The 72,089-nt window shown below is 31.6% G+C and overlaps 1 long non-coding RNA gene and 8 other non-coding genes across 27 annotated transcripts; all 9 read left to right on the top strand.

Moving 5' to 3' along the window:
• Positions 1 to 9,192: 9,192 nt before the first annotated feature.
• On the top strand, positions 9,193 to 28,933 carry LOC143237299 (uncharacterized). 19 transcript variants are annotated; one of them, XR_013019985.1, is made up of 6 exons: positions 9,232 to 9,274; positions 11,340 to 11,387; positions 18,306 to 18,466; positions 24,229 to 24,367; positions 27,021 to 27,116; positions 28,512 to 28,933. It is a non-coding gene; the product is annotated as an uncharacterized LOC143237299 (long non-coding RNA). The 19 variants fall into 19 exon arrangements; XR_013019984.1 differs by having other exon boundaries at positions 27,021 to 27,155; XR_013019987.1 differs by lacking the exon at positions 11,340 to 11,387 and having other exon boundaries at positions 9,197 to 9,274; positions 27,050 to 27,116.
• Positions 28,934 to 40,567: 11,634 nt separating this feature from the next.
• On the top strand, positions 40,568 to 40,639 carry TRNAM-CAU (transfer RNA methionine (anticodon CAU)). The gene has a single exon. It is a non-coding gene; the product is annotated as a tRNA-Met (tRNA).
• A 2,979-nt stretch (positions 40,640 to 43,618) lies between these two features.
• TRNAM-CAU (transfer RNA methionine (anticodon CAU)) lies at positions 43,619 to 43,690 on the top strand. Its single transcript has one exon. It is a non-coding gene; the product is annotated as a tRNA-Met (tRNA).
• A 2,270-nt stretch (positions 43,691 to 45,960) lies between these two features.
• On the top strand, positions 45,961 to 46,032 carry TRNAM-CAU (transfer RNA methionine (anticodon CAU)). The gene has a single exon. It is a non-coding gene; the product is annotated as a tRNA-Met (tRNA).
• A 2,267-nt stretch (positions 46,033 to 48,299) lies between these two features.
• On the top strand, positions 48,300 to 48,371 carry TRNAM-CAU (transfer RNA methionine (anticodon CAU)). Its single transcript has one exon. It is a non-coding gene; the product is annotated as a tRNA-Met (tRNA).
• Positions 48,372 to 50,651: 2,280 nt separating this feature from the next.
• Positions 50,652 to 50,723, top strand: TRNAM-CAU (transfer RNA methionine (anticodon CAU)). The gene has a single exon. It is a non-coding gene; the product is annotated as a tRNA-Met (tRNA).
• A 2,976-nt stretch (positions 50,724 to 53,699) lies between these two features.
• Positions 53,700 to 53,771, top strand: TRNAM-CAU (transfer RNA methionine (anticodon CAU)). Its single transcript has one exon. It is a non-coding gene; the product is annotated as a tRNA-Met (tRNA).
• Positions 53,772 to 56,041: 2,270 nt separating this feature from the next.
• On the top strand, positions 56,042 to 56,113 carry TRNAM-CAU (transfer RNA methionine (anticodon CAU)). The gene has a single exon. It is a non-coding gene; the product is annotated as a tRNA-Met (tRNA).
• A 5,615-nt stretch (positions 56,114 to 61,728) lies between these two features.
• TRNAM-CAU (transfer RNA methionine (anticodon CAU)) lies at positions 61,729 to 61,800 on the top strand. Its single transcript has one exon. It is a non-coding gene; the product is annotated as a tRNA-Met (tRNA).
• Positions 61,801 to 72,089: the final 10,289 nt, after the last annotated feature.

Below are 72,089 nucleotides of genomic sequence, written 5' to 3'. Positions count from 1 at the left end.
CGAAATTCAAAACAAACAAACAATACTGTGAATGTTGGTTCAGAGTTATATTAGTTATTTTGAATAACTGGTTGGGTCCCTTCACTCTAGTATTAATTGTCTGCTAGGCTACTAATTAGTTCCTTACCTTCATATTTGGGGCTGAAATGCCAATTTCAGTAGGTAAGTTTATCTTACTTTCCCCCAAATGGTGATGTGTTATTATGTTGATTTCTCCTTTACTTTGGAGAGCACTCACTTTCCCACAATTGTTTGCTGGTAGTAAAGGGTGATATAGATGTGGGACGTTGTGGGCTCGAACACCCACATCTCGCTCTCCCTAATTTCAATTGATTTTGATTATTTTCTTGCTCTTGAAGTTTTTCATGTGAGACTGGCGAATGGAGGTTAAAACTGACAGTCAGTGTTTTCAACCACAATGTGGGTTCTACGTCATCAGTCACCTTCAAAATCTAGAGTACAGTTTACATATCACATTATAGCCTGTATCTTGGGGATCCTTTTAATTGGTGCAGCGACTTTGATTTTTGTTCGGATTTATTTTTGTTTATTACAAATATATATTATAGAATATATTAATTACAGAAATGTAAACTAATTTGTTATCGATAAGTGCTATACCTATGAAACGTTATAAATGCAAAACTATGCCATGCAAATTAAATGTAGAACTGTGTGTTTATTTTTGTTTAAAGTTAGCTACACAAATACACAATGGGCTATCTGTGGCTGCCCATCACGCTTACCTAAACTTATTTTCTAGCATTATAAGTCCACAGAAATATAGAAGTGAAAGCCATTGAGTCATTGTTTAAGTAACACATATTAACATATACCTGCATAAAACAGCGGAGTTTTATATAAGTAAAAAAAATAACGTATTTAAAAAATGTAAAATATGCCATATATCTGATGTCTTATTTTATAATAGAGTAAAACTACATTTACTAAAATCATAGTGTGTTGTTGTTTTCAATCAGAAGATACTTTTAAATTGACTCTAAAAGCGAAAACTATAAATCTAGTGTTATAATATGAAAAGATCAATGTTGACACTTCGTCTTGTGGTGATGGCATCACTTCTAGAAGCTCGCCCTCTGACATTAGTGATATGATCATATTATGCTGCCTGATAACATCCTCGTTTTTGGAAAAACATGGGTTTTCATATTAAGTATTTGAAAAAAAAATTGATATTAAATTTGGTTATTACTCTAACTTGTATATTAATTAATTTAATTTGCATATCACATACATATCCATCACCTAATTAATTTATTAATATTTAATTAAATAAAGTATTACTTAGATATTAATTAAGAATTTGCACTTCACCATATATTAATCACATTATTAATTAATCTTTAACCTCAACCACCCTCCATCCTGGTATTGTCCTTTGGCAGATAGTACATGGCCAGCAAGATCTGCTCACATCTCTAATGATTCATGGACAATGGACATAACTAGTGGCTCTATCTGCTATCTTCTTTGCTCTTAGGTGTCCTTGCACAGTCAACTCGTGAATTTGTTCCATCAGTTGAGTCCTGTATTCTGTTGTTATGATTTGCTACACTTCCCCAGTATAATTTCTCTGTTTGATTTGGTACAGCAATTCCTTCTAATACTCTGCTCTATAAGTGCTTTACCCCTTTGTCTTCTGCTCGATTTTTCCCCATATTTTGTCACAAAGATTGTGCAGTGAAAAGTTTTTTCTTTTGCGCTTCCTTCAATTCCTGCAAACCTACATTCGTGACATCACCTTTTGACCTTTGTAAGATCTTCGTGTTATGTTTGCTCTTATTTTCTTCAGTTCTATTGGTGACTGCCAATGCTTCTTCGTTTATGTATCTATATGTTTTCCATACATATAGTCTTTGATAGGTCTGATATAGCACTCCCTTTTGTTTCTCTATTCTGTTGGTACCGTCTCCTTTGTCTTCTATTAAATTTTCTCCCAAGCATTGTCCCAAAGTTTCTGCAATGGAGGGACTTTCTTTCATAATTCTTTCAGTTCCTACAAACCTACATTCGGGATGTCACTTTTAGACATCTCGATGTCTAAAGGTCTTGATGTCTTGCTTATTTTTCTTTTCTTGACCACTAGTGGTGACCACCAATGGTTCATCAATCTTCTTTCGGTCTGGTATCTGAGTTTCTACTAGCTGGTATGTTTTAAACAATTTGGTCAAATATGGATGTTTTATACTGTTGTCTCCAGGTCTCCCACATAATATAGTGCATTTATCTTTATTTTCTTATGGGACACTTTCTCATTGTCTCATCAATAAGTACACACACACACTCACATGTGTAGTTTGCCTCTCATTTGGTCATAATATAGTAGACTGGTTCTCACTACTGCAAACAATTTCTTGTCGGCACTTCACTCTTTTGTCCCTAACATATTCTTCACTCACTAGCATGTTGTAATTTGTTGGAACTTCTGAATATCTGTAACATGCTCCAATCACTATTGGTACTGTTGATCCATTTGTTACCTTAAGTCGATTGTTAGTCGTGTACTGATTGACCATGGAAATGGAATTTCCTTCTCATAGTAAATCTGGCATCTTTTATTGATTGTTTCTTTTGGCAGCATCATCTATGCTGACAGTCAAACTTTCTAGTTTCTTAACAACACCATCTATAGAAGTTGCTATAGCAGCTTTATACTGAGATTTCTGCTGTTGCTTGTTAGTAATGGACTTCCATTCCTTCGCAACGTTACATATTTTATAACAAATATAACATTTCTTTACCCATTTGTCTGTTAACCCCATGTAACCTTTGGTAGACTCCTGTTTCTAGTCTTGTTTGTTTGTTTTGGAATTTCGCACAAAGCTACTCGAGGGCTATCTGTGCTAGCCGTCCCTAATTTAGCAGTGTAAGACTAGATGGAAGGCAGCTAGTCATCACCACCCACCGCCAACTCTTGGGCTACTCTTTTACCAACGAAAAGTGGGATTGACCGTCACATTATAACGCCCCCACAGCTGGGAGGGCGAGCACGTTTTATGCGACTCGGGCGCGAACCCGCGACCCTCAGATTACGAAGTGCACGCCTTAACGCGCTAGGCCATGCCAGGCCCAGTTTCTAGTCAACTACCAGTTTTTGTTTTAAATAATAATCTCTTCGAAATAAGACAAACGTATGTACAAAAATTATTTACACCATGAAATATCACAGTTGTATCCAAAACTCTAAATAATTAATCTTTATTTTCAAATATTCACTTAGGCTGATTCAATTACTTTAGAATATAATTTACAATATAAACTATTTTTCACACAGTACTTACTTTTACTCACAGTACTATTAGTAAATTATTAACTTAGTACGTACCCCATGGGTTACAACAGTTGTATCAAAACTTTAAAAAATTGTCTACTTCTCATCAAAATCCACAGAGAATGGTTCAATTAATATAGATCCCCCTTTTACAATACAAATTATTATATTTATTAAACTTTGAAACTAACTTTATCATATCGCTCGATATGATTAATTATTCTCACACCAGCTAACTTTACGTTTTCTCTCATTGACTAATTTTCTGAGATAAGAACAATTTTTCTCAACCCAGCTCACAGTTCGTTGGTAGCCTATATATTTATAAATTGTTCATTGAGGCCTCAAACTTTCTGTAAACTACGCAGTGACGTTTGAGTGTAACAATAAAAACTTGAGGAAACATCAAAATACAGTAACTTGGCGTCAATAACTGACTCACACAATGTATGACTCTTACCACGCTGGGCCCGGCATGGCCAAGCGTGTTAATGCGTGCGACTCGTAATCTGAGGGTCGTGGGTTCGCATCTCCGTCGCGCCAAACATGCTCGCTCTTTCAGCCGTGGGGGCGTTATAATGTACGGTCAATCCCACTATTCGTTGGTAAAAGAGTTGCACAAGAGTTGGCGGTGGGTGGTGATGACTAGCTGCCTTCCCTCTAGTCTTACAGTGCTAAATTAGGGACGGCTAGCACAGATAGCCCTTGAGTAGCTTTGTGCGAAATTCCAAAACAAACAAAGCTTTGTGCGAAATTCAAAACAAACAAACAAAAAAAACAAACTAGTCCCCTGGACGGAATTTCGTAAATTCATAATGAATGAAAAGTTATCTAACGACATGAAGAATTGTCTCCCTTATATGTGACCAGATCAATGAAAACCATAAGATAAAATACTGATAAAACGCCTTCCTTTCCCCGTAGCGGGCTTAGAACCATAATTTGAAACAGCTTCTATCCAAGTGGAATCGTTTTAAAAATGGTCATATTAGAAGCATCTTTCATATATCTTCCCAAATGTTAATACAGTAGAAAATATGTAATTTTTACAATTTTGTTGTTCATACATTTCACTTTATACTTTGAGTACATAGATTAACAAGAATCTCAGGTTATACTTTTGTTGCTTAGCGACATGGCATAAAGTTGTTGTCGTATACCTATACCAAGTTAAGATTCATCCGTAACTGTGTCAATAGCGCAATAACTGTGAAAACACATGACTCATAAACAGAGTCAATAGAGTACAACAATTTCGAAAATGTTTTGAGATGGCTGCAATGATAAAGAAGAAACCTGTATTATATGTATATATCTACACACAACGTCTCTAGAAGCTGTTATCAAGTATCCATTTAAACCGACTACAATTTCCTTCTAAAAAATCAATACCATTAAATTTAAACGTTTCTTATAAGGTGGAAGATTATAGTGTAAAGTTTATAGCCTTAATACGTTATATTTATAACGGTGTCTAAACTTCACGCAGAACATCAGCATAAAAATGTATAGAAAGTAAGTAAATATATGTGACTGAAGGTATATTACATTCTTGTTATGTTCGTCTATTTGTGCTCTACCCACCACAGCTATCGATAGCCGGTTTCTAGCATTGTAAGTCCCAGACACTCGGTATGAAATGTGATGACATTTCCCGTTATCACAATACTTACTTCAGGAAGATGAAAATTCTGGACTTTTTTGGCCCTCTTCTCTTTTACACTTTTACATTTTCTCTTCTCGTCTCTATTAACAGACTGATCTTCATCTTTTTGTGGTACAAGTGAATATTTAATTTTTTTTTCTGTCATCTTTATTTGCATGGTCTTCTGTGTTCACTGATTTTACTGTTTTATATCCACAACAATTCCAAATAATGACACTACAAAAGAAAAGCGCTAATAAATAACATAGATGACTTAATTTGACTCTTATTCGTACATCAGTGTTATGTCAATTAAAAATGGAATATAATTATAATCTAGAAATAATAATATTTAACAACGACAGCCACAGGGACGTTCTCTCCCAGTGGAACGTCAGTAAGTATATAAACATATAACACTAAAATAGGCGGGTTCAGAATAAAATGTTATAGCTTAAGAGGAATACTTTAATAATTATTATGCTCGCTAATAAATTTCAATTTTTAGATCATATTAAAATAAACTGCAAATCATTAATTAGTTAAAGAACCTTTTCGAATGAAAATGCCTTTTATATTTATCTCAAGTACTCGAATTGTAATAGTTTAGGTTACCCATATTTTACACGTTTCAATTTCAAGTATTTCTACTGACACACACAGTACCTTATTGTATTTACATATTAAAAACAGGTTGAACAATAACATACGTACAAGGAATGTTTTTGATCAGAAGAACTTGTAATATTGTAAAAAGTGATCCACAATTTAAGCTTTAAGTGAATCTCCACACTTAAAATACACTTTATTGTAAACTAATGATGCTAATGTCCCCTTATATATTTCTTATTAATGCAAGCGTTTGTAACGTTTTGATTATTTATCATTCTAGTTAAAAGAAAGTAACTAATATTTTTTTATTTCTCAGCCCATTTAAATTCATTATTAAGTATATACACACATGGTTCAACTTTTATTAACATAGAAATTATATTAAGATCTATTCAACAAAACATAAAAAAATACTGTTTTGTTCTTGCCTTAAACAAATTAACAAAAGTGGTATTCCTACTGCAGCAGTTACCAATGGAATCGGATGTTCTAACATGGATGGTGCTGAAATGGAAAAATACAAGTTAAAAAAAAAGTTAGTTAAGTGCAATTTGTTTTTGTTATATGATAGTATTGGAGGAGGCTACGTTTCATTTGGTATACTTACAGTGAAAATAACAAGATAACCACAGCGTTCTGAGTTACTGGAATCGAAGAAGTTCCACTCTTCATTCAAACACGTATAAGTTTAATGCACATGGATAAAACAGTACGGGTAACGAAGTGTGAAGTATCACTTTAGATTTACTTTCTTCCTTGATAATCCAAGTAAAGATATTTACTTATATCTTATGACAACCAAATACACTGACTCTGTTTTCATATCAAATCGGAATGATCATTTGATGCGTCATGTGACTGACCACTATTACAGCAGATATATATATTCCTAACAAAGCAAAAGTAACGAGTTCTCAGACTTCCAAGGATATATGATTGTCGACACTGACTTACTAGCAATGTTTAAAGTGAATACTGTTTATATGTTTCACCATTCAAAAAATCTGTAATTAGTGTCTAAATGAACTACAAATAAAAGAGAATATATTAGACAACTATCGGTAACAATTCAAAGGTATAGTGCAAGTGAATACTGTTTATATGTTTCACCATTCAAAAAATCTGTAATTAGTGTCTAAATGAACTACAAATAAAAGAGAATATATTAGACAACTATCGGTAACAATTCAAAGGTATAGTGCATGGACGGTCTTTTTGTTGTAAACAAATCTAAAACTCTGCTCTAGTCAACCAGTTTTTGTAAAATAGTCAAGGTTTGAATAACACAATAATACTAGGAGGAAGAAAATACTTATGGCATACAATTACTGGTCCAAAAGCTTACTTTCAGACAACAGAAAAGCTCAAACTGTGAACAGTGAATTAGTGGGAATGATAGACGTGGTTTGGTGAATCGTACTTTACCTAAGTTGCTATGAGTGGTGAAATGGTAAGAGAATTATTATTTAGAATAGCAAATAATGTCCACAATGTATTGGAATATTATAAGAGATCGGATCTTCACACATTACTACATTTTTTACCTTCATGAATAAGGGATTGAAGAAATTTAATGGGAAGAAAGAACAACACGCGTCAACACAAACATTGTCACAGTAATATTTTTCCATCACGACATTTTGTCACCAACCTTTCCACACATATTGTCTCACGTTAAAGGTACGTTTTACGTAATCTTATATGTAGCATAACTTACTTTTCATTGGAGAAGGAACGTATGTTTCTTCCTCTGTTCCTGGTTGACTTGGATCTAAGAAAAAAGCTTGAAATGTAAACAATGCTAACTTTGGCAATTAAAAATAAAATAATGGATGAAGTATATAATAACTAATTTACTGCTTAGTTTGTTCAAAACAGTTTTTCCTTTTTCGATTTACTTAAAATTAGAATTCACAAATACTGATCACACATATAAACGCTTTAAAGGAAAGCACGACTTACAACACAGGTTATGTCTCAGTGTGAATCCTTCAGGACATTGGTGGTTTTCACTAGGTTGTACGCATGCTAAAATAAAGTATAAGATGGTTCGTAGTTCAAGGATTGTTGACATAAGAAATAATATTTTGCACTGTTTGTTTGGAATTTAGCATAAAACTTCATCATGGGATATCTATGCTCTGCCCATCACAGATATCGAAACCCGGTTTCTAGCATTGGAAGCACGCAGACATTTTGATGGACCACTAGGGGAATTTTGGACCTGATATGACACTTTAGGCTCATAACAAATTATTAACTACTTTTCTTCGTGAAAGATCATACATTGGAAATCCTGTAAGGTATAAACAAAATCTAACAAATATAGTTGATGGCTTATCTTGTTTTTTATCTATTGTATCGTAAGTCACATGAGATTTCAACTCAATGTATGTTCATAATTAATGATAAATAAGGATTTACAATGCTAAAGTTAAGGGTTCGATTCCCCTCGGTAGGTACAGTGGATATCCCTTTGTAGCTTTGCTATATGAAAAACGCAAATTTTGGTAATTAAAGGCCCGGCATGGCCAGGTGTGTTAAGGCATTCGACTCGTAATCTGAGGGTCGCAGGTTCGAATCCCCATCACACCAAACATGCTCGCCCTTTCAGCCGTGGGGGTGTTATAACGTGACGGTCAATCTCACTATTTGTTGATAAAAGAGTAGCCCAAGAGTCAGCGGTGGGTGGTGTTGACTACCTGCCTTCCCTTTAGTCTTTCACTGCTAAATTAGGGACGGCTAGCGCAGATAGCCCTCGTGTAGTTTTGCGCGGAATTCAAAAACAAACAAACAAATAATCGTAATTTAAAAAAATATAACATGACTGGACGGAAAATAAAGTGAAGCGTGAGAAAGAACATAAACAAAAAAAAATTAAAATTATTTACAAAATTATGTGTTTATTCTGCTTTACAGAATAGCGAGTAAACAACACGCAGTGCTGTATTTATTCTAGAAGTTTGTCTTTTTCATTAATATGTGACGTGTTTAATATTAACTTCCAACAAATGAAGATGTCTACCCAGATCAGAATTAAAGATATGCTCAGTAACAGATATAGTTAATAAAATAAGCTCTTCAAACTTTCTTATATCAAATCATAAGAATGTATCGTTTCATCGCTTGGATGTGAAAAGTGACTAAACAATGTCTCTCAATACTCGAGGCCTGGCATGGCCAAGCGCGTAAGGCGTGCGACTCGTAATCCGAGGGTCGCGTGTTCGCGCCCGCGTCGCGCTAAACATGCTCGCCCTCCCAGCCGTGGGGGCGTATAATGTGACGGTCAATCCCACTATTCGTTGGTAAAAGAGTAGCCCAAGAGTTGGCGGTGGGTGGTGATGACTAGCTGCCTTCCCTCTAGTCTTACACTGCAAAATTAGGGACGGCTAGCACAGATAGCCCTCGAGTAGCTTTGTGCGAAATTCCAAAAAAACAAACAAAAAACAAGACTTGTAAAGAAAACAACAAAACAAATTTCTAACATAAGGTTATCTCGTTTTCTGACTTCACGGAATGTGTAATTTCATTAATTGTGTTATGCTTTTGATTAAATTTATTCATATCAATGTATGTATTTAGTTATTGTATATAATAATAATAAACCAAAAATTATTTCGTAATAATAAATTTATATCTGCAGACGAGTTTGATTTTCAACATTTTCACACCTCAGGCTTAACGCGGAAACAATGGTGGTGAGCAGTATGTAGGTAGTTGGAAAGGTGATTTCATGGATTTTGGAAAATTAATGTACAATACTTAAATATATATCGAACTTATAACACTTTACATAAATTGTAGTAAAAATGGATGGAATCCGATTCATAATTTGAAGTTTTTTTTTAAACTTCTAAGCACTACCAAAATCGATTCTTATAAGCATTTACCTTCCAAGAAATGAGTGATGAAAATTGGTTTGTGTGCTTTTATATCCAAGTTTCTTGAGTATTCAATAACGCACTTGTAAACACCGGTATCAGAAAAATCAAATTTATAAATAATTAAATCACCCGTGGCTTTGTTTACCCGAATTTTATCATCATCTGTTGCTATTACACCGCATGGGCCAAACCAATAATACTTGAAAACATCAAAGGTGTAACTTTTGATCCCATAGCTGTCAGGGGCACACGGAAACACCTATGGGCGCCAAGTACAATATTTTCAGGTTTAAGTTTTATGTGTACAGGCATTGCGATTATTACAGCATATAATGCTATAAAATCAATGTTTTCAAAAGAACTTCATCGTCTCTATATCTTAAAAGTTTGCTTGCAGTAGTAACTTGAACGTTATGGAAAATGCCTCCTAATTATCTGTGTTGCTAAGATATTGTTTCATTGTTAATATTATAAATATTGTACACAATCAACATTATTTTCTTTCTTGCAGCTGACTCTTGGCAATGTGGAAGTTGTTTTGGAATACGTTTTGTTTTACTTGATATAAATCTGATTATCTTTTATCTTCAAAGGTATAACTTTTGATCCTATAGCTGTCAGGGGCACACGGAAACACCTATGGGCGCCAAGTACAATACTTTCAGGTTTTAAGTTTTATGTGTCCAGGCATTGCGATTATTACAGCATATAATGCTATAAAAATCAATGTTTTCAAAAAGAACTTCATCGTCTCTATATCTTAAAAGTTTGCTTGCAGTAGTAACTTGAACGTTATGGAAAATGCCTCCTAATTATCTGTGTTGCTAAGATATTGTTTCATTGTTAATATTATAAATATTGTACACAATCAACATTATTTTCTTTCATGCAGCTGACTCTTGGCAATGTGGAAGTTGTTTTGGAACACGTTTTGTTTTACTTGATATAAATCTGATTATCTTTTATTTTCTACATTTAACAAACAATCTGTTATTGCATATGAATATGTTTTTATGGTCTCATAAGCCTATCTCATCCATTATGCTCTGCTCTCCAGTTCCTCAGGTATTCTGTAAAAATCATGACAACAACCTGTCAGTTGTCTGTTTCCTTACAAAAAGGTATAGCAAATTTTATCACAGTGAGTTGTTTTTAAACACAAACGTCTTTCTACACGAGGAAACAAAATATTGAGGTTAATTTAATTCCAACAAATATGTCAGAAAGCAACTGTTGTTAGCTGGTGTGTGAATCAGCAAAATATATCAATTAGTGACTTCTTTTGTACTGTCAGTGCATAAGTATGGTAATAAATGACAAATGTTATAATATATATTACACCTCAATTAGAGAATTTTTGTTTCCTAACATTCTTTTCATGTGGTTTTGCCCTCTTAAGTGTGATGAATTTATCATCACATATCTACTTAATATTGATGTTTAAGTTAAATTTATATTTAGAAGTGCACATAATTTGTACTGTTAAATCAGTATTGCAAAATTCATGCATATCCACCAACACCGTAGAAATTTTTTGAACTTAAAATAAACAATTTATGTGTGTGAATGTAAACATTGGTGTATCATCTGTGTTGATGCATAAGCTGAACTTGAGAATCCCCTCACAGCTATAATTATATACAAGGAATACAATGTGCCATAAGACAGTATATATTGTGGGTTTGTTATGGTTGGTTTGCTGAAAACCCTGAAAGCTATAACCAATTGTTATAATGCTTATTAACTTTGGATAACTGACTAGGAGCATTTACAGATTTGAAAAATTACAAACCATTTGACTTCAGTGAATTCATGTTGGACAATTGTATTTTCACGAAAAAGAACAGAATTAATTGAATTGTCTCTATGCCAACTCAAAATTAATTCACTTGTCATGAATCCTCAGTGAGATATCAGGGAAGTTCCAGTCTAGATAGAAGACTCAATATTGTTTGTAAGTTCTTAAAACTTTTATACATAGATCATTGTATGTAATATCCATTATTGTAAATTGTATCATTGTTTTATCAAATGTATTTGTTTTAAAAAGAAACTGTATCATTCTTGGAAAGTATCATAGATTGGATACATACTGACATTTATTTATCTTCTAACTTATCATTTTACTCAGTTTCAGGCTATTGGAAGTTATAGCATGTAATAGAAGTTTATTTCAATGTAACAGTAGTTCTGATTAGCTAGATGATCAACATAATTTATTTTCCAAGGTTGACTCTTGGCAATATGGAAGTTATTTTGCAAAATACAGGTTTTTGTTTTATTTTACATAACATAAATCTGATTATATTTTATCCCCAACAATTAACAAACAAACCATCATCACACATAGACCTGTTTTTAAACTATGATCTCATGGGTGTATCTTCTAATCAACATCAATACCCTTTCATTTGTAGCTTACTGGTTGTTTGTAAGAAAATATGGATATGAACTTTACAGTTAAAAACTAGTTTCATACAGAGAATACTGAAGTGAAACTTTCAGTCTGAAATTATCTTATCAGTAGAGCTGGGTAATTAAATTGTTTAATCAAAAGTATAATGTCATTAATCAACTAATCAGACTTAGTGTTTCCATTCATTACTGTTTTTAGTTGTTTCTAGTATTTTAAATATTGTCATTATGATTTCCCATCATGTTAAATTAATTAAGGTTGTATGGATTCATGTATGTCTATCACAACTCGTAAAGGTAATTAACTAATTAAAATTACTGTTTTCCTTTTTTTTTCAATTATTGAAACATAAGTACTTAGTGTGTAAAAATTAATTGGTTAGCAACTTGAATATAGAGATCAGAAATGGTTACAAATTGCAAAAAACTCAATTTGGAAGGTATCAGAAAAGAATTGACAGTTGTCCATTTAGCATCTGAGTTATTTGGAAACACTGATTATAAGTGGAAAATGTTTAAATGTTAAAGATAAATATATTCCTTATAGAAAGACAAAAAAAAAGTGGCTGCACGCAAAAAAACAGAGTTATGTCAAAAAGGTATAAGGAATAAAATTCAAGAAAAGTATAACAAATTTAAGAAATTTAAATTGGATGTTATGATAAGAAAATTATAAGATGATAAAATTGTGTTTTATCATAACAAGGCTACATTGGGCTAATTGCTGTGTCTACTGAGGGGAATTAAACTATTGGTTTTAGCAATATAGATCCAAGGACTTACAGCTGTCCCAGCAGGGAAAAAATTGTAAAAGATGAAGATAATTGATCAAACAGAAGAGGAAGATATCAAAGATTGGTTCATTTTATTTGAAATTTTACTTAAAGCTACAAGAGGTCTAGGCGCACTAGTTGTCATATCCACCCACTGCCAACTCTTGGGCTACTCTTTTGTCATTGAATAGTGAGTTTGACTTTCATATTATAATGCCTTCACTGCTGAAAGGACAAGTATATTTGGTGGAACAGAGATTAAAACCAGTGACCTTAAGATTGCAAATCAAGCTCCCTGACCAACTGGCCATAGCAGGCCCAAGTATAAAACAGGATGTATGAAAGAAAATGGGTTAGCTGAATATGCAACAATTAACAATGAGGATTTATTTCAATACATCAAGGGTAAACAAATGTAGGGATGGAAGTAGGACCTATTAGGAGACATCTGCCACACTCTAGTGGTGCAGTGATATGTATGCAGATTTATAACTCTGCAATTTGAGTTAGCAGAGCATAGTTAGCCCACTGTGTTGCTTTGTGCTTAACTTCAAAAAAATCACAGTTGCATTATTGTATTATGCTTTGTGGAAAGTCTGGTAAGAGATGTTATGTACCATCATATGACAAGGTTTATAATTTTATTTCATGTAACAAAAATTGGTTGATGATGATACTGTCATTGCAGTCTTTTATGCAATGCATTATTTTAGATTATGGTCATGAAATCTGCTCCATCTGTAACATTTGAAGTGTCAAAAGCAAAAGTTCCTAATATTTTAATGTAAATACATTAGTTTTGATTAAAAACATTGATAAAAAATTTTCAACAATAAACTGGCAAGTTCTGATGTCAAAATTTATTCCCAAGAAACCATTGTCAAAAAAGTTGTTCTGTCCACAGTGCATCTTTGAATAACTTTTTTTTTTTCCAGCTAGCTTTGGTATTGGTTTTGTAATTGGTACATTTCATCCAGTTATACTACTGCATCATAATGTTTTCTGGAATTATTGTGTTACTGAATATCCATTCCAAATCAACAGTATAATTATTCTTTTCAATTTTCTCTTCATAAAACTAAAGTAGATACTTATACCTCTTGATTGGGTCTGTGGTAATAATTTTAAATTAAATATTTGATAAATTCATACCTGAAAAAATACAGGATAACATTTGGTGTTGACAGAGAAAATAAGCATGGCATAAAAATGTTGCTTATATTTTATCAAGTACTTTTACTAACCTCTAAAGTCATTTTCTCATAATAAGTGTTTCTGTATCAAATGCCAACTTGAGTTAATTTCATCTTCATCATCAACATGGTGCAAATGTTTGAAATTTTCTTGGTACATGGTCAAATTCTTTTATTCTTTTGCTTCTGGAAAGAGCATGAGGTTTTACTATTCAGCAACTAACATTTTGACTATTTAATTTATATATTTTAAATGTTTATCAGTAATAACTACTGTGCTAAGTAATGTAGTAGAATAATTATTATACAGTAGAAGATAGCAGAATGTAACTTGTAAAAATCATATTGAATAAAATATGTTTTTCAAGCTGATATTTTCCTTATATTTATCTATTGTTCTACTTTCAAAACAAGGATGTCATTATTAAAAATTCATAAATGGGTAAATGTAAAAATTCAATTACATTCCATTAGAGCCACAAACTTGTTTAAAACTTCCCATAATGATATTTGTTTGAGAAGTCAGAAACTTTTATCCCAATGCTTGATTAAGTCTTTAGTCTACACAATATCCACCTTCCCATATTATTTTTATTGTTTATTTTTTTTATTTTAATAAAGTAAAATAAGACAGTTATATTGCCACAAATTTCTTACTTTTTCCTTAATATTTTAAATGTGATGATAAAAAGTGTTAATAGCCAAACTTACAACACCTACAAGAAATATTGTTATCAAGTGTCTGTTTTGTAAACACATTTACACGTTCTACATGGTTACTTAACATAAACCTCAATTATAACAAATTTGTTAAATTTTAATAAACACATAGAATCAGGCCACCTGCTGGGCCTTCCCATCTCTTTTGAGGTCCACAAGTATGGGAGCCATAGTGTGTCGTAGAGAAGATATAGATAATGAAGTTTATCCATTTTTCTCTTCTTGATGTAACATGAGCTGTAAGTTTAATGCTCTTTGTAGCAGCAGCAGTACAACACAGTAAAATGTGAACAGTTCATTTATGTGACAGCCTTTAAATAGTGTACTTATACATTTTGTATAGGTGTATTATTTATTATAGATGTTATAAGTTTCACTATTTAACTTGCTTATTTTAAAAATCTTTTTATCACCACTTTTAAAATATTAGGTAAAATTAAGAAATTTGTGGCTAAATAACTTTTTTTTTTGTCTTACTCAAAACAATAATGTTTAAAATTGGGAAGGTGTGTGTTGTATAAACAATGTTTAATCAAGCATAGGAATAAAAGTTTCTGGTTTCTCAAACAAACATTACTATGGAATGTTTTAATCAAGTTTGTGGCTCCAATGGAAAGTAATTGAATTTTACTTTTACCTGTTTATGAATATTTAATAATGGCTTTCCTCTTTGAAAGCAGAACACCAGACTGATGAAAGGAAAATAAAAACATGTATTATTTCACATGATTTGTGCAAGTTATACCTAACTCTGTAATTCATATGATAAAATTTGTTTTACTGCATCATACTTTGATGAGTCTTTTTATAGGCAAAGCAAATTTATTACTTTCTCAGTCATAATTTACATAAACTATATATTTGACTACTGTATTGAAATATCAAAATGCAAAAAATATGTTTGATAGTTTTTGTGACATAATAATTGTTCTGTTATAAACATTGGCACAGCATTTATGACTTACAAAGAAACATTTATAAAAATTTAAACTACATATAACATAAAGGTGCATTGTGGACAGAGCAAATTTTTATAATAGTTTTTGGGATAATAATTGATATATAATACTTTTTAGGAATAACAATTGACATAAGGCCTTGTCACTGAATTGCTGAAAAGTGTTTTTACGGGGTGTCCTTGTCTAAAGATAATGTATTTATATCAAAATACTGAGAATTTTCACCTTAGACATTTCAAATGTCACAGATGGAGCATATTTTGTTACCATAATATAGAAGATAAAAAAAAGTTCTTACATGGAAAATTTGTAACTTCATGGTCAATTTTGCTATATTCAAGAAAATTCCAAACTTTGTTATAAATCATCTTTTATCAAACTGTTCATAAAGCAGAATTTAATAATTCGGCCATATCATAATCATCAGATATAAGTCTTTCTTTAATGAATATGTTTATCTTGAATACTTAAACTGTTTCCACATTTGATCAGTGTCTTCAAACAACTCAGATGCTCAGCTCAGAACTGATAGTTTTTGTCCCATCCTTTGCAAATTAGATTTTTTGCAATTTGTAACCAAAATATAATTTCTAATATTCATATATAAGTTGATAATAAATTAGTCATTGCACTTTTAAGTGATTATGCAGCAAATATGTCTAAATAATTAAAAGATGGTAAGATAATTTCTGGCTGAAAGTTTTACTAGAGTATTCTTTGCATTAAACAAGTTTTTGGCTACAATGTTCATATCAGTATTTACTTACAAACAACCAGTAGACTCCAAATGAAAGGACAGTGATGTTGACTGCAAGATAGACTTGAGTAATCATAAATTAAAAAGACGTCCACATGTGATAATGGTTTGTTTATTAAATGTTGGAGATAAAATATAACCAGGTTTATGTTATTTAAAGTAAAACAAAAGGTATATTGCAAAACCACTTTTATGATACTAAGAGTCAACCACAGGAAACAAAATAATGTTGATTACTTAAGTATTTGAAAGGAATGCAACATGTTTCATTTCAATGTTGTTGGGTAAAGAAATAAATGAAAGTAAATGACAATCATCTTTTGAAATAAAACTATTTTCATTGTTGACTTTTGACATGTATATTTGTAATATGCCTTTTGAGTACTTTGGGCATCCTTATATGTAGAGTCTAGAGACTATGATATTGAATATTGTTATGAAAAATTAAATTCAGTTCATTCAGGCATACACTTCTTTTTAAAAATGTTATAACCATACTTTCTTTTTTCCAGTGTTTTGGTTACATGTAGTCATATGGCAAGTTATAAACAACACTATTGTAAACCAAAAGTATCCACCTGTATATATATCTCCCCATGATAAATTGAAGTACTCCAAAAATATTGCTGTTTTGCAAACATTAAAACTGAACAGTAATAAATAGGGCAAATAACTGCAGAGGAATTAAGCAGTGATTGTTATATAAAGATTCCACAGTGTTCCTTAATAACAAATCAGAAATAGGCTGTTTAAAATGGAATAACATCGAAACAAATTAAAATCCAATGAACAAACATTAAAATGAACATAGCAAAGAGAAAGGTCAAGTAGACACTTATAACAAGTTGGCTATTTATTTCATTCCTTTTCTTGTAATTATGCTTATGTTGGTCAAACAAAACAATCCCTTTCAGTTAAAGGAACAAGAACAGGAGCATATCCAGGATGAGAGGGTAGAGTGTTTATTTGTGGTTAAGCACAAATCTCTCCAACAGATTATTCATTCCATGTTCATCACAGGCATTAAAACTAAAATTTTAGTGTTATAAGCCTTCATACTTACTACTGAGCCACTGGAGTTAAGAAGAGGTCAAATGATCAAGCCAATATTCTGAAAGTTCTTGAAGGTCCTCTGTTTCTCTCTCTCTCTCTTTTTTTTATAAACACATGATTTTATAAAGTTTTGATTACTTGCATTTAACATATTTCAATCTAGGCTTAAGCTAGATTATTTGTATAGAAGAGAAAGTCCACATTTGGTTTAAATATTCCATGTACACTACACACACAAGGATACATTCTATTGTGCAAGCCAAACTCTTGGAGAAGGCTACTGCCATTCAAACGTGTTTGAAAAATTGGCCTTAGCATTACACGTTTTCACACAAAATTAAATTTGAACAAAATTGAAAATCCAAAGAAATATTTAAAAATATACAAAAAAAACCAAAAAAGTGAGGGCATTGAAATTGATTTGCAATGGAACATTATTTTAGTTTTTTTTCTTCTTCTTCTAATCAGCTTTTAATTTTATATTTCATAACTGTTAGAGAATGTTGACCCTATTGGACCAACTTGAACTTAAAGGTAAAAGACACGGGAAACATTTTATTACCTCTGTTGAAAATGAACATCTTGGTTGTCAAAAGGAATCGTTTTGTTATGTTTTGTGAATTAATTAGTCATATTTGCATTATTAATCTCATGGGTTATTACTGACTGATACAATGTCAATGTAATTGCATTAGTTTTTGACTTTTAATTAATGCACAAAGTTACACAGTATACATTCTTTTCTAATTGTAGGTATCAAAACATGTTTTATTATTTTCATTTTATGAGCCATAAACATATCACTGAACTATCAGGAGCTAGTCATTACTTGAACAGTAAACATGTCTGTAGTAAATCAAAGTAACAACTTTGTTCTGAAAGTGGTAAGTTTTGTTTGTCTTAAACTGAGAGTACTTTAAACAATTCACAGATTGAAAGCAGGTTTGAAAGATTCAGGATTGGATATAAATAGTCTTCATACCTTCTTCCTTGACATTCCAGTGAGAAGAAACAGTTTCACCATGGTTACAGGAAGTGGACTATACCCAAATGTCCTGTTGCTGTCATCAGTGGCTTGACAGTGTTGCTGTTGTTGAAAGTGCAATAGACATGCTTCCAGCAGTTAACTTTTACATATCTGTAACTGAATCTCGGAGAAACAGGTAAGTTGGCCTGTTGAGATAAACTGCTTCATGCTAAGCTTGCTTGTTTCATTTCTGTTGCCAAGCCTTTAGAACACTTAATTATATATTAAACAGAGTTATACTTTTACTTTTAGCACAAGATACAGAGAAGCTTATAATAACAATCTTAAGGAGATTTTATAAACAAAACAGTTTAAAAGATGCAAACAAACACTTATAAATTTGCTTGGTGCAGAGATAGAAAAGAATTGCAATCATTTTGAAGCAAGGAAAATTGACACTGGTTTTGTTGGAGAAACATTGGTGAGGGTACTTCGTTCTATCAGTACAGTGTATAGTATTAGTGACCATACAGCTCTAGAATTTTAGGCCACTGTGCAAACAATTTCTGCTATCAGTGGTCAAACACTTGTTAGGTAAAGCTCTTCTTTTAAACACTGGTTCATAACTTGTTTTGCCTTGATCTTAACTTATAAGGTTTAAAGTGGAATTGTGTGCAACAAAATTTAAGTTTATACTACAATCCTTTAAAGGAGCCAACAGAGTGACTATTGAAGATGGTGATGAAATCACGCAGTACCAAAAATCCTATTTTGCCTTGCCACTAGGAATGGCTCATTACTAAAACGACTTCATACTGATCAACCAGAATACCTAGATCTGTTTCTTCCATAACACAATTAAGAGTAATCCTGTCACAATTGTAATTATAATTCAAGTTGTGATATCTTGCAGGAATTACTGTACATTTATTAAAATTAAAAGTCATTTCCCATTGATTTTCTCAACTCAACAAATTCTCCAAATACTTTTATAAGGCAGTAGTACTCTCCTCACATCCAGCAACATGGAAAACTGAAATATCATCAGTTAATTTAATTAATCTGTTAACTTCCTTCATCTTTGTCATTTATAAAAAATCCAAAAGAGTGAGTGCCATAACCTGAAGCCTTAAAGTATCCCACTCGTTACATTGTTCCAATTTGACTGAACTCCATTTGTAACAACCCTCTGCTTTCTTCCATCTAGCCAGTTTTCTTTCTAAAGAACCAACCTAATCTGCAGAGATACCTTTTTAACAAACCATTTGTGTGACTTTTTTGTTTTTAAGAACATACATATAAAGTTTTCTTCATTACATCTTGTTACATTTAATAAAAACAAAGCAACCTGTCATTTCAACCAGTAGGTCTTGTTACATTTTCGAGATGTGGTAGTTTTAATTTTACCAAAATTTCATGCATGTGTAATACAGAAGTCTGCATAAATGTAACTACTGTTTTACAAGTAAGCAAATGGAAATGAATTCATTTATAATGAGTTTTATTTCACCATAAAAATTAGAACAGTTTTACCATTATTTAAACAAAAAATTTTATTCATCCTTTTTTATTGGCTTTTTATTGCAACATTTGTAAGTGAAGATTACTTCTCTTACCCTGGTCTCTCACTTTGGATGGATCATTCCAAATGATGAAAACACTAATGCACCAGAGAGGTTATGGTTATAAGCTGTACCTGCTAAACTGCAAATAGAAATATATAAGATCTGGTTTTGGGACTTCCATTGTACAAAGTGATTAAACTGCAGTGGTGGTTTATGAAACTTGTTTCAGAAAGGGTGAACATTTTACCTTATATTTTAAAATTGTTGCAACAACATTTGGAAATTTCTCACTTGTTATTTTCTTCTCTTTGAAGCTCAGTTGTTTCCCTTGTAAATTAGTTGCAATTTATTGACTAAGTAATGAATATAAGAGCTCCATTTACATTTTTCAATTTTTCCTTTGCATAACTGTCAAGCATCTTACTGTCCAAATCTTTACCAATATTGTATTCATCATTCTGAACCTTATTTAATGTAACAGCAATGTGCTTTGATATTTTGAACATATCTTTAATGTAGCATTGTATAATGTTGTTGTGCCTTATCTCAAAATACAATTAATAAAGCTAATGAGCTCAAATATGGTTTCAAGTAATCTGCCACTGTAATTCAGTGGACATCTGTGACATGGCAAATATAGAACTACCACCTTCTTCATATGCAGCAGTAGCTGTGTGGTTATTTATAAATTATTTCATTATTTCAGTGTATGTTCTTTAATATTCTGTATTTATAGATCTTTAGCCAGGAGATTTAGTGTATTAATTGAACAATCATAGCTAATTTATATATTGTCTTTATTTCTCAGTAATCTTTATTTTATGTATCAAAACTATAAATGAGTAGTTTTAAATTAATTTCATTACTACAGTAAAACTTTACAACTGTACAGTATTTGCTTGTTGGTAACTAGTTCACTTACATATACTAGCTATGTAACATTTTTGTTTGTAAACTGTGTAGTGCTGTATGGAAACAAGTGTAGATGTTAAAATAAGTATATTTATTTATATAAAAAATAGTACTATATCAACTGTATTTTGGTCATAAACAGTGAGAAGAATATATTATTTTGATAAGATATCTTACCTTCACTCACAGAATATCTTTTCTTGACTAGTATTGCTCTCTATCAGCACAAATGTTTAACATATGCCATTATCCTTTAATATCCTGCTTCTGCATATTCAAATGATCATGGAGCAGCTTTTCACTAATGGAAGCTTGTCATAACTCCTATTATAACCAACACTCTTTCAACATGTGCACCAAATCACTTCTTAATTGGAAGTGGTACTGCACATACATCCTATTTTTTGCTCATAGATTTGTCTGTATTTTCAGTTATTCTCGCTACTTCATTTTTCTTTACTCTTTGTTCAACTTTTGCATTTTGGTATTTTACCAGTTTTTCAAAAATGTGTGGCTTTTCAGGGATATTTTTGTTTTTATATTATGGATTTCACTCTGTGGCAAGTGGAGTCTGACCTGTATACTTTATTTTTGGAAAGCACTCTCCATCCTGTGGCAATACTGGTTGTCAGTTACATTGTAGTCTTTCCTACTGCAGACCTGATTTAGAATTCCAGATGCCTCCAAGTTTTTGTTGATATACCCTATCAATGTGGTAGCTCTGCTTTTCAATATAGAATTTTAAGGCTGCTTGTTACACTGTTTCCAGTTACTTGGTCCTCTTGAGTTTCCAATGCTCATTTTTTCAAGCTTTATTATAGTGGAGTATGAGAGCTCTTACCAGTTCCTGAGTGTTGTATCATGGAGGCCTGTTCTCCTGCAATGAATCACACCATTTATTTGAGAGTAGAGGGGTGGCATTATGCATGTTTTGATGGCATGTGGAACTTCCTAGTACTGACCTGATGTACAATTTAAGATTGCATCTATTTTATATTGTTGCACTGTGCTATATTTTTTTCTCTATCTTGATGTTGTTCTTACTTTGGAACTGATGATCAATCCCAGATGTCACCAGGTTTTAAATGAAGCATTCCACCATGTCATGTATATATCAAACATCTATAATTGCAGTTTGCCTCTCAGACTGAGATGTTTCTCCTAACTATTGCTGGATCTAGGGTTGGAAATGGTACAGCTAAGTAAGTTCTCGTGTGCTGGCTTGTTTCTTTCCTCCTACCGTAGAGTGAATGACGAATGCCAGTAGCCAACAGGTTTTGGATTGGAGATGCACCTCACCTTTGTGGTTCCTTTTCCTACCATTGGCTGGATGTCAGTTCCTGGCAGATCTTGTGTTGTTTGTAGCTGGATACTGCATATTTTCTCACTTGTTTACAACCAGTTATCTTCCTTGTACTGCAGACCAAAAGTGCTATGCTTGTTTCTATCAGGTTTATACCATCTTGCCTGAGCTTTCCACCTTCATGCAATCTGCTGGGTGCCAGTTTTAAATAAACCTGGTGTTGGTTGGGTTGGATATCATGCAAGTGATGATGGATTCTCATGTGGAAGCTCAACTTCTTTACGAATTCCCATTTCAAGGAGAAAAAGTAGGCATTCCTCTACCTACTGCAGATCTGATGTAGCATTCCAGATACTGTCTGGTGTTGCTTGAGATTGAACTATCACTATCCTAGCCACTCAACACCCAGGAGTCCCATTCATTGATTATACATGTTCTGGGATTCCTTCATGTTTCAAACTTTTAAGTTCACAGTAGTGTCATTAAAGAGTGAAGAGTATACCTGAATCAGGTGTGGTGTTATCTCCCACTGAGGTGCATTGTTTTTGCTTTTAATTTCATGCCTTTTGGTCTTTTTGAGCACTTTTTTTTAGGGGCATCCTGTTTCTGTATTAGACTTTCACCAGTTCAGTGTGGGATTTTATTTATTTTGTTTTAGGAGGTAAGATATCATATGGGAAGCTAGGATTTCCTACCCTGCCTCCTCATGTCCAATGATATATGGTGTAGGTCTTCTGATCGATTTTGAAGTGATTAATGAGTGCAGATTCAGAGAGCTGCTGCATGATCTTGTGCATTAAGCATGCATGAGCAGGAGATACAGGGTTAGTGATATGTCTTGAAAATTTGAGCCAGTAGAGAGCAGTACTAGTCAGGGAAAGCTAGTTTGTGTAAGGAGGTATCTATCAGAAATACATTATCAGTGTAGGAAAATACTAACATAAATTTTCACTTTAACAAGATAAAATACATTATGAAAATAACTGAAGAGATGAATATCCATAATCCTGTTAGCTTGGTACTATAAAAATTAATCACAACAAACATTTATACATCTTTATTTGTATAGTTGGTGAAATTGTCTTTTCATAAAATTTGCTTCCAGTATATTAAAGTCTTGATCTTGCTTGGCTTTATTTATATGTATACTGTAATATCTTTTACACAGCATGGTCTTATGATCTTTCTGAAGACCATGCTGTGAGTGATACTTTTCACATAAACCATTGAGGTTGCTCATAAATGATGCTGATCATGTCACTACAACTTAATAGAGTAATGTAGAGAAATTCAATATTTTAAGAATTTAATATTAGCTCTTGTGCAAATATTATGTTGTGTATTGATATATGTACTCTTATGTATTTTGTATTTAAATTATTAAAAATTATTGCTTTTACAACTGATCTGGAGCTTATTTTCATTTGATGTGTACTTTTTGTGAGAAACTATCTAATACATATTTTTTACTGAATTACTTCAGCAGTAGTGTTATCATGCATTGTGTTTTAATGACTAGAAATGTAGCAGTTCAAATATATGTAACAAGGAACTTGTTACAAGTCATTAGAAAAATAGATAATTTTTTCATTTTGTTTATCTTGACATTACTCAAATTTTTTTATAATTATGTAAAAAGATCCAGTAATATGTAGTAAACAACCATAATTAGCTGCATATATAATATTATAGAAGTGTAGTTTCTTTATAGACTTGCAGAATATGCTAAACTTTATAACTAGGAAGATCGTTTTTTTATCGAGAATTTTCAAATTTTACTTATAGTTTATTTTAATCAAGTTCTGAAGCTTCAAAGGTTAGTTTATAGGGTAGGTTGAATTATTTTCTCCACAACTAATTTTCATAGATACTGTTAGGGTGCAAACAGACTGCATAACATTTAAATTACAATAATAGAAGGGTTGAAGTTGTATATTAAACATTTACACTGTACATGGTTGTTGTTGATGATGTTCTATATTTAATTATATTGACTGAATACATACTTCAGTTCATTACATTTTCATTCAGATTGTTGTAGCATGAAATGCAATGTTACGTACTTACAGTATTTCTATATTACCATTAACTTGTTTATGCTAGTTATAAGACAAAAATTACATCCCTCTTATGCTGATCAAATCAGAAACTTGTTAAAGATGCAATGTGTTTATGCAGTTTTAACAGTTCTTACAACTGCCAACTTTATGGTGGAACATTTGGTATAGAAGTACTCCATGATATGCACTGGACACTGCTGCTTCCCTCACTTTGATACAGGTTGAAGATTGTTAGCCTGAGGATTGAAAAGGAACATGTAAGTGATCTGGGAATGAGGGATTTTGTAACAATTATCAGGGAATATGTAAATTTATTGTTTATATTTTATGTTAAAAGAAGAAGGCTTTGAGTTATAATAGCAATATAAAAATGTAAATATTTATAAATAAGGACTTGAAACTAATTTTATTGTTATTAATTTTTATAATTTTTCTTTTCTAAGAGTTGCATTAAGAAAAGTTGCAATCTCTGATCTGTGTTAATGTGAACTTACCTCAGAGTTTTAAGTTTGGCTGGAAAACTCTGTATTAAAATAACTGATATTGGATGATACAATAGAATAATGAACATTGTGTTAGAAGTTATTAGAAATTTCAAGACACTGAAAATCATTACATTAATTGTTAAGTAATTTATACAATGTTAATATTTCTCTTTTATTATTTTGCATACTTCGTGTTTATTATTTTAGAAATATGCTGTAGAAAATTTCAGTTAATTAAAATGTCTTGTAGGGTTTAATATGACTGTAAAGTTTATTATAGGTATGTTTGTTATGCCACATATGTAATAGGTTTAAGAAGTTAAAAAATTATATAAGACATTTAGAATTGTAATGTAGTTCACAAAAACAGAGTAACAGTTATGATAGCATTATCAGTTGACCAAGGTTACAAAATGAAATTGAAATAGGAAATCTCTCAAGATGGATTCTTCTGTGTGGTTTGGAGACTTCTAGTGAAGGATATTTATTTTAGTTTACCTCCTTTGGGATCTGAACATCAGCCCATGCATGTGCAGAGTATGGAGACCTGTGAAGAGGGGAAAGAATCCTGGTTGATGAATAGTATCTGGAGTACTGCAACACACCACTTTGGCCATGAGTTCCTTTCAATGTGTGGCCCTTCTAGGGTCAGTTTCCTAGTCCTTTTGGTCTAGAGTCAACTGAGTATCAGAGTTGGGAATTCTGAGCAGGTGTTGTAGACATTGTCTGATGCTGGTGTTTGGGTACAGTGCTCATGAATCCCTGGCATTGGTATAGTGTCCTTGTTGGTATTGTAATATGTCCCTTCATGAGACCCCAGGGTTGATAGTGTCAGAGGGCACAAAATATTTTTCCTTTCCTTATTTGGTAAGTGACTACGTACAGAAACCTATGTTTCTAAGTTTACATTCCTATACTGTCAAATCCTTAGGGCAAATGTCACATGTTTTGTCCAGAACAGATTAAGGGATTTGCTGTCCCTCTCAAGTCAGACAAGAAGTTAAGTTCTTGAGACATCTTGATTGAAACATTTATGCCACATCTTAGCAAACTCCTTGTGAAGTCAAAATTCCTATTGAGGTTATCCCCCATGCTATTTTGAACTCTTCATGAGGAGTTATTGTTGAGAGAGCTATTAAAAAACATTTTAGAGTTGGAGATACTCACTGGTTTCTCTAGCAAAGGAATTTCTGCTTTACGACACATCTCCACTTTTGAGGACAGAATTATGTAACTGACCAGTGTTCTAATTTTGACATTTACATCACCACATCATCATGCTTCTATCAGGAGATGATATTTCTACTACTAGAAAATATAGTCATATGTTCCTTACCTTCTGAGATGTTTCCAGTGTCAAAGGTGTAAACATACAAAGTTATAATCTTGTCATAATTCTTTGTTGTGTGCCTGTTGTGGTTGCAAAGACCTTGATACATACAGTTGTCAACTTGACCCTTACTGCATCATGGTGTTTCTTATCCCTCTTTTCCATTCTTGCCTTATGTAGGTGAAAGAGGTACAACATTTTGTATTGTAAACAACATTACTTAACTAGTTGCAGAACAGTTATTAATTCACACTTTTTGTCACTTGAATCTGCTTCTACTGACAGAGATATGCATAAATAACTCCAGATTACAAGGAGGTCAAGAGATTCACAGATAAAATAAAATCAGTGTGTTAATGATTTATTCCTGAATTACTATGTGTTTTATTAGTTGTCAGCATTTATAAAGGCTCTTATTTTTTCCACCAATCTACAGTTACATTTTAAATAACAGTCTCAATAAATAATTACACTTTATTATACTACAAACTGTTAATTTACTGTCATACATTAGATAGGTCAGTGGGTTCAGTGTTTAGTAACTCAAATGGTATAAGGGTGTCAGAGAACACGTATTGAATTTAATAGTTATAATGACATCAGTTGCTGGAACAGCTGGTTGTAAAAGACAGAAGTTATTCTCTGTTAATATTGTTATTCAGTATCTTCACTTAACTGTCTTTGTATTTCTTGTAAAAAACAACAAACAAACAAAAAACATGACCTGAATTACCAAAAAGGTATATCAAAATTTAGTGAGACTATTAACTGTAAAGACTAGGTGATATTCTGTTCTACTAAAGAGAACACTTCATTAGTTTTTGGAATTCTTTATCTGAAATAAGCTTGTGAAGTATGTTTAATTTGTATGTAGTACATATCCAAAATATATATTCATCAGAGGTTAGTAAAGTTTGGTCTTATTAAAGAAAGTAAATATTATATATTTATTTTATGCATGTGTTTTTGTAAGCTTTCTATCCATCAAACTGCAAACAAGAATGGAAATTTTATGAAGCTAAATTACAATTTTGAATCTTTTTCTTTTGATAATGTCTAATATGAACTGTTTGTTTCTTTCTGTAATGTGAGCAGATTTGATGCTACCTATTTGACTTCAAAAGGTATGAAACCAAACCTGATGTGGATCCCTTAGAAGGTTTAACAGAGGCTGAGGAAACAGTAGAAGATGTATGTAGAACTGTAGAAAGATGTTTAGGATGATGAAATGTGGGTTGTGTTAATGTGTGTTTTACTTGTAATAACTTATTTATTTTAACTGAATTTTTATTATTAATAACTTTATACTGATAATATTGTAGTCCTCCAATGGTAAGTTTCTTGAAATCTATAACGTAATGTTCTCTATAGTAGTTATTTTATAAATTGTAAAGGGATGTTTTAATTGGCACTTGAAAGAAACATACATTGCAAATAAAATAAAGCAACTTCAAACAAATATTTATCTTATTATGAAATGGAAAGAAGAGGTCTCACCCTGTGTTCAGAACATCAGATAACTGGAAAAACATTGCACTAGTAAACAGAGTCATCATTCATTAATGTTCAAATTTTTTAAACGCAAAGAACAAAAACATTTAAGTTATGTAGCTAACAATGGTTTTCAAGTAATATTAACACCTTTTGTGGTTAATGAAAGGAGAGTTGAAAAATAATCTATCTATATATATATATATCATTGTAAAAGAAATAATGGTGTGTGTAACTACTTCTTATTGACAAGTTAGTATTCTTATGTTAGCTTTTCTTGAACTATGTTCAGTCTAACATGTTTCTGACAATTCAACAGGAACTGATATAGAAATACATTACGTTTAATCCTGTTAACAGGTCGTTAACGTCTATTGATGTGTCAAACAGTTTTACCAAATTTAAATATTTTTCATGTTGCACAATCTTAAGAAGATAAACAGCCACTACCAAGTTAAGCATCAGTTTTTTTAGTAAATATGAGACATACTAAACAGCTAGTACAAAATGTAAACATCAGTTCTTGTTTAACAAACTTTACACATACAATTGGTACTACTTCTGAGCAACAGTTCCTGTTGAACAAAAATGACACATGCTAATCAGCTGTTATCAAACTTGAATAGCAGTTATTATTGAACAAACTTTATGTATATTAAACAGCTGTTTCTATAAAACAATTTTGGGACTTGTTAATGAACAGTTTGTAATCACCTGTTAAATTTGTATTGGCTTAGCTGAGTTTAAATTAATTATTACAGATACCATTCTCAGATCCTTTTACACAGTCAAGATACATGTACTCAGAGAATATAATATGGCTCTGATTGCTTGGTATAAAAAATTTATGTTTTCTTAAAGTTTTAACATTGTGAATATGGATTAATAAAATAAGTATAAGATTGAGTCATCATGAGTACCTTACCATAATTGTCTTACATCTAATGTAAGATATACATACTTTATATTTTAATTAAATCTCAGCAGTCTGAATTAAAGAAGTGTAACTAGATGGACTGTTTTCAAAAAGTCATAATAATTTGATATATCATTGTGTTTCATATATTTATTTGTTGTATTATTTACTACTTGTAGTGCCTTTCAGATCAAGAGGAAGGAGCAAAATGAATAAGATTCTCACTAAAGGCATAACATAAAATTAGTTTTGACTACAGAAGTTGTGAATGTATACACACTATATTGAAAGTTTGAATCATTAAATCAAAAACTATTTTACATTACTAAAAAGAAGTCACATGATTGGTCATAATGACCTGGATCATATTGAGAGAATTTATTTAAAAAATGTGAAAAGTGAATGGGATAATTTAATATGAATTTTATAACATTTACATTTGGTGGTTTCTGGAGATGACTTGGTGAATTTGTCATGACTTATTTTTTAACACTGTTATTCACGTGACAAAATTAAAACCATGTAGCTTGTATAATAAAGTTACAAGAAAGAGGCTTCATCAACACTGTGAGATAATAAATTATGTTTTTATATTTGGTTACGGTTTTGTTAGCATTCATTTATTATTCCTTCTATTGTCCAGCTTATCTCTGAATTTTTAATTGCATTAAAATAATAGCTCACCTTCTAAATGATCATGTTTAATTTGAGTACACATGCATGTAATATGAAACTGACATCAGTTTTCCCTGGTGGTGTTGTACAGATATCATAAATGTTGTACATTATGAAAATTACAGTCACACGGTTTGTAATCTTGTGATCTAACAAGTGAATGAAAATCTTACATTGAGCTTTCACAAGTTAGTTCACAAGATATTGATGAAGAATATTATTACTGATTATTACTAAATGTTAGTGATTTTGTGATTACGTTTGTTGTCGCTTTTTACTCCTGATTCATTTATTCATTGAAATATTTATTATTCTGAATTAATATATTGTATTGTTCATTAACATTAATTTCAAGTCCTAGCCTCACACATTTTCATTTACTGTGTGGTAAGTTATCAACTTTGTATTTCAGTAATTTAAAAGTCACCCTTTGATTTCTGTGGTTGTCAAAGTATTATTATTATTTTTGTTCTATTCTGGTTGCAGTGGCAAATTACTCTAGACCATTGCAACATCTTTTTCTACTGATGTCTTTTTCAAAACAACATTACTTCCTCTCATTCAGAGGTATCTCAGTCCTGGTTTGCCCTTTAAGCATTGCTATAAAAATGTTTGCTATCAGTGCACCAGTCTTTTCTACTCCTTTATTTTCTCACCATTTCAGAACATGTGCTGATCATGTGACCACCCTCCATCAATCATATTGTGTCATTTATTACTAGCATTTCTGACTACTTCTGCCACTCTAACACTATGCTAACTTTCTCAGTTGGCATTCTATTGTATAGACATGTGTTTTTAAATCATTCTTCATGTAACAAACTTTGGACCATGACCAATCACAAATTAATATCACTTTTAACTTGTGTTTGATTTTTGTTGTTTATACTTGTTTGTTTTAGATAAACTTCTGTTTTCTAATTTGTTAATATGAATTAGAGATTTAACCCTTTTGCCATGGGTATCCTTTACTGTGCATGAAACAAAGTTTTAGTGTCTTATGTTCAAAATTTATTAATGTGCTTTTTTGACATCATTAAATAAATTAACAGAGTGTAAAGTTTCAACTAATAATCCATATTTTAATTCTTTAAGTTTTAAGATATTAATTCTCCAGGGCAATATTTAAAAAATACTGCGTTTTTCGAGTGTGACACTTTTCTAGGCATCTTTTATCATCTGTTTTATCCATCACACATTCATAAAGTACAAAATTAAAGTTACTCACTATAAAATCTTGATTGCTCAGACAAAACATAATTTTTCATAATTTTCAATTTTGTTTGGTTACAAAGCTGTCATAGAATATCAGACCCCTCTTGCTGTACCCACCTGTCACATCCTCTTTTTGTTAATAGTTGTCTTTTACATTGAATTATATTTTACCTATAACTAATAGAATATCAAGGTTTGATCTCTATCCTATGACATTTTGTATTAAGTTACAGACAAGTGTCAGTTTCTCTTACAATACAACTTTTGTTACCATGGGAATCACAACAGATAACTTGGATGAATTTGTAACAGCTTTTGTTGCATAGGTAGAAATGCCAGAAATATTGTAATTGTTTGAGAAACTTATCTTCCTTTTGCATGTTATTAGTCTATGTTCTTTGGTGCATTAGTTAATTAACAAAATATTTCGTTCATTGCTATCATTACTATAAAAATATGCTTAAGTGTTATCAACATTTGACACAAAAAAAAAAAAAATTGGGTAAGTACTTTATTTCTTGTTTTTCCTGTTTATTCTTTATTCAATACTCTAAAGGTAATTAAAATGTAAAAATAGGGATTTTGTAAGGTTAGTTAAGATTAGATTAGGTGAAATAAATAGTAATAATAATGTAATAAAAATGTTTTACAAGACAAGAATGCAAGCAACTAGGTAGTAGCTCATGGGTAGTGTAATTCAATAGCATAATGTGAGCTACATGCATATTAAGTGATGCAACTTATAATGGCACGAATAGTAGTTACAGTTCAAAGGGTAGTCAAAAGGGGGAGAAAAGTAAAGTTTAATTGTAAATGGATGCATACTGTTATGAGTATAGTTTCATATTACAATTTGAAATCATTCTGGAAAGGAAAGAAGAGTAATTTCGATTTATTTTATATTTTTGGACAAAGTCTCCCACTCTCACCTCTAGAAGCAGAGACACAACCTTCTGCAACTGTAATTAATGAGAACAGAGGCATCTATTTTACTCCAACATCATGAAAAGATCCCATGTGAGGTGGACCTGTTCCAACCAATTAGTTTATTATTTTATCTATCAATACCCATCTGGGAAAAGCTGATGATTTTGATATTATGGGTATCAGTGAGACTGGGTTAATTTTGAACAATTTTGATGAAGGAAATTTGTTTGAAATACCAATCTACAGATTATTTACTAGATACAGAATATTGAAAAAAAAAGTGGGAGTAGTAGCTTTATGTGTGAGGAGTGAACTATATTCTGTTGAGTTAGAATATATTAAAGATAACAGCAATAAGGTTGAGTCAGCTTGGGTTAGTGTTAATGGATATCAATGAAAAGATGTTATTATGGGATATTTTAATTTTAGGGGTATCGATTGGGATAATTTTGCTTCTGACAATGAGAGGGATAGGCTTTTGGAAATTGTTCAGAATTCTTTTGAACACCAATTGGTGACAGAACCTAGAATAAAGAAATCTATATTAGATTAAATATTAATTTCCAAAGTCAGTAGGATAGAGTTGTGGTTGGTGAGCTTTTAAGTACATGCAGAAATGGAAATATTAGGTTTGGTATTTTATTACATGTAAAATTGAAGACAAATTGTATCCTAATTCCAAATTTTGGTAAAGATAATTTTGATGGAATGAAACATGATCTAGTTCTGTAGATTTGGTTAAAAAGCTGGCAGGTGATCTTGAACAGATGTGGTAAGAACTTGAGGTAAAAAATTGATATGTATACATGGCATGCATATTCTATACATAAAATACAGGATAGTTCCAGTATGTTTAGTAAAGTTTAAGCAATCATATTTGGGATAAACAAAATAAACACAATAAATTTAAACTTATTGGACAAACCAGAGCACTTAATGTATGAGAAAACCTTAATGTAAAATATATCACTTGAAGTTCTGAAACTGTAAGACTAAAATTGGGAAATATGAAAATTGATAAATCCCTGGACCAGACAACTTTTATCCTAGAGTTTTAAAGAAACTTAAAGATTATGTTTATGAACCACAACCTAATACTTTTTATAAGTCATTGAGTAGTAGAAGAGTATTAGAAAACTGGAAGTTGGTGATAGTCTAATATGTAAAGAAGGTGATAAACATTTCCCAGGCAATCATAGGCCAGTTATTCTTGATGATGAGAAACCCACTTAAAGTAAAAATGTATCTCAGGACAACTGGTATGATTAACCTGAAAATGACCTAAGAAGGTTATAACATTCTTCTCTGCTTTATTAGTAAAAGTGTTAATATTCATACCAGCCATCCTGAGATATATAGGCCAGTTAATCTTAGATCAGTAGTTGGAAAGTGTTTGGAGTGTGTAATTAAAGATGCATTACAAATTCACTTAAAGCAGATTAACATAATATGAAAGAGCCAGCATGCTTTCAGCAAGGGAAAGTCTCGGTTAACAAATATTGTGACATTCTTTGTGGATGTCACTGAAAGAGTTAATTAAGGAAATACCATGGATTTGGTTTACCTTGATTTTCAGGAAGCATCTGATGATAAGATGCCTTACAATCTTGCTACAAAAACTAAATATGTGGTTCTGGGAGGAATGTTGTTAACTTGGATAGAAAACAGTAATAAATGGAATTAGGTCTGACTGGGTCATACTAACAAGTGGTGTGTCTCAGGGCTCTTTACTGAATTATCTGCTATTTGTGACTAGTATTAATGATATTTATTCTGGAATGAGTAATGAAATTTTGAAGTTTGAAAATGACATTAAGGGTTTGGGGTTGCTAACTGCATCAGAAATACTGCAGACTTACCAGGAGATTTAGATCATTTAATGTATTGGGCCAATACATGGCAGATGTTTACATGTTCGAAATGTGATGTGTGTAGGTTTTCTCAATTCAAATTATTCTTAAAATTTAAATACGAATATATTAAATACTGCACGTAAAAAAAAAATCATGATGTTGTGATAGAAAAATTCACTTCAGTCATCTAAGCAGTGTATTGTAGCTAGCAATATGGTTAATAGGATTTGGAGTTGTATATATAGAAATACTGAATACAAGAGAAGAGGTATTGTTGTTTCACTGTATAGATCATTTTCAAGGTCAAATTTAGAGTACTTTATATAGTTTTGGTATCTCTTCCTCAAGAAAGATATTGAATTGTAAGAGAAGATTCAGAGAAGAGACACTAACATGATACCTGGGATGGCTGGATTGTCCTATGAGGACAGACTAAAAATATCTGAACTTGAATTCTCCAGAGAGGAAAAGTTCAGAGGGGACTTGATTAAGTGATTGAGTTTATTAAGGGTATTGATAATATTTATCATTGAAACTTTTTCATGTCTAGCAGTGACAACAGTAGAATAAGGGAGCATAAATTGAAACTTTGGTAGAGTTGGAATTATTTACAATTTAGATAGGATTACTTTTTAAACAAGGAATTTGGTTTTTGAAATTAGCTGTCTTCAAGGGTGGTTGAGGAAGAAAATTTAACTGAGTTTAAGAAAAGATTGAATGCATACATGAGTAGTAAGGGGTGACCATATTTGGGAGTTGGAAGGGACATCCTTGATGAAATAATAAGCTCCTTTTGTCCATTTAAAATTTTATGAAATGTATAGCTTACCAGCTGACACCCAATGGAGAATAGGATTCTTATAGTATTGGTGAAGATTAGGAATGCTGGAAGGAAAACGAAAAAAGTGAGAAGACTTATCCAGTCAAAGGCAAAAGAATGTGTGTATAGTTGAAAAGGTAGGAAGATCATGTGTGAGATCATGAAGATGATGAATGACAAAAGTACAAGGAGTAGTCTACATCCCAGCTTTAACAATCTCCTTTAAAGGACAGTGAAGGCATGCAGCAACAGACATAGTAATGGCATGAATGTGATGCGATGTTGTGGATATGGCAACCTATCAGAGATAAATTCAAACAGAAGTTGATGAACCAAACCAGTAAGCATAAAGGAAAAGGCCATTGGAAATGGAATGGTTCCAGGGAATAAAAGGTTGGGATTGTGAACCCAAAGGAGACCGTACATGCCATATATCATCTTAAGGAATGAATTGGACAAAGAAGTTGATCAGGACTGGAATGGGAATATAGGTTAAAATGGAAGGTTAAGAAAAGGTGAGAGAGTAAAAACACTTAAAATTTTGGCATAGGTCTTAGAGAAGAAGGACCAGTTTGGATAAAGAATGGCATAAGAGGGATGATATAATGTGTGGGTAACATTAATGACATAAGTAGCTGAACTATGACTACAAGGAAGGATGAGAAGGAAAGAGGTCTTTAGGAAAAGCACGTAGATAGAACATGAAGACAAAAGTTTATATGGAGGAAAGAGCATTTAGAACCACATTTAGATCACAATAAACAATTCAAAGAAGTATAAAAGGAGGGAAAAGAAAGGAAAAATGAAGCCAGATGAAATGTTGGGTAATCAATAAAGTCACCCAATAGCTAGACACAATCGAAGTGGAGAAGTCTTTATTTAACAACTGGGTGAATAATAGGGAAAGGTGGGAAGTGCAGAAACAAGGAGAAAGAGCCAAAATTCAAAAGATATATTATCTGTGGTAATAGACATGGACAAAGGCTTGATGAATCAGGAAAGGAAAAATGTAACACATTCAACCAGAGACTGGGCTTAGACAATGGAACTGACTAAAGCCATACATGTAGGTAGGAAGTGTTGACACTCACGAAATGAGGGGCCACTCCATGAGGAGAAACTTGGAAGAATATAATCAATTTAACACGAAATTTAGGGAGCCAGGAAAATGGAAAGCTACAATCATAATGTGGTGACCATGAGCACAGAGACCTGGAATTGGTACCACTGGCTCTATGATATAAGTGACCACTTTGAAGATGTTGTAATGCACCATAACAACCACCATCCCAGCTGAAGTAGAGGAAAGTGGGACAAAGCTTAACAACCTCAGTAAAGGTGGTATGGAGTGAACACTCCATGGTAGATCAGAGATTGGAAGGTGATGGATGTGAGAATTATTCATTCCAAACATGAAGATGAAAGAGGAAGCTAAACTTTACTGAGGTTGAAAAGAACTCATCACTGAATGAGGTATTGAGAAGAGTAAGAAGAGACTTCTCTCTATCATGAGGAATCCTATTTAATAGTGCATCTTGTTAGAGTAGAGTAGTGTGGTCTCTGGACTTCAAATGGATGGAAGTAAGCAGGAGCCAATAATCCACAGAATGAAGTGTGCAAAGACTCAGAGTCAGAAAAAAGTTTGTACCTCCACAAACTTAGAGCCAAGGTTAGTCTGAATGGTTGGGTCTTGAATTTGAGAATTGGACTTAAAGTTGCAAACAGCTATCAATAAAGTGGACACTATTGGGCAGAACAATAAAGTGTAGATTACTGGGATTAAATTAGGTTTCTAGTATCACAAACGTTGAAGTAGCCAAAATCAAGTTTAGCCATGGGAAATAAATGAATACATAACAAGTCAAAAGATTTTAAGTCCCACTGATGAAAATTAGGATAATAAGATATACAGTTAACAATGATGCAAAACAATCAAACAGAATAAATGAAATATTACAAGTAGTAAAGCTGTGTAATGTAGAAACTATTAAAGTATACTCGTTAACAAAATACTGATAAATATCTTATGGACAAACCATCTAATTGTATCTAGTCCACAAAGTATGGAATAATAAAGAATGTGCAAATTGACCAGAATTACCTAAAAAACACATTAATAATTAATGTCTAACTTAACAAGGACACATGATTAACTCCTGCACTTATAAAAATTAGGATTATAATAGTAATAGTAATGAACATCTAAGACAATTAAGTTTACCCAGAAAAAACAAATTAGCAATCAGTAACTAACTTTCAATTCATCTAAAGTAACTCAGAGGACATAAATATCTAACTTACTAAAGTATGAGCACTGATGACAGGAATTATATAATTTTCCCATGTTTGAATAAGGACAAAGCTATAAGCAAGGCATCTTAACTGTGGATATATCAACTCGGTGTCTATATTGAGAAACTTACTACAGATCTCCTGGGAGAACTGGAAATAACAGGAGGAAAAGAACAATTCTCCACCAAAGTGAATGACATGACACTGGCGGAAGATGTCAGAAAAACTGTCCAAATTTATTTATCACTGGTTGTATTGTTCCTTTGAACAGTGTTATATTGGAGAGAAAAACGATCACTAGCGGTGCATGTAAATCTAAAGCCCAATAAATTTACATCTGTACCTCATCTGCAGATAGAACTGAAACCAATTCCAAGAAAGTCATGCCAATAGCGATGTTTAACTGTAACAAATATCTGTGTGTTAATACATTAATCTAAAATTCATCCACAAGTGAATACAAAAACAGTAAAATACAACTGAGCACGCAGGTGTTTATATGCGCATAAATTAATAGATGCTTATTTTGATACACGTGTTTGCAGATGGTTATTTTCATATATATGCGCGCAGGTGCGTATATTCATACATTACCTCGCAGGTATTTATTTTCGTAGATGGGCGCACGGGTGCTTATTTTGGTACATGATCGTGCAGTTTGTCATTTTGGTAAATGCGCGAGCCAATGCTTATTTTATTACATGCGCGCTAGTAGGTAAATTGATAGATACGCGTCCATTTCGTTCATTGGTAGGTGCGCACGCACATGCTTATTTCCCTACATGAGCGCGAAGGTGCTGATTTTGTGCGTAAATTTGTACATTGACACGCAGAAGCTTATTTTCCTACATGTGCTTGTATATGTACGAATTGGTAGATCCGCGCGTAGGTTCTTTTCGGTAGCGCACGCAAGTTCTTAATATTCTTACATGTGCGCGCATGTGCATAAATTGAAAGATATGTACGAATTGGTAGATCCGCGCGTAGGTTCTTTTCGCACTTGCGCACGCAGGTTCTTAATATTCTTACACGTGCGCGAATGTGCATAAATTCAAAGATGCGCGCGCAAGTGCTTATTTAGGTACATGCGAACGTAGGTGCTTACACTGCCACATGTATACGCAGGTGATTGTTTTCAGTTTCGCATGCAAGTGCTTATTTTAGTACATGCGCGAGAAGGTGCTTAGTTTATTACATGTGCGCGTGTGTTCATAATTTGTTAGTTGCACGCACAGGTACTTATTTTGGAACGTATATGCAGATGCTTATTTTGGTATATGCGCACGCAGGATCTTATTTTTGTACACTCGCACGAAGTTCCTATTTTCGCATATGCGCATAAATTGGTAGATGCGCGGATTTGCTTATTTTGGTACATGTGCGCTTGTGCATAGATTGGTAGATAAGTGCTCAGGTAGATATTTTGGTAGATGTACGCGCATGCGCTTGATTTAGTACATGCGCGGAGTTGCTAATATGGGTACATGTGCAAGCAAATTATAAATTTTCGTAAATATGCGCTCACGTGCATGAATTGAAAGATGAGCGCGCAGGTACTTGTTTTGGTACATGCACACGCAGGTTTTTATTTTGCTAGATGTGATCGCATGTGCTTCTTTTGCTAGATGCACTCGCAGGTGCTTATTTTGATATATGCGCCCAGAGGTCTCATTTTCGTACATGGGCACGCAGGTGCTTATTTTAGTACATGCGCACGAAAGTGCTTATTTTGGAAAATGCTCGCGCAGATACGTATTTTGGCACATGGGCGTGCAGGTTCTAAATTTTCGTACCTTTGTGAGCATGTGCAGAAATTGGTAGATACGCGCGCAGTGGCTTCATTTGGTGGGTGCGAGTGCAGATACTTATTTTGGTACATGCGCACGCATGAGGTTATTTTGGAAAATAAGTGCGCAAGTACTTATTTTGGCAGATGTGCATGAATTGATAGACGCGCGCAGGTGCTTATTTATAATTTTCGTACATGTGCGCGAAGGTGCATAAACTGGTAGATGCACTTTCAAGTGTTTATTTTGGTTAGCGCGCAGAGATACTTATTTTTATACATGTGCGATCAGGCGCTTTTTTGGTAGATGCGCACGCTGGTGCTTATTTTTTTTCATGAGCGCGAAGTTAGTAAAATTGTAGATGCGCTCGCAGGTGCGTAACTTGGTGCAATGGTGTTCACATATTTCAGCAAATAATATGGATTCATAGTTTTAGCTTTCATTAAAATTACAATAAGCTTCTAATTATTTTTTAATATGTATCGGCTAGCAAAGATGTTAATCAAACAACGGATTTTGTCTGCAATGAACAGAATCAAAAAGGATTGAGATCTTGGAAATTGGTTGTTAAAGAGATGTTTGTTTATTTTGTTTGTTTGTTTTTGGAATTTCGAACAAAGCTACTCGAGGGCTATGTGTGCTAGACGTCCCTAATTTAGCAGTGTAAGACTATAGGAAGGAAGCTAGTCATCATCACCCACCGCTAACTCTTGGGCTACTCTTTTACCAACGAAGTGATAAAATAGTGATAAACAACGAAAGTAGGGAATGCGGTAGAATCGTTTAGCTTCAATAATCTAAGTTGGGAATGTGTGAATTACGTTAACTAACTTTCTATGTTTTTCTCTGTGTACGTACAGAATTTACGAATAAAATAAATTCACAATACAAGTTCACTTGTAAATATATTATAGAAGTAACGCTATTTTTATGTTAAACGGCAATCCTCTGGATTATATGGCAATTTCTATACATTTAACGTAGTTTTACAAGTAAATAAAAGCGAAAAACCCAAAAGGTAAACAAATAGAATCGCAACACTTTCCTCAGTACGACATTATCATTTTTCACAGAAAAAATATGTAATAATTTATTACCAATTTTTCGAATTCAGTAGGAAGTTTGAAAACGTCGTTCTTTATGACGTCTCCTGCATTACACGATAACTTCACTCTTAAGTGTTTAATTAAAAATTTCACAAATATCGTATATTGTTGACTGTGTATTTACAAACTTACTAAAAATTAGAGACCTTTCATGTGACAAGTGTCTACAAAATATATTACGTTCATCAAAAGGGAATAATCAAAACCTTTTTTGTCATTAAACCACTTAAACTCGCCATTTCATCCACCAACAAAACAACACGAGCAAATGAAATTATTCATAATCGGTTAAAAATATATAATCGTACGTTTACCGAGAGTTGTAAGACTTTTTTTTAGACACGTCCAAAGTTTCCAAATGACATTTCGTTAATGTTCCAATAGTACACACTCCGATTTTTTTTTCTTGGTAAACAATAACATCGTCGAATTGTCTCAAAAAAGGAAACGAAACGTTTTGAAAACTTGTTATTTAAGTAGTGTCCCATACGTATCTATTTTCACTCTCACATTCGTCACGAAGTTAGAGATTCCTTAAGCTTCAACCAATCTGCACAAAAATTAATTACGTTTTATTCACAAAGCCTAAGGAATAGAGGAATGTTTTATTATACAAGAAATCGTGACGAAATTTCCCGTACCTTTTCACTGTTTTCTTCTGAATCTTTCTGTATGACAGCTTTGGTAAGAGCACGTAAAAATAGAAAACAAAGATAAACAATAAAGGAAAATATATGTTAATTGCTCCAAAACAGCCTAGTTGCATTTCAAATATGAAAGAAAAATAGTTAGCTATATCGTTCCTTAAAAAATAACTGCGTTTCAAAATTAAATTTAAAAATATCGAAAATTCTATCGACGAAGGTTTATAAATCGTGAACTTGATGTTCTTTTCCTTACGTTTCATCTGTCGCTCTTTCCGTTATCTACTTTATTGTCGTATTATTTGAAAACAAATCTTCATTCTTTGCTTTTATTCCACTTTGTTTTACTTCTAAACTTTAATCGACGATATATCAATACTTTCAAGAAAGCATCACATTTCATAAATTTCGGACCTGGCATGACTATTGACATATTGAAACAAGATATCCGTATAGAATTTTTTCCCTATTTCTTACACATTAATATAATATCATAATATTAAATATCCTTGAAATGTGTGTTTGCCGTTAGTTTCGAAATCGCTTGTAACATACATATCGTTGAATATTAAAAATCACAGTATCGTAAATTTCGTTTAATGACAAGAATTGGATGTGTAAAAGACTTGAAGTAGCTCAAATAAACGTATAATGGAAAAGCCAAAGTTTTGTCGTTTCGTTATTGTGTCAACACTTTTGACCGATTCTAGGAAATTAAACAACGATGTGAGTAGATGAGCACGAAAATATCCCGTTAGCGATAATTATTTCTGAAGTTATTTCGATACGACACAAAATTTATGAATGAAACAATTTACACATTCGAAAGACGTAGTCGTTAAGGAGAATTAAAATAAATGTTTTACAGCATAAAGTATTTGTTTTATGAACCTTTATAGTAAAAGTAGGAAAACGAAGCAGAGTGGCGCAGTGGGAGCGTGCTGGGCCCATAACCCAGAGGTCCGTGGATCGAAACCACGCTCTGCTACAATGTTTTTCTTTTCACTAGATATCGCAAAGAAAGACACGTGTGTAAAGCCATAAACTCTCGTCTTGCGGTTTCACATAATGCATCTAAATAATTACCCTTTGTTCTACTCCATCGAGAGTTGCTAGTAAAATTTCAAAGTTAGAAGAAATATAAAGAAAACAAGGTGAAACGAAGAGGTTTTTATTAAAACTTATACGTACTGCTATACGATAAATGTATAAACTGTTCAGTTTCACCTAGGAACGTTTTTTCGCCTTATAGCTGAGTAAGAATAAAGGCTAGTAAAATGTCATTTCCACAAAATAGAAGAATCAGAATATTCGAAATTATATTATGATGAAAATAGTGATAAACAACGAAAGTAAGGAATGCGGTAGAATCGTTTAGCTTCAATAATCTAAGTTGAAAATGTGTGAATTACGTTAACTAACTTTCTATGTTTTTCTCTGTGTACGTACAGAATTTACGAATAAAATAAATTCACAATACAAGTTCACTTGTAAATATATTATAGAAGTAACGCTATTTTTATGTTAAACGGCATTCCTCTGATTATATGGCAATTTCTATACATTTAACGTAGTTTTACAAGTAAATAAAAGCGAAAACCCAAAAGGTAAACAAATAGAATCGCAACACTTTCCTCAGTACATTATCATTTTTCACAGAAAAATATGTAATAATTTATTACCAATTTTTCGAATTCATTAGGAAGTTTGAACACGTCGTTCTTTATGACGTCTCCTGCATTACACGATAACTTCACTCTTAAGTGTTTAATTAAATAATTATTAAATAATTACCCTTTGTTCTACTCCATCGAGAGTTGCTAGTAAAATTTCAAAGTTAGAAGAAATATAAAGAAAACAAGGTGAAACGAAGAGGTTTTTATTAAAACTTATACGTACTGCTATACGATAAATGTATAAACTGTTTAGTTTCACCTAAAACGTTTTTTCGCCTTATAGCTGAGTAAGAATAAAGGCTATTAAAATGTCATTTCCACAAAATAGAAGAATCAGAATATTCGAAATTATATTATGATGAAAATAGTGATAAACAACGAAAGTAACGAATGCGGTAGAATCGTTTAGTTTCAATAATCTAAGTTGGGAATGTGTGAATTACGTTAACTAACTTTCTATGTTTTTCTCTGTGTACGTACAGAATTTACAAATAAAATAAATTCGCAATACAAGTTCACTTGTAAATATATTATAGAAGTAACGCTATTTTTATGTTAAACCGCATTCCTCTGGATTATATGGCAACTTCTATACATTTAACGTAGTTTTACAAGTAAATAAAAGCGAAAAACCCAAAAGGTAAACAAATAGAATCGCAACACTTTCCTCAGTACGACATTATCATTTTTCACAGAAAAAAATATGTAATAATTTATTACCAATTTTTCGAATTCAGTAGGAAGTTTGAAAACGTCGTTCTTTATGACGTCTCCTGCATTACACGATAACTTCACTCTTAAGTGTTTAATTAAAAATTTCACAAATATCGTATATTGTTGACTGTGTATTTACAAACTTACTAAAAATTAGAGACCTTTCATGTGACAAGTGTCTACAAAATATATTACGTTCATCAAAATGGAATAATCAAAACCTTCTTTGTCATTAAACCACTTAAACTCGCCATTTCATCCACCAACAAAACAACACGAGCAAATGAAATTATTCTTAATCGGTTAAAAATATATAATCGTACGTTTACCGAGAGTTGTAAGACTTTTTTTTAGACACGTCCAAAGTTTCCAAATGACATTTCGTTAATGTTCCAATAGTACACACTCCGATTTTTTTTTCTTGGTAAACAATAACATCGTCGAATTGTCTCAAAAAAGGAAACGAAACGTTTTGAAAACTTGTTATTTAAGTAGTGTCCCATACGTATCTATTTTCACTCTCACATTCGTCACGAAGTTAGAGATTCCTTAAGCTTGAACCAATCTGCACAAAAATTAATTACGTTTTATTCACAAAGCCAAAGGAATAGAGGAATGTTTTATTATACAAGAAATCGTGACGAAATTTCCCGTACCTTTTCACTGTTTTCTTCTGAATCTTTCTGTATGACAGCTTTGGTAAGAGCACGTAAAAATAGAAAACAAAGATAAACAATAAAGGAAAATATATGTTAATTGCTCAAAACAGCCTAGTTGCATTTCAAATATGAAAGAAGAATAGTTAGCTATATCGTTCATTAAAAAATAACTGCGTTTCAAAATCAAATTTAAAAATATCGAAAATGCTATCGACGAAGGTTTATAAATCGTGAACTTGATGTTCTTTTCCTTACGTTTCATCTGTCGCTCCTTCCGTTATCTACTTTATTGTCGTATTATTTGAAAAACAAATCTTTCTTCTTTGCTTTTATTCCATTTTGTTTTACTTCTAAACTTTTAATCGACGATATATCAATATTTTCAAGAAAGCATCACATTTCATAAACTTCGGACCTGGTATGTCTTTTGACATATTGAAAAAAGATATCCGTATAGAATTTTTTCCCTATTTCTTACACATTAATATAATATCATAATATTAAATATCCTTGAAATGTGTGTTTGTCGTTAGTTTCGAAATCGCTAGTAACATACATATCGTTGAATATTAAAAAATCACAGTATCGTAAATTTCGTTTAATGACAAGAATTGGATGCGTAAAAGACTTGAAGTAGCTCAAATAAACGTATAATGGAAAAGCCATAGTTTTGTCGTTTCGTTATTTTGTCAACACTTTTGACCGTTTCTAGGAAATTAAACAACGATGTGAGTAGATGAGCACGAAAATATCCCGTTAGCGATAATTATTTCTGAAGTTATTTCGATACGACACAAAATTTATGAATGAAACAATTTACACATTCGAAAGACGTAGTCGTTAAGGAGAATTAAAATAAATGTTTTACAGCATAAAGTATTTGTTTTATGAACCTTTATAGTAAAAATGGGAAAACGAAGCAGAGTGGCGCAGTGGGAGCGTGCTGGGCCCATAACCCAGAGGTCCGTGGATCGAAACCACGCTCTGCTACAATGTTTTTCTTTTCACTAGATATTGCAAAGAAAGGCACGTGTGTAAAACCATAAACTCTCGTCTTGCGGTTTCACATAAAGCTTCTAAATAATTACCTTTTGTTCTACTCCATCGAGAGTTGCTAGTAAAATTTCAAAGTTAGAAGAAATATAAAGAAAACAAGGTGAAACGAAGAGGTTTTTATTAAAACTTATACGTACTGCTATACGATAAATGTATAAACTGTTTAGTTTCACCTAAAACGTTTTTCGCCTTATAGCTGAGTAAGAATAAAGGCTATTAAAATGTCATTTCCACAAAATAGAAGAATCAGAATATTCGAAATTATATTATGATGAAAATAGTGATAAACAACGAAAGTAACGAATGCGGTAGAATCGTTTAGTTTCAATAATCTAAGTTGGGAATGTGTGAATTACGTTAACTAACTTTCTATGTTTTTCTCTGTGTACGTACAGAATTTACAAATAAAATAAATTCGCAATACAAGTTCACTTGTAAATATATTATAGAAGTAACGCTATTTTTATGTTAAACCGCATTCCTCTGGATTATATGGCAACTTCTATACATTTAACGTAGTTTTACAAGTAAATAAAAGCGAAAAACCCAAAAGGTAAACAAATAGAATCGCAACACTTTCCTCAGTACGACATTATCATTTTTCACAGAAAAAATATGTAATAATTTATTACCAATTTTTCGAATTCAGTAGGAAGTTTGAAAACGTCGTTCTTTATGACGTCTCCTGCATTACACGATAACTTCACTCTTAAGTGTTTAATTAAAAATTTCACAAATATCGTATATTGTTGACTGTGTATTTACAAACTTACTAAAAATTAGAGACCTTTCATGTGACAAGTGTCTACAAAATATATTACGTTCATCAAAAGGGAATAATCAAAACCTTTTTTGTCATTAAACCACTTAAACTCGCCATTTCATCCACCAACAAAACAACACGAGCAAATGAAATTAATCATAATCGGTTAAAAATATATAATCGTACGTTTGCCGAGAGTTGTAAGACTTTTTTTTAGACACGTCCAAAGTTTCCAAATGACATTTCGTTAATGTTCCAATAGTACACACTCCGATTTTTTTTTCTTGGTAAACAATAACATCGTCGAATTGTCTCAAAAAAGGAAACGAAACGTTTTGAAAACTTGTTATTTAAGTAGTGTCCCATACGTATCTATTTTCACTCTCACATTCGTCACGAAGTTAGAGATTCCTTAAGCTTGAACCAATCTGCACAAAAATTAATTACGTTTTATTCACAAAGCCAAAGGAATAGAGGAATGTTTTATTATACAAGAAATCGTGACGAAATTTCCCGTACCTTTTCACTGTTTTCTTCTGAATCTTTCTGTATGACATCTTTGGTAAGAACAAGTAAGAATAGAAATCAAAGATAAAAAATAAAGGAAAATATATGTTAGTTGCTCCAAAACATCCTAGTAGCATTTCAAATATGAAAGAAGAATAGTTAGCTATATCGTTCGTTAAAGAATAACTGCGTTTCAAAATCAAATTTAAAAATATCGAAAAGGCTATCGACGAAGGTTTATAAATCGTGAACTTGATGTTCTTTTCCTTACGTTTCATCTGTCGCTCTTTCCGTTATCTACTTTATTGTCGTATTATTTGAAAAACAAATCTTCATTCTTTGCTTTTATTCCACTTTGTTTTACTTCTAAACTTTTAATCGACGATATATCAATACTTTCAAGAAAGCATCACATTTCATAAATTTCGGACCTGGCATGACTTTTGACATATTGAAACAAGATATCCGTATAGAATTTTTTCCCTATTTCTTACACATTAATATAATATCATAATATTAAATATCCTTGAAATGTGTGTTTGTCGTTAGTTTCGAAATCGCTAGTAACATACATATCGTTGAATATTAAAAAATCACAGTATCGTAAATTTCGTTTAATGACAAGAATTGGATGTGTAAAAGACTTGAAGTAGCTCAAATAGACGTATAATGGAAAGGCCAAAGTTTTGTCGTTTCGTTATTTTGTCAACACTTTTGACCGTTTCTAGGAAATTAAACAACGATGTGAGTAGATGAGCACGAAAATATCCCGTTAGCGATAATTATTTCTGAAGTTATTTCGATACGACACAAAATTTATGAATGAAACAATTTACACATTCGAAAGACGTAGTCGTTAAGGAGAATTAAAATAAATGTTTTACAGCATAAAGTATTTGTTTTATGAACCTTTATAGTAAAAGTAGGAAAACGAAGCAGAGTGGCGCAGTGGGAGCGTGCTGGGCCCATAACCCAGAGGTCCGTGGATCGAAACCACGCTCTGCTACAATGTTTTTCTTTCACTAGATATCGCAAAGAAAGACACGTGTGTAAAGCCATAAACTCTCGTCTTGCGGTTTCACATAAAGCTTCTAAATAATTACCTTTTGTTCTACTCCATCGAGAGTTGCTAGTAAAATTTCAAAGTTAGAAGAAATATAAAGAAAACAAGGTGAAACGAAGAGGTTTTATTAAAACTTATACGTACTGCTATACGATAAATGTATAAACTGTTTAGTTTCACCTAAAACGTTTTTCGCCTTATAGCTGAGTAAGAATAAAGGCTATTAAAATGTCATTTCCACAAAATAGAAGAATCAGAATATTCGAAATTATATTATGATGAAAATAGTGATAAACAACGAAAGTAACGAATGCGGTAGAATCGTTTAGTTTCAATAATCTAAGTTGGGAATGTGTGAATTACGTTAACTAACTTTCTATGTTTTCTCTGTGTACGTACAGAATTTACAAATAAAATAAATTCACAATACAAGTTCACTTGTAAATATATTATAGAAGTAACGCTATTTTTATGTTAAACCGCATTCCTCTGGATTATATGGCAACTTCTATACATTTAACGTAGTTTTACAAGTAAATAAAAGCGAAAAAACCCAAAAGGTAAACAAATAGAATCGCAACACTTTCCTCAGTACGACATTATCATTTTTCACAGAAAAAAATATGTAATAATTTATTACCAATTTTTCGAATTCAGTAGGAAGTTTGAAAACGTCGTTCTTTATGACGTCTCCTGCATTACACGATAACTTCACTCTTAAGTGTTTAATTAAAAATTTCACAAATATCGTATATTGTTGACTGTGTATTTACAAACTTACTAAAAATTAGAGACCTTTCATGTGACAAGTGTCTACAAAATATATTACGTTCATCAAAAGGGAATAATGAAAACCTTTTTTGTCATTAAACCACTTAAACTCGCCATTTCATCCACCAACAAAACAACACGAGCAAATGAAATTATTGATAATCGGTTAAAAATATATAATCGTACGTTTACCGAGAGTTGTAAGACTTTTTTTTAGACACGTCCAAAGTTTCCAAATGACATTTCGTTAATGTTCCAATAGTACACACTCCGATTTTTTTTTCTTGGTAAACAATAACATCGTCGAATTGTCTCAAAAAAGGAAACGAAACGTTTTGAAAACTTGTTATTTAAGTAGTGTCCCATACGTATCTATTTTCACTCTCACATTCGTCACGAAGTTAGAGATTCCTTAAGCTTGAACCAATCTGCACAAAAATTAATTACGTTTTATTCACAAAGCCAAAGGAATAGAGGAATGCTTTATTATAAAAGAAATCGTGACGAAATTTCCCGAACCTTTTCACTGTTTTCTTCTGAATCTTTCTGTATAACATCTTTGGTAAGAACAAATAAGAATAGAAATCAAAGATAAAAAATAAAGGAAAATATATGTTAGTTGCTCCAAAACATCCTAGTAGCATTTCAAATATGAAAGAAGAATAGTTAGCTATATCGTTCGTTAAAGAATAACTGCGTTTCAAAATCAAATTTAAAAATATCGAAAAGGCTATCGACGAAGGTTTATAAATCGTGAACTTGATGTTCTTTTCCTTACGTTTCATCTGTCGCTCTTTCCGTTATCTACTTTATTGTCGTATTATTTGAAAACAAATCTTCATTCTTTGCTTTTATTCCACTTTGTTTTACTTCTAAACTTTTAATCGACGATATATCAATACTTTCAAGAAAGCATCACATTTCATAAATTTCGGACCTGGCATGACTTTTGACATATTGAAACAAGATATCCGTATAGAATTTTTTCCCTATTTCTTACACATTAATATAATATCATAATATTAAATATCCTTGAAATGTGTGTTTGCCGTTAGTTTCGAAATCGCTTGTAACATACATATCGTTGAATATTAAAAAATCACAGTATCGTAAATTTCGTTTAATGACAAGAATTGGATGTGTAAAAGACTTGAAGTAGCTCAAATAGACGTATAATGGGAAAGCCAAAGTTTTGTCGTTTCGTTATTGTGTCAACACTTTGACCGTTTCTAGGAAATTAAACAACGATGTGAGTAGATGAGCACGAAAATATCCCGTTAGCGATAATTATTTCTGAAGTTATTTGGATACGACACAAAATTTATGAATAAAACAATTTACACATTCGAAAGAAGTAGTCGTTAAGGAGAATTAAAATAAATGTTTTACAGCATAAAGTATTTGTTTTATGAACCTTTATAGTAAAAGTAGGAAAACGAAGCAGAGTGGCGCAGTGGGAGCGTGCTGGGCCCATAACCCAGAGGTCCGTGGATCGAAACCACGCTCTGCTACAATGTTTTTCTTTTCGCAACTAGATATCGCAAAGAAAGACACGTGTAAAGCCATAAACTCTCGTCTTGCGATTTCACATAATGCTTCTAAATAATTACTTTTTGTTCTACTCCATCGAGAGTTGCTAGTAAAATTTCAAAGTTAGAAGAAATATAAAGAAAACAAGGTGAAACGAAGAGGTTTTTATTAAAACTTATACGTACTGCTATACGATAAATGTATAAACTGTTTAGTTTCACCTAAAAACGTTTTTCGCCTTATAGCTGAGTAAGAATAAAGGCTATTAAAATGTCATTTCCACAAAATAGAAGAATCAGAATCAGAATATTCGAAATTATATTATGATGAAAATAGTGATAAACAACGAAAGTAACGAATGCGGTAGAATCGTTTAGTTTCAATAATCTAAGTTGGGAATGTGTGAATTACGTTAACTAACTTTCTATGTTTTTCTCTGTGTACGTACAGAATTTACAAATAAAATAAATTCACAATACAAGTTCACTTGTAAATATATTATAGAAGTAACGCTATTTTTATGTTAAACCGCATTCCTCTGGATTATATGGCAACTTCTATACATTTAACGTAGTTTTACAAGTAAATAAAAGCGAAAAACCCAAAAGGTAAACAAATAGAATCGCAACACTTTCCTCAGTACGACATTATCATTTTTCACAGAAAAAAATATGTAATAATTTATTACCAATTTTTCGAATTCAGTAGGAAGTTTGAAAACGTCGTTCTTTATGACGTCTCCTGCATTACACGATAACTTCACTCTTAAGTGTTTAATTAAAAATTTCACAAATATCGTATATTGTTGACTGTGTATTTACAAACTTACTAAAAATTAGAGACCTTTCATGTGACAAGTGTCTACAAAATATATTACGTTCATCAAAAGGGAATAATCAAAACCTTTTTTGTCATTAAACCACTTAAACTCGCCATTTCATCCACCAACAAAACAACACGAGCAAATGAAATTATTCATAATCGGTTAAAAATATATAATCGTACGTTTACCGAGAGTTGTAAGACTTTTTTTTAGACACGTCCAAAGTTTCCAAATGACATTTCGTTAATGTTCCAATAGTACACACTCCGATTTTTTTTTCTTGGTAAACAATAACATCGTCGAATTGTCTCAAAAAAGGAAACGAAACGTTTTGAAAACTTGTTATTTGAGTAGTGTCCCATACGTATCTATTTTCACTCTCACATTCGTCACGAAGTTAGAGATCCCTTAAGCTTGAACCAATCTGCACAAAAAATTAATTACGTTTTATTCACAAAGCCAAAGGAATAGAGGAATGTTTTATTATACAAGAAATCGTGACGAAATTTCCCGAACCTTTTCACTGTTTTCTTCTGAATCTTTCTGTATAACAGCTTTGGTAAGAACAAGTAAGAATAGAAATCAAAGATAAAAATAAAGGAAAATATATGTTAGTTGCTCCAAAACATCCTAGTTGCATTTCAAATATGAAAGAAGAATAGTTAGCTATATCGTTCTTTAAAAAATAACTGCGTTTCAAAATCAAATTTAAAAATATCGAAAAGGCTATCGACGAAGGTTTATAAATCGTGAACTTGATGTTCTTTTCCTTACGTTTCATCTGTCGCTCTTTCCGTTATCTACTTTATTGTCGTATTATTTGAAAAACAAATCTTCATTCTTTGCTTTTATTCCATTTTGTTTTACTTCTAAACTTTTAATCGACGATATATCAATACTTTCAAGAAAGCATCACATTTCATAAACTTCGGACCTGGCATGTCTTTTGACATATTCAAACAAGATATCGATATAGAATTTTTTCCCTATTTCTTACACATTAAAATAATATCATAATATTAAATATCCTTGAAATGTGTGTTTGTCGTTAGTTTCGAAATCGCTAGTAACATACATATCGTTGAATATTAAAAAAATCACAGTATCGTAAATTTCGTTTAATGACAAGAATTGGATGTGTAAAAGACTTGAAGTAGCTCAAATAGACGTATAATGGAAAAGCCAAAGTTTTGTCGTTTCGTTATTTTGTCAACACTTTTGACCGTTTCTAGGAAATTAAACAACGATGTGAGTAGATGAGCACGAAAATATCCCGTTAGCGATAATTATTTCTGAAGTTATTTCGATACGACACAAAATTTATGAATGAAACAATTTACACATTCGAAAGACGTAGTCGTTAAGGAGAATTAAAATAAATGTTTTACAGCATAAAGTATTTGTTTTATGAACCTTTATAGTAAAAGTAGGAAAACGAAGCAGAGTGGCGCAGTGGGAGCGTGCTGGGCCCATAACCCAGAGGTCCGTGGATCGAAACCACGCTCTGCTACAATGTTTTTCTTTTAACTAGATATCGCAAAGAAAGACACGTGTGTAAAGCCATAAACTCGTCTTGCGGTTTCACATAATGCTTCTAAATAATTACCCTTTGTTCTACTCCATCGAGAGTTGCTAGTAAAATTTCAAAGTTAGAAGAAATATAAAGAAAACAAGGTGAAACGAAGAGGTTTTTATTAAAACTTATACGTACTGCTATACGATAAATGTATAAACTGTTTAGTTTCACCTAAAAACGTTTTTCGCCTTATAGCTGAGTAAGAATAAAGGCTATTAAAATGTCATTTCCACAAAATAGAAGAATCAGAATATTCGAAATTATATTATGATGAAAATAGTGATAAACAACGAAAGTAACGAATGCGGTAGAATCGTTTAGTTTCAATAATCTAAGTTGGGAATGTGTGAATTACGTTAACTAACTTTCTATGTTTTTCTCTGTGTACGTACAGAATTTACCAATAAAATAAATTCACAATACAAGTTCACTTGTAAATATATTATAGAAGTAACGCTATTTTTATGTTAAACCGCATTCCTCTGGATTATATGGCAACTTCTATACATTTAACGTAGTTTTACAAGTAAATAAAAGCGAAAAACCCAAAAGGTAAACAAATAGAATCGCAACACTTTCCTCAGTACGACATTATCATTTTTCACAGAAAAAATATGTAATAATTTATTACCAATTTTTCGAATTCATTAGGAAGTTTGAACACGTCGTTCTTTATGACGTCTCCTGCATTACACGATAACTTCACTCTTAAGTGTTTAATTAAATAATTATTAAATAATTACCCTTTGTTCTACTCCATCGAGAGTTGCTAGTAAAATTTCAAAGTTAGAAGAAATATAAAGAAAACAAGGTGAAACGAAGAGGTTTTATTAAAACTTATACGTACTGCTATACGATAAATGTATAAACTGTTTAGTTTCACCTAAAACGTTTTTCGCCTTATAGCTGAGTAAGAATAAAGGCTATTAAAATGTCATTTCCACAAAATAGAAGAATCAGAATATTCGAAATTATATTATGATGAAAATAGTGATAAACAACGAAAGTAACGAATGCGGTAGAATCGTTTAGTTTCAATAATCTAAGTTGGGAATGTGTGAATTACGTTAACTAACTTTCTATGTTTTCTCTGTGTACGTACAGAATTTACAAATAAAATAAATTCGCAATACAAGTTCACTTGTAAATATATTATAGAAGTAACGCTATTTTTATGTTAAACCACATTCCTCTGGATTATATGGCAACTTCTATACATTTAACGTAGTTTTACAAGTAAATAAAAGCGAAAACCCAAAAGGTAAACAAATAGAATCGCAACACTTTCCTCAGTACGACATTATCATTTTTCACAGAAAAAATATGTAATAATTTATTACCAATTTTCGAATTCAGTAGGAAGTTTGAAAACGTCGTTCTTTATGACGTCTCCTGCATTACACGATAACTTCACTCTTAAGTGTTTAATTAAAAATTTCACAAATATCGTATATTGTTGACTGTGTATTTACAAACTTACTAAAAATTAGAGACCTTTCATGTGACAAGTGTCTACAAAATATATTACGTTCATCAAAATGGAATAATCAAAACCTTTTTTGTCATTAAACCACTTAAACTCGCCATTTCATCCACCAACAAAACAACACGAGCAAATGAAATTATTCTTAATCGGTTAAAAATATATAATCGTACGTTTACCGAGAGTTGTAAGACTTTTTTTTAGACACGTCCAAAGTTTCCAAATGACATTTCGTTAATGTCCCAATAGTACACACTCCGATTTTTTTTTCTTGGTAAACAATAACATCGTCGAATTGTCTCAAAAAAGGAAACGAAACGTTTTGAAAACTTGTTATTTGAGAAGTGTCCCATACGTATCTATTTTCACTCTCACATTCGTCACGAAGTTAGAGATCCCTTAAGCTTGAACCAATCTGCACAAAAATTAATTACGTTTTATTCACAAAGCCAAAGGAATAGAGGAATGTTTTATTATACAAGAAATCGTGACGAAATTTCCCGAACCTTTTCACTGTTTTCTTCTGAATCTTTCTGTATAACATCTTTGGTAAGAACAAGTAAGAATAGAAATCAAAGATAAAAAATAAAGGAAAATATATGTTAGTTGCTCCAAAACATCCTAGTTGCATTTCAAATATGAAAGAAGAATAGTTAGCTATATCGTTCATTAAAAATAACTGCGTTTCAAAATCAAATTTAAAAATATCGAAAAGGCTATCGACGAAGGTTTATAAATCGTGAACTTGATGTTCTTTTCCTTACGTTTCATCTGTCGCTCTTTCCGTTATCTACTTTATTGTCGTATTATTTGAAAAACAAATCTTCATTCTTTGCTTTTATTCCACTTTGTTTTACTTCTAAACTTTCAATCGCCGATATATCAATACTTTCAAGAAAGCATCATATTTCATAAATTTCGGACCTGGCATGACTTTTGACATATTGAAACAAGATATCCGTATAGAATTTTTTCCCTATTTCTTACACATTAATATAATATCATAATATTAAATATCCTTGAAATGTGTGTTTGCCGTTAGTTTCGAAATCGCTTGTAACATACATATCGTTGAATATTAAAAAATCACAGTATCGTAAATTTCGTTTAATGACAAGAATTGGATGTGTAAAAGACTTGAAGTAGCTCAAATAGACGTATAATGGGAAAGCCAAAGTTTTGTCGTTTCGTTATTGTGTCAACACTTTTGACCGTTTCTAGGAAATTAAACAACGATGTGAGTAGATGAGCACGAAAATATCCCGTTAGCGATAATTATTTCTGAAGTTATTTGGATACGACACAAAATTTATGAATAAAACAATTTACACATTCGAAAGAAGTAGTCGTTAAGGAGAATTAAAATAAATGTTTTACAGCATAAAGTATTTGTTTTATGAACCTTTATAGTAAAAATAGGAAAACGAAGCAGAGTGGCGCAGTGGGAGCGTGCTGGGCCCATAACCCAGAGGTCCGTGGATCGAAACCACGCTCTGCTACAATGTTTTTCTTTTAACTAGATATCGCAAAGAAAGACACGTGTGTAAAGCCATAAACTCTCGTCTTGCGGTTTCACATAATGCTTCTAAATAATTACCCTTTGTTCTACTCCATCGAGAGTTGCTAGTAAAATTTCAAAGTTAGAAGAAATATAAAGAAAACAAGGTGAAACGAAGAGGTTTTTATTAAAACTTATACGTACTGCTATACGATAAATGTATAAACTGTTTAGTTTCACCTAAAAACGTTTTTCGCCTTATAGCTGAGTAAGAATAAAGGCTATTAAAATGTCATTTCCACAAAATAGAAGAATCAGAATATTCGAAATTATATTATGATGAAAATAGTGATAAACAACGAAAGTAACGAATGCGGTAGAATCGTTTAGTTTCAATAATCTAAGTTGGGAATGTGTGAATTACGTTAACTAACTTTCTATGTTTTTCTCTGTGTACGTACAGAATTTACAAATAAAATAAATTCGCAATACAAGTTCACTTGTAAATATATTATAGAAGTAACGCTATTTTTATGTTAAACCGCATTCCTCTGGATTATATGGCAACTTCTATACATTTAACGTAGTTTTACAAGTAAATAAAAGCGAAAAACCCAAAAGGTAAACAAATAGAATCGCAACACTTTCCTCAGTACGACATTATCATTTTTCACAGAAAAAATATGTAATAATTTATTACCAATTTTTCGAATTCAGTAGGAAGTTTGAAAACGTCGTTCTTTATGACGTCTCCTGCATTACACGATAACTTCACTCTTAAGTGTTTAATTAAAAATTTCACAAATATCGTATATTGTTGACTGTGTATTTACAAACTTACTAAAATTAGAGACCTTTCATGTGACAAGTGTCTACAAAATATATTACGTTCATCAAAAGGGAATAATCAAAACCTTTTTTGTCATTAAACCACTTAAACTCGCCATTTCATCCACCAACAAAACAACACGAGCAAATGAAATTATTCATAATCGGTTAAAAATATATAATCGTACGTTTACCGAGAGTTGTAAGACTTTTTTTAGACACGTCCAAAGTTTCCAAATGACATTTCGTTAATGTCCCAATAGTACACACTCCGATTTTTTTTTCTTGGTAAACAATAACATCGTCGAATTGTCTCAAAAAAGGAAACGAAACGTTTTGAAAACTTGTTATTTGAGAAGTGTCCCATACGTATCTATTTTCACTCTCACATTCGTCACGAAATTAGAGATCCCTTAAGCTTGAACCAATCTGCACAAAAAATTAATTACGTTTTATTCACAAAGCCAAAGGAATAGAGGAATGTTTTATTATACGAGAAATCGTGACGAAATTTCCCGAACCTTTTCACTGTTTTCTTCTGAATCTTTCTGTATAACATCTTTGGTAAGAACAAGTAAGAATAGAAATCAAAGATAAAAAATAAAGGAAAATATATGTTAGTTGCTCCAAAACATCCTAGTTGCATTTCAAATATGAAAGAAGAATAGTTAGCTATATCGTTCATTAAAAAATAACTGCGTTTCAAAATCAAATTTAAAAATATCGAAAAAGGCTATCGACGAAGGTTTATAAATCGTGAACTTGATGTTCTTTTCCTTACGTTTCATCTGTCGCTCTTTCCGTTATCTACTTTATTGTCGTATTATTTGAAAACAAATCTTCATTCTTTGCTTTTATTCCACTTTGTTTTACTTCTAAACTTTTAATCGACGATATATCAATACTTTCAAGAAAGCATCATATTTCATAAATTTCGGACCTGGCATGACTTTTGACATATTGAAACAAGATATCCGTATAGAATTTTTTCCCTATTTCTTACACATTAATATAATATCATAATATTAAATATCCTTGAAATGTGTGTTTGCCGTTAGTTTCGAAATCACTTGTAACATACATATCGTTGAATATTAAAAAATCACAGTATCGTAAATTTCGTTTAATGACAAGAATTGGATGTGTAAAAGACTTGAAGTAGCTCAAATAGACGTATAATGGGAAAGCCAAAGTTTTGTCGTTTCGTTATTGTGTCAACACTTTTGACCGTTTCTAGGAAATTAAACAACGATGTGAGTAGATGAGCACGAAAATATCCCGTTAGCGATAATTATTTCTGAAGTTATTTGGATACGACACAAAATTTATGAATAAAACAATTTACACATTCGAAAGAAGTAGTCGTTAAGGAGAATTAAAATAAATGTTTTACAGCATAAAGTATTTGTTTTATGAACCTTTATAGTAAAAGTAGGAAAACGAAGCAGAGTGGCGCAGTGGGAGCGTGCTGGGCCCATAACCCAGAGGTCCGTGGATCGAAACCACGCTCTGCTACAATGTTTTTCTTTTAACTAGATATCGCAAAGAAAGACACGTGTGTAAAGCCATAAACTCTCGTCTTGCGATTTCACATAATGCTTCTAAATAATTACTTTTTGTTCTACTCCATCGAGAGTTGCTAGTAAAATTTCAAAGTTAGAAGAAATATAAAGAAAACAAGGTGAAACGAAGAGGTTTTTTATTAAAACTTATACGTACTGCTATACGATAAATGTATAAACTGTTTAGTTTCACCTAAAAACGTTTTTCGCCTTATAGCTGAGTAAGAATAAAGGCTATTAAAATGTCATTTCCACAAAATAGAAGAATCAGAATATTCGAAATTATATTATGATGAAAATAGTGATAAACAACGAAAGTAACGAATGCGGTAGAATCGTTTAGTTTCAATAATCTAAGTTGGGAATGTGTGAATTACGTTAACTAACTTTCTATGTTTTTCTCTGTGTACGTACAGAATTTACAAATAAAATAAATTCGCAATACAAGTTCACTTGTAAATATATTATAGAAGTAACGCTATTTTTATGTTAAACCGCATTCCTCTGGATTATATGGCAACTTCTATACATTTAACGTAGTTTTACAAGTAAATAAAAGCGAAAAACCCAAAAGGTAAACAAATAGAATCGCAACACTTTCCTCAGTACGACATTATCATTTTTCACAGAAAAAAATATGTAATAATTTATTACCAATTTTTCGAATTCAGTAGGAAGTTTGAAAACGTCGTTCTTTATGACGTCTCCTGCATTACACGATAACTTCACTCTTAAGTGTTTAATTAAAAATTTCACAAATATCGTATATTGTTGACTGTGTATTTACAAACTTACTAAAAATTAGAGACCTTTCATGTGACAAGTGTCTACAAAATATATTACGTTCATCAAAATGGAATAATCAAAACCTTTTTTGTCATTAAACCACTTAAACTCGCCATTTCATCCACCAACAAAACAACACGAGCAAATGAAATTATTCTTAATCGGTTAAAAATATATAATCGTACGTTTACCGAGAGTTGTAAGACTTTTTTCTAGACACGTCCAAAGTTTCCAAATGACATTTCGTTAATGTCCCAATAGTACACACTCCGATTTTTATTTCTTGGTAAACAATAACATCGTCGAATTGTCTCAAAAAAGGAAACGAAACGTTTTGAAAACTTGTTATTTGAGAAGTGTCCCATACGTATCTATTTTCACTCTCACATTCGTCACGTAATTAGAGATCCCTTAAGCTTGAACCAATCTGCACAAAAGTTAATTACGTTTTATTCACAAAGCCAAAGGAATAGAGGAATGTGTTATTATACGAGAAATCGTGACGAAATTTCCCGAACCTTTTCACTGTTTTCTTCTTAATCTTTCTGTATAATTGTTGTTAAGTTTTGTCGTAAGCAAATTAAATTTGATCTGCTTAAACTTAAGAAAACTAAATTTTGCACTCTTAATACTAATGATATTAAGGTCTGTAATGAATCTCATCCAGTTTATGTTAACGAACATCTCTCCCCATATTATCGTGATATTTTCATGCAAGCAAAACTTAAACAGAAAGATCTGTTTTATATCTTGGCTATAAATTTCTTTGGGTATCGAATGGTAATATTCTTATTAGGAAATCAGAAACTACTCAGCCCATTGTTTTACGTTGCTTGATTGATCTTAATAATTTATAAATACTGCAATGGCTGATGATTTTGATGATATTGTTGGTGTTACACCAACTTTGTCTTCTCTTTCTGATTTACCAAATGTTTTTTTTCTGTTGGTCATTTAAATTTAATACATGTTAATATTCGAAGTCTTACTCAAAATTTTGACCAATTTCTTGTTTTTTTACAATCAAGCGTTGTTAAATTTCATATAATAGCTTTTTCTGAAACTTGGTTTGTTGAGGATGGATTTGTTTCCTTTTCGATTCCAGGTTACTCCTTTTATTCTTCATCTTCTGGCCTAAATAAGGCTTGTGGAGTGGCAGTTTTTTGTTAAATTTGAGATACTGACTATGATAAAAGAAGTACAGTATATTAAGTCTGATGCTTTAATTTTATTTTGTATGATTCAAAATAAGAAATTTAATCTCTTTGTTGTTTATCGATCTCCTAGATTGCCTGTATTGAAATTTATTGATGAGCTTTCATTAGAATTGAAGTTATACAAATATGATATTAATATACTTGTTGGTGATTTTAATATAGATGTTTTGGCATTTGATGATGTTTGTTATAAGAATGCATATTTTAAGTTTTTGTCTGAGAACAATCTTCGTATTATTATTTCTTCTCCTACACGGATAACCAATGTTACTAATTCTTGTATTGATCATTTTTTAATTAGTGGAAATACTGTTAAAATTGTTATTCTTATATTGTTGAGAGTTTTTTGACCGATCATTTTCCAATTGTTTTATGTATAGACATTTTATCGGATCTAGAACATGTCTCAAATGTTCAAAAGATTAAGTTTAATGAATTGAGTTCTTGTTTGAATTTTTCAGATTGGTCCTGTGTTATGAATTGTTCTGATGTTAATGTTGCTTATGATAATTTTGCTGAAGTGTTAACTGATTGTATTCAAAGTTGTACTACTACTGTTTCTGTGTCACGAAAGTTTAGAAAAATTAAGCCATGGATTACCAGTGAATTGGTTTTGTTAATGATTAAAAGAGATAAGTTAAAAAAGAAAGTACATCAATTTCCTGATGATATTTATCTAAAGATTAGATTTAAGTGTTTAAGGAATTATGTTGTTAGCTTGACCCGTAAGACTAAATGGACTTATTATCATAACCTGTTTAAGAATGCTAAAACTATTAAACAGAATTGGAATATTGTTAACTCTATTATTGATGTTAAAAAAAAAAAATAAGAAATTTTGTAATTTTGGTACTACTGATTTATCTGATTTGAATTATTTTTTTGTTAATGTTGCTAAATCTACTTGCTCCAATCCTAAATTTTGTTCTCAGGGCATGCCTCCTGCTCCTTCTTCTTCTTGTTACCTATATCCTGTTACTGTATCTGAAACTATGAATAATATTTTCTCCTTATCAAATTCAGCTTCTAATGGTGTAGATGGTGTTTCGGTTAAGATTTTGAAAGCTAATGCTAATCTTTTTTGCACCAATTTTGACTTTTTTAATTAATTTATCTTTTACTCAAGGGAAGTTTCCTAATGCTTTAAAGTTATCATTGGTCATTCCTATTTATAAATCTGGTAATATTTCTGATTTTACGAATTATAGACCCATTTCCTTATTAATACATTTCTCTAAACTATTTGAAAAATCTATGAAGATTAGAATTTTATCATTTCTTGATAGACATTCAGTTTTGTCTCCTTCTCAATTTGGCTTTCGGCCTGGGCTTGGAACGGAGGTTGCTGTTGCTAAACTTGTGGGAAGTATTACAGAAGCTTTGGATTCTGATCTTCATCCAATTGCTGTTTTTCTTGACTTAGCCAAAGCTTTTGATTCTGTTAATCATAAAATATTGTTAAATAAATTATCTTATTATGGTTTTAGAGGCATTGTTTTTGATTGGTTTTTTTCTTACTTTCACAATAGAAAGCAATCGGTTTGTGTCCATAATAATTATAGTGATTGGCTTACAATTAATGTTGGAGTACCACAAGGTTCTGTTCTGGGCCCTTTATTATTTCTCATTTATATAAATGATATTCTTTACCAACAGTTTTTTGGAGATATCCAAGCCTATGCCGATGATATTGCTGTTGTTTATAGTAAGCCAAATCTAATTAATGAAGCCATTATTTCTAGTGATCTTAATAAAATTAAAAAATTGGCTTTTCTGTAATGACTTATCCTTAAATATATCTAAATCTTTCCTTCTTCAGTTTAACCTTTATGGTGCCATTCCAGCTTTTCCTTCTATTTTTTATCATTCTAGTGATTGTTATACTTACCCTAATTGTAAATGTCCCAAATTGACTCAAGTTTCCTCTGTTAAATATTTAGGAATTATTTTAGATCGAAAATTAAATTGGCAATTTCATATTAATTCTTTAGTTAGTAAATTAAAATATAGTTCTATGCTAATTTTTGAACTTAGTCAATGTGCTCCTTATCATATTTTGTTAAGTGTATATTATGCTCTCTTTCAATCTTTCTTACAATATTGTATTTCAATTTGGGGTGGCACATATAAGACTTTTTTAATTCCTATTCACAAGTTGCAAAAAAGTGTTTTCTCTCTTATTTTTACTCATAGGCTTGATACCGATTTCAGTAAATTTAACTCCCCTCTTTCGTATGATAAACTTTATTTATATTTTTTAGCTTTATCTACATTGCATGTTTCTTTTAATAGGCCTTTTAAAGTCACTTCATATTTTACACGACTTCAATCTTTTTTCCAATTAATGTACCCACACCACGTAAAACAGTTACACTTCATCAATATCTTTATTTGGCACCTCGTATTCATAATTTTATTCCTTATAGTATAAGATCATCTATTAATCGTGTTAATCAAAAGAAATACTTAAAACAATGGATCTTAAATACTGATGATAATATTCTGGGAACTTTATATTGATTTTGTAAGTTTTGATTTTACTTTATTATGTGTTTAACCATCACAGGACGAGTTAACTCTTTGTTGATGGTTTTATATTGATATTTGATTTTTTGTGTCTAATTTATTGCTTAATAAATTTATTATTATTATTATTATTATTATTATTATTATTATTACATCTTTGGTAAGAACAAATAAGAATAGAAATCAAAGATAAAAAATAAAGGAAAATATATGTTAGTTGCTCCAAAACATCCTAGTTGCATTTCAAATATGAAAGAAGAATAGTTAGCTATATCGTTCATTAAAAAATAACTGCGTTTCAAAATCAAATTTAAAAATATCGAAAAGGCTATCGACGAAGGTTTATAAATCGTGAACTTGATGTTCTTTTCCTTACGTTTCATCTGTCGCTCTTTCCGTTATCTACTTTATTGTCGTATTATTTGAAAAACAAATCTTCATTCTTTGCTTTTATTCCACTTTGTTTTACTTCTAAACTTTCAATCGCCGATATATCAATACTTTCAAGAAAGCATCATATTTCATAAATTTCGGACCTGGCATGACTTTTGACATATTGAAACAAGATATCCGTATAGAATTTTTTCCCTATTTCTTACACATTAATATAATATCATAATATTAAATATCCTTGAAATGTGTGTTTGCCGTTAGTTTCGAAATCACTTGTAACATACATATCGTTGAATATTAAAAAATCACAGTATCGTAAATTTCGTTTAATGACAAGAATTGGATGTGTAAAAGACTTGAAGTAGCTCAAATAGACGTATAATGGGAAAGCCAAAGTTTTGTCGTTTCGTTATTGTGTCAACACTTTTGACCGTTTCTAGAAAATTAAACAACGATGTGAGTAGATGAGCACGAAAATATCCCGTTAGCGATAATTATTTCTGAAGTTATTTGGATACGACACAAAATTTATGAATAAAACAATTTACACATTCGAAAGAAGTAGTCGTTAAGGAGAATTAAAATAAATGTTTTACAGCATAAAGTATTTGTTTTATGAACCTTTATAGTAAAAGTAGGAAAACGAAGCAGAGTGGCGCAGTGGGAGCGTGCTGGGCCCATAACCCAGAGGTCCGTGGATCGAAACCACGCTCTGCTACAATGTTTTCTTTTAACTAGATATCGCGAAGAAAAACACGTGTGTAAAGCCATAAACTCTCGTCTTGCGGTTTCACATAATGCTTCTAAATAATTACTTTTTGTTCTACTCCATCGAGAGTTGCTAGTAAAATTTCAAAGTTAGAAGAAATATAAAGAAAACAAGGTGAAACGAAGAGGTTTTTATTAAAACTTATACGTACTGCTATACGATAAATGTATAAACTGTTTAGTTTCACCTAAAAACGTTTTTCGCCTTATAGCTGAGTAAGAATAAAGGCTATTAAAATGTCATTTCCACAAAATAGAAGAATCAGAATATTCGAAATTATATTATGATGAAAATAGTGATAAACAACGAAAGTAACGAATGCGGTAGAATCGTTTAGTTTCAATAATCTAAGTTGGGAATGTGTGAATTACGTTAACTAACTTTCTATGTTTTTCTCTGTGTACGTACAGAATTTACAAATAAAATAAATTCGCAATACAAGTTCACTTGTAAATATATTATAGAAGTAACGCTATTTTTATGTTAAACCGCATTCCTCTGGATTATATGGCAACTTCTATACATTTAACGTAGTTTTACAAGTAAATAAAAGCGAAAAACCCAAAAGGTAAACAAATAGAATCGCAACACTTTCCTCAGTACGACATTATCATTTTTCACAGAAAAAATATGTAATAATTTATTACCAATTTTTCGAATTCAGTAGGAAGTTTGAAAACGTCGTTCTTTATGACGTCTCCTGCATTACACGATAACTTCACTCTTAAGTGTTTAATTAAAAATTTCACAAATATCGTATATTGTTGACTGTGTATTTACAAACTTACTAAAAATTAGAGACCTTTCATGTGACAAGTGTCTACAAAATATATTACGTTCATCAAAATGGAATAATCAAAACCTTTTTTGTCATTAAACCACTTAAACTCGCCATTTCATCCACCAACAAAACAACACGAGCAAATGAAATTATTCATAATCGGTTAAAAATATATAATCGTACGTTTACCGAGAGTTGTAAGACTTTTTTTAGACACGTCCAAAGTTTCCAAATGACATTTCGTTAATGTCCCAATAGTACACACTCCGATTTTTATTTCTTGGTAAACAATAACATCGTCGAATTGTCTCAAAAAAGGAAACGAAACGTTTTGAAAACTTGTTATTTGAGAAGTGTCCCATACGTATCTATTTTCACTCTCACATTCGTCACGAAGTTAGAGATCCCTTAAGCTTGAACCAATCTGCACAAAAATTAATTACGTTTTATTCACAAAGCCAAAGGAATAGAGGAATGTTTTATTATACAAGAAATCGTGACGAAATTTCCCGAACCTTTTCACTGTTTTCTTCTCAATCTTTCTGTATAACATCTTTGGTAAGAACAAGTAAGAATAGAAATCAAAGATAAAAAATAAAGGAAAATATATGTTAGTTGCTCCAAAACATCCTAGTTGCATTTCAAATATGAAAGAAGAATAGTTAGCTATATCGTTCATTAAAAAATAACTGCGTTTCAAAATCAAATTTAAAAATATCGAAAAGGCTATCGACGAAGGTTTATAAATCGTGAACTTGATGTTCTTTTCCTTACGTTTCATCTGTCGCTCTTTCCGTTATCTACTTTATTGTCGTATTATTTGAAAAACAAATCTTCATTCTTTGCTTTTATTCCACTTTGTTTTACTTCTAAACTTTCAATCGACGATATATCAATACTTTCAAGAAAGCATCATATTTCATAAATTTCGGACCTGGCATGACTTTTGACATATTGAAACAAGATATCCGTATAGAATTTTTTCCCTATTTCTTACACATTAATATAATATCATAATATTAAATATCCTTGAAATGTGTGTTTGCCGTTAGTTTCGAAATCACTTGTAACATACATATCGTTGAATATTAAAAAATCACAGTATCGTAAATTTCGTTTAATGACAAGAATTGGATGTGTAAAAGACTTGAAGTAGCTCAAATAGACGTATAATGGGAAAGCCAAAGTTTTGTCGTTTCGTTATTGTGTCAACACTTTTGACCGTTTCTAGGAAATTAAACAACGATGTGAGTAGATGAGCACGAAAATATCCCGTTAGCGATAATTATTTCTGAAGTTATTTGGATACGACACAAAATTTATGAATAAAACAATTTACACATTCGAAAGAAGTAGTCGTTAAGGAGAATTAAAATAAATGTTTTACAGCATAAAGTATTTGTTTTATGAACCTTTATAGTAAAAATAGGAAAACGAAGCAGAGTGGCGCAGTGGGAGCGTCCTGGGCCCATAACCCAGAGGTCCGTGGATCGAAACCACGCTCTGCTACAATGTTTTTCTTTTAACTAGATATCGCAAAGAAAGACACGTGTGTAAAGCCATAAACTCTCGTCTTGCGATTTCACATAATGCTTCTAAATAATTACTTTTTGTTCTACTCCATCGAGAGTTGCTAGTAAAATTTCAAAGTTAGAAGAAATATAAAGAAAACAAGTTGAAACGAAGAGGTTTTTTATTAAAACTTATACGTACTGCTATACGATAAATGTATAAACTGTTTAGTTTCACCTAAAAACGTTTTTCGCCTTATAGCTGAGTAAGAATAAAGGCTATTAAAATGTCATTTCCACAAAATAGAAGAATCAGAATATTCGAAATTATATTATGATGAAAATAGTGATAAACAACGAAAGTAACGAATGCGGTAGAATCGTTTAGTTTCAATAATCTAAGTTGGGAATGTGTGAATTACGTTAACTAACTTTCTATGTTTTCTCTGTGTACGTACAGAATTTACAAATAAAATAAATTCGCAATACAAGTTCACTTGTAAATATATTATAGAAGTAACGCTATTTTTATGTTAAACCGCATTCCTCTGGATTATATGGCAACTTCTATACATTTAACGTAGTTTTACAAGTAAATAAAAGCGAAAAACCCAAAAGGTAAACAAATAGAATCGCAACACTTTCCTCAGTACGACATTATCATTTTTCACAGAAAAAAATATGTAATAATTTATTACCAATTTTTCGAATTCAGTAGGAAGTTTGAAAACGTCGTTCTTTATGACGTCTCCTGCATTACACGATAACTTCACTCTTAAGTGTTTAATTAAAAATTTCACAAATATCGTATATTGTTGACTGTGTATTTACAAACTTACTAAAATTAGAGACCTTTCATGTGACAAGTGTCTACAAAATATATTACGTTCATCAAAATGGAATAATCAAAACCTTTTTTGTCATTAAACCACTTAAACTCGCCATTTCATCCACCAACAAAACAACACGAGCAAATGAAATTATTCTTAATCGGTTAAAAATATATAATCGTACGTTTACCGAGAGTTGTAAGACTTTTTTCTAGACACGTCCAAAGTTTCCAAATGACATTTCGTTAATGTCCCAATAGTACACACTCCGATTTTTATTTCTTGGTAAACAATAACATCGTCGAATTGTCTCAAAAAGGAAACGAAACGTTTTGAAAACTTGTTATTTGAGAAGTGTCCCATACGTATCTATTTTCACTCTCACATTCGTCACGAAATTAGAGATCCCTTAAGCTTGAACCAATCTGCACAAAAATTAATTACGTTTTATTCACAAAGCCAAAGGAATAGAGGAATGTGTTATTATACGAGAAATCGTGACGAAATTTCCCGAACCTTTTCACTGTTTTCTTCTGAATCTTTCTGTATAACATCTTTGGTAAGAACAAGTAAGAATAGAAATCAAAGATAAAAAATAAAGGAAAATATATGTTAGTTGCTCCAAAACATCCTAGTTGCATTTCAAATATGAAAGAAGAATAGTTAGCTATATCGTTCATTAAAAAATAACTGCGTTTCAAAATCAAATTTAAAAATATCGAAAAAGGCTATCGACGAAGGTTTATAAATCGTGAACTTGATGTTCTTTTCCTTACGTTTCATCTGTCGCTCTTTCCGTTATCTACTTTATTGTCGTATTATTTGAAAACAAATCTTCATTCTTTGCTTTTATTCCACTTTGTTTTACTTCTAAACTTTTAATCGACGATATATCAATACTTTCAAGAAAGCATCACATTTCATAAACTTCGGACCTGGTATGTCTTTTGACATATTGAAAAAAGATATCCGTATAGAATTTTTTCCCTATTTCTTACACATTAAAATAATATCATAATATTAAATATCCTTGAAATGTGTGTTTGTCGTTAGTTTCGAAATCGCTCTTAACATTCATATCGTTGAATATTAAAAAATCACAGTATCGTAAATTTCGTTTAATGACAAGAATTGGATGTGTAAAAGACTTGAAGTAGCTCAAATACACGTATAATGGAAAAGCCAAAGTTTTGTCGTTTCGTTATTTTGTCAACACTTTTGACCGTTTCTAGGAAATTAAACAACGATGTGAGTAGATGAGCACGAAAATATCCCGTTAGCGAGAATTATTTCTGAAGTTATTTCGATACGACACAAAATTTATGAATGAAACAATTTACACATTCGAAAGACGTAGTCGTTAAGGAGAATTAAAATAAATGTTTTACAGCATAAAGTATTTGTTTTATGAACCTTTATAGTAAAAGTAGGAAAACAAAGCAGATAGGCGCAGTGGGAGCGTGCTGGGCCCATAACCCAGAGGTCCGTGGATCGAAACCACGCTCTGCTACAATGTTTTTCTTTTAACTAGATATCGCAAAGAAAGACACGTGTGTAAAGCCATAAACTCTCGTCTTGCGGTTTCACATAAAGCTTCTAAATAATTACCTTTTGTTCTACTCCATCGAGAGTTGCTAGTAAAATTTCAAAGTTAGAAGAAATATAAAGAAAACAAGGTGAAACGAAGAGGTTTTTATTAAAACTTATACGTACTGCTATACGATAAATGTATAAACTGTTTAGTTTCACCTAGGAACGTTTTTCGCCTTATAGCTGAGTAAGAATAAAGGCTATTAAAATGTCATTTCCACAAAATAGAAGAATCAGAATATTCGAAATTATATTATGATGAAAATAGTGATAAACAACGAAAGTAACGAATGCGGTAGAATCGTTTAGTTTCAATAATCTAAGTTGGGAATGTGTGAATTACGTTAACTAACTTTCTATGTTTTTCTCTGTGTACGTACAGAATTTACGAATAAAATAAATTCACAATACAAGTTCACTTGTAAATATATTATAGAAGTAACGCTATTTTTATGTTAAACGGCATTCCTCTGGATTATATGGCAATTTCTATACATTTAACGTAGTTTTACAAGTAAATAAAAGCGAAAAACCCAAAAGGTAAACAAATAGAATCGCAACACTTTCCTCAGTACGACATTATCATTTTTCACAGAAAAAAATATGTAATAATTTATTACCAATTTTTCGAATTCAGTAGGAAGTTTGAAAACGTCGTTCTTTATGACGTCTCCTGCATTACACGATAACTTCACTCTTAAGTGTTTAATTAAAAATTTCACAAATATCGTATATTGTTGACTGTGTATTTACAAACTTACTAAAAGTTAGAGACCTTTCATGTGACAAGTGTCTACAAAATATATTACGTTCATCAAAAGGGAATAATCAAAACCTTTTTTGTCATTAAACCACTTAAACTCGCCATTTCATCCACCAACAAAACAACACGAGCAAATGAAATTATTCATAATATATAAAAAATATATAATTATAAGTTTACCGAGAATCGTAAGACTTTTCTTAGACACTCCCAAAGTTTCCAAATGACATTTCGTTAATGTCTCAATAGTACACACTCCGATATTTATTTCTTGGAGGCCTGGAATGGCCTTGCGCGTAAGGCGTGCGACTCGTAATCCGAGGGTCGCGGATTCTCGCCCGCGTCATGTCAAAACATGCTCGCCCTCCCAGGCGTGGGGGCGTTATAATGTGACGGTCAATCCCACTACAAGAGTAGCCCAAGAGTTGTCGGTGGGTGATGATGACTAGCTGCCTTCTTTCTAGTCTTACACTGCTAAATTAGGGACGGCTAGCACAGATAGCCCTCGAGTAGTTTTGTGCGAAATTCCAAAAACCAAAACCAAACCATTATTTCTTGGTAAACAATAATATCATCGAATTGTCTCAAAAAGGGAAACGAGACGTTTTGAAAACTTGTTATTTGAGTCGTGTGCCAAACGTATCTATTTTCAGTTTGACATTCAACACGAAGTTATAGATTCCTTAAGCTTGAACCAATCTGCACGAAATTTAATTACGTTTTATTCACAAAGCCATAGGAATAGAGGAATGTGTTATTATTCAAGAAATCGTAACGAAATTTCTCGTACCTTTTCACTGTTTTCTTCTGAATCATTCTATCTAACAGCTTTGTATAACCTATCTTTGTATATGTTGTATCAACTTTATTGCATAAGAATATTTTGCATCAAATATTAAATTCTCTATCGTTCATTATTAGTTTTTGATGTTGTAACGTTTAAAAGATTTTTTTTTTTACCTAGAAAGAAAGCAGTGACTTTTACTTCTTTTAAATAATTCAGTTCTGTGGCGCTGTTACCGGACTGTCATTATTAAATTTTTTTGTTAAATTATACGAAAGGTTTGTTACTCATGGAGAAGTTTTGAATTGGTTGCTTTGGATATTGGAAAACAGTTGTGTGAAATCCCACTAATAGTAGTTGGTCTTTCTGCTGTCAATGTGAAGCGTACGGTTATTTGTTGTATTGTGTGGGAATTTAAAAAAAAAAATTAAAATATTGTCCTCCAAAGCTGTTTTGATTTTGGTAAACAATTTCAACCCATTGCACTGATTGCCTAAGTATTCGTCTCTTCACAAGGAAAATATAGTCCTCGGAGGGGCAGATAAAAATAGTTAAAGGATTAGGTAAGTTATTTTCACTGTTTTCTCTTTCTTGTTCTATAGTCTTAGAGAAGATGGCTCAATCAAAGGAGTTACAAGAGTGAAAAGTTAGATTTCGATATTCGCGGTGTTAGATTATTGTGTAGCTTTGTTCTTGGCAAAAAAAAAAGTTGCTCTTTTGACAACAAGTTTCTGAGAACTTTGTTAGAGCGGTAATACAGCTCGTAGTAACAAGCGTAATCATATACTTTAATTAATCAACATTCTTGTCGCTAACTGCAAATTTGATTAAAAGAAAAAAATTGCTACTTAAAAATAAATTGTTGTTCTTCGTTCTAACTTATTTAGTTTGAATTGTTTTATAGCACCTGTACATTATTACGTAATTTAATTTTCAGTTAATAAAGCATATTTTCGACTGAATTGAGAATTAACTTGCATGCGATTATTTTATCTGTATTAATATATCTGTGTGTGTGTTTACAGGTTTAATTTTCACAGTAATGTCATATTAAATTCATTGCTGAGTTTGAAGGTCGCAATTATTCAATACTAAAATTATATAAATGAAAGATTTTACAGTCTGGACTGTTTGAAAAATCTTGCTTGATGTTTCTCTTAGGTGGCAGCACAGTCATTAAAACAAAAAATGCATTTTAAAAAAAAACAACAATTTGCTCATCACATGGAGAAAATTCTAAAAATAATTTCTGTAAAATGTTTTAAAAGATTATTTTGTGCTTTATAAAATAATATTGTAAATTTTTTATACCGATGTATACTGACGTTATATGAATAGATTGCGAAAAGGAAAATGTTTTAAGAATGAACTGATTTTTAGGCGTAGCACTAAACATTCTATACAATGTTTTTATGTTTTATATGGTTCAATCTGCATTTTTTTATTTAAAGCTTGAGTCTTCTGAAATGTTAAACGCTTTATGCTCTTAAACATTGAAAAGTTTACCAAATTCTTAATGTTATACTTGACCACTAGACGGCACTAGTAACATATGTTAAACTTGAAGTGACTTTTAACCCATTTTAATGTTCTATATATTCTTATTTAAAAATATAAACTTTAAAGTCGTGTTTGTGTTATTGCTACCAAAAGTAGAAGTTTTGTGTAAATGAGATTATTTTCGTAGCGCTGTAACTAATTAAATTATAAATATAATTAAATATAACAAAGATGGATTAAAATATCAAATTTATTTTCTCATGTAATTTAGTTTGTTAGGACACGATTTCAATATGACACGAGCATAATCTGTTGAGTATCATTAGTTACTATGTGTATTTTGGTAGCATATTGGTAAGCGTTAAACGATAAAGTAGTAAAGTATTTTGATTTATTATATTGTGAAGTGCCAGTAGTAAAGGATACGACTTTGATCAGTTTTTTTTTAGCTTGATGGCGTAATGTCCGGCATTACATTTTCTGTCGATTCGCTCGTAACTAATAAATAGTCCTATTGTTTAACGTCTAGATTTTATTCACTCTAACAGTCAGTTGAAACTATTTCGTATAACCTATAATTGTTTATGGTTCATAAAGATATTTTGTGTTACGGCACATAAAAATTCCTTTAGTATTAGATATTAATTAAATTGGGTCAGTTTAATAACTTGTACCTTGTTGGTAATGTCTCGTAGTTATTTAGTGAAAGGGGCAGAGGTAAGTTTACGTACATAGAGTCTCAAAATCATGGGTTCATTATTCTGCTGTGGGCGGTAAACATGAGCAATTAATCCTAAGAAAACAATTTTAGGTTAGAAAATTATCTTCATATATGTATGTTGAAGAATAAGGAAAAGTATTGTCAACTTTGTTGTTAGGCATGGTGATATATTAGTTTGAATTTGAACGTTTTTACTGTTTTTTTTCTGTAAGTAGAAGTACATTACATAACTGTAGTCGTTGCTTAATGTAATTTCATGCATTTAATTAATATTATCAAACGTAATAATTTATAATTCAAAAATAACCTCTATTTGAGTATTTTTCAGGATACTATTATTAATTCTGTTCAAAATGCGCTGTGAGGAAATAACGTGAGATTAAGGAATTACCAACGTAACTACATAATCTTGTTTTAATAACGATAATTTAGAAACTTTGTTTGTACAAAAAGAACATTTGTTGAAACATTTGTGTTCCGATCGTGAAGCTTGGATGTGTTAATGTAGGTTGAACAATCGCCAAGTTCTTTGTGTTGTTGTTTTTTTAAAAAAGGGATGACGTTTCGTTGTAAACTGTCCGATTTGATAAATAGCGCTAGCTCGAAACGTTATCCTTTAAAAAAAACTAAATCTTGGTAGTTCTTCAACATAAATTATGATATCATTGTCGCCCATGCGGTTTTAACTACTTGCTTCTTTATATAAATGTAGGCAGTGTTTTTGACAACAAAATGTTTTGTTTAAGGTGGTTTTGACTGAATTATTTTAATATTTGTTACTAGTCTGAGAAGAATATCATTCGTATTCCTTTGCGTTTGAAGTAGGTTACATACGTGCAGCAAACTTGATAAAACAGTAGTTTATATTCATTAATGTTCTGTATAAAGTGAACAAGAACTGGTAAATATAGCTTGTTAATTCCGTTCTTGATAAAAACAAAACCTGTTTGTTTGGGGGGAAAATAATTGATGGAGTACAGTTTAGTAACACGATAACTTAGGCCTTGAACAGATTCAAAAAGATAATGCAATATCCGCTAACGAAAATAATTTAAAAAATAAAACGGTATATAAGGGAACTTTGGTAGTTAACAATGCTGCATTACTGATGGCTTGTACCGTGCTCTACATGAAATGTCAAGTTTGCAGAAAAGTGGAAATTCCGCCATCTTTAAAATGTGCGAGTTTTCTTGCGTCGAAAATTTCTTCGAATAGTATTTACATTTCAGACTTAGTTCGATTGCAGTGAAGTTGCGTTTAACTAATAAAATCTTTGTGTAAGTGAAGCTGATATAGTGTTTTTAATATTTTTATTGGAAACGTTCAAAGTAAAATTTAGTACATGAATGTGGTGATGTGGCGAAACATTTGTGAATGAGAATATGTATAAACTAATAAAGCTTTTGTTAAATACTAGGTGGCAGAGCTGCATCAATCTGGTCAGTAAAGAATAAAAAAAATATATATACTTAAACAAACTTGTAAATTCTTGATAGTTTGCTTGGATACTTTTGCAAAGAAATTTATGCGTAATTTTTATTATTTTGTTTGAAAATCATTGCAATACTTTTATAAATGTAATTGAAACTGATTATTTGACATGATGTTTGTATTGAAATATTTGTTTTATTTCTCTTTCAATGGGTATCGTGACCCGTCATTATCTCTTACTCAAAAATTAAGTGATTTATTATAAAGAATTTCTGTACCTACTAAATGGAAGATTTGTAGCTTATTCCTGTGTACACTAAATGTCAA

The sequence above is a fragment of the Tachypleus tridentatus genome, chromosome 13 (assembly GCF_004210375.1).
Source record: "Tachypleus tridentatus isolate NWPU-2018 chromosome 13, ASM421037v1, whole genome shotgun sequence".
In the NCBI taxonomy this organism is placed as follows: Eukaryota; Metazoa; Arthropoda; class Merostomata; order Xiphosura; family Limulidae; genus Tachypleus; species Tachypleus tridentatus.
Note: the sequence above shows the minus strand (reverse complement) of the source record. Positions and strands in the feature narration are given on the sequence as shown.